Genomic DNA, 72,089 nt, shown 5'->3' with positions numbered 1-72,089 from the left:
TATTTGAAAAGTTAAAAAAAAAAAAGACTTTCCAGCTCCCAGATATTTGCCCCTTGGAAAATTCCAGGACATATTATTAACTATATGCTTTCTGAGCCTGTAGAAATGACGTGATTACCAGGAGCCAATATGTCAGGACAAATTAGTCTGTTTTGATAGGATCGGCATGTAAGGCATAATGATTTCTAAGCAGCATTTAAATAAATGTTATCCTTTTTCCTGGTTAATAATATGGTGAAAAATGCTCTGGTTATTGTCCAGAAAACTATTGAGCAATTTCTCCAGAAATGTTTTCTTGTTTCTATTTTCAGGGGTATTTTTAATAGAATATTGCTAAACTCTATGTCTTATCTTGTCTTTTTTAATATTTTAGCAATGACATGACTAAATGCTTAGAAAATACGGTTATTAGGCAAGATGTGCAGATGACATAAAGTTTGGAGGCTGGCTAATATGATAGATGTCATAATTAAGTCTTAAAATGATTGTGGTAGGCTTGACCCAAAATGAAAATATTTCACCAAGATAAATGATCTTGCATTTTAGTTAAAACAATAAATTTTACATGTGAATTGGGAAGATCTTTCTTTGAAACAACTCATGTAAACATAATCTGGAATTTTGGTTTGCCATAAAATAAGTACAAGTTTTGTAACTTCCAAACAATTTTATTTTAATGAAATGGAACTGTTGGGTCCAAATCAAATTTGATATTAATCCCACTGCATTCTGTGCTAGCTAGATAATATCTGAGACATTGGTTTCTTTTTCTGCTGCATTTTGAGAGAGATACTGACAAAGGGCATATGGAGAAAGAATTTTGAGGTAGTGAACCATTTTTTGAAAGATTCATTATAAGAAATTATAGTTATTTTCAGGACAAACAGAGTGGTTATGCTATCAGAAAGAACAAAGTTCAAGTCCCAGAATAGCCAGTTAACTTTGGCCTTCTGACTTTGGGCAAGTTATTTAGTTTAACTTGAGCCTCAGATTCTGCATCTGTGAATTGCTTATAAAAAAAAAGCCCTGGCCGGTTGGCTCAGCGGTAGAGCGTCGGCCTAGCGTGCGGAGGACCCGGGTTCGATTCCCGGCCAGGGCACATAGGAGAAGCGCCCATTTGCTTCTCCACCCCTCCGCCGCGCTTTCCTCTCTGTCTCTCTCTTCCCCTCCCGCAGCCGAGGCTCCATTGGAGCAAAGATGGCCCGGGCGCTGGGCATGGCTCTGTGGCCTCTGCCTCAGGCGCTAGAGTGGCTCTGGTCGCAGTATGGCGACGCCCAGGATGGGCAGAGCATCGCCCCCTGGGGGGCAGAGCACCGCCCCTGGTGGGCGTGCCGGGTGGATCTCGGTCGGGTGCATGCGGGAGTCTGTCTGACTGTCTCTCCCTGTTTCCAGCTTCAGAAAAATGGAAAAAAAAAAAAAAAAAAAAAAAAAATTACAGGTGCTAGCTAGATTTTAGAGAAGGGATACATAGAAGTCAATATATTCCATTTAGCTTTGTAAGATTAAAAAATCCATAAGAAAAAGGGGATTTTAATTTAATATAGTCTAATAATCAAAATTACCTAATGGGAATTTAATTAATAAATTATATTAGACAATTAAATTCCCTAATAACTTAAGTTACCCAAATTACCTTTGTAAGAAATGAGCTATTCAAGGGAGTGGGGATTACCAGCTCTTAGGAAAAGCCTGCTCTTGGTGGAAGTTTGACTATATGTATAATCATGAATTCTCTCCTCTGTACAAACAAATGTTATTTAATTTTTAATTAAAAATTTTTTTTAAAAAAGTATTCATTTTAGAGAGAAGAGAAGGAAAGAGAAGGAGGGAGAGAGAAAGTAGAGGAGGAGCAGGAAGCATCAGCTCCCATATGTGCCTTGAGCGGGCAAGCCTACAGTTTCAAACCAGGAATCCCAGCATTCCAGGTCGATGCTTTACCCACTGTGCCACCACAGGGAAGGTATGTTATTTATTTTTTTAACCAACAGTGATTATCACCAGGCACTGCACACCCAACCGACAGGCAGGTGGCCTACCTCTGAATCTCTGAGTTTAATGGAAATAGACATGAGTGCTCAATCACATTACAGTGGTAAGGGAGAAGCATGGAGCATTACCATATAACGTAGGAGGGGCACCTCAGATAGTCACAGCTCATTCTACCTGGCTGGTAAGATACCTTTAGCTCCATTTGTCTTATTGTTTTTTCTTATTTGAAGCATCATTCTTTAGAATTAAAACAGTATAATAACTGTTTGTTATTGGTCTGCTACAAATTCTCTGCTTCAAAATCCAATTCTGGCTTTCCTTCTATTTCTTTCTTCTCCAAATCCTTCCTGGACACTTCCCCAAGTTTTCTCTTCTCATCTTTCTAAGGATGTGGAAATGCACCCTGTGTTTCTTCCTCTCAGGGTATTTATTATTATTTTTTTAATAGACCAAATTCCACTGCTTGCTGAGGAGTGAGGAATAGTCATTATGGACGTATGATTGAGGTCCCAAATGTTTCCCATTGACAACTGTTTCTTCTAATTATTCAAATGGTCTTCATTCTAGAGCCGAGCTTCCATTTTGATGGAACTCGAGTGTTCCACAGTTGCTTTGGTTCCCCAGAAAAACATAAACATTGTTTCTCCCAGCTGTGTGGACATTCAGCCATATTCTTTTTCTCAGGCCACTGCCTACCTTATAGTCAGCACAAAATTATCCCATTTTGAAAGGGATAGAAGGAACATACCTGTTCCTGTTAATAAAACCATTTATTTGGGGGAATATCTGAAAAGAGGGGGGTGTCTTGGCTGCTGAACTCACTCTTCAAAGAATGATTATAGGGTTTCAGCATTCTGCACCAAATTTATTTTATTTTTTATTTAATGTATTGGGGTGACATTGGTTAACAAGACTGTATAGGCTTTAAGAGTACGTTTCTCTGATACATGATCTGTATATTGCATTGTGTGCCCACCACCACAGTCAAGTCATTTCCCATCACCATATATTTGGCCCCCTTTACTTTTTACTACCCCCCCATCCCCACTGTCTGGTAACCACTATCCTGTTGTCTTTGGGAGTTTTAATTTTATATTCCACATATGAGTAAAAGCATATGATTCTGAGCTTTTTCTGACTGACCTATTTTGCTTGGCATAATGTTCTCAAAGTCCACCCATGTTGTCACAAATAGCAGTATTTCATCCTTTCTTATGACTGAGTGATATTCCATTGTATATATGCACCGCATCTTCTTTACCCAATTATCGATTGAGGGACACTAGTTGTTTCCATGACTTGGCCATCGTGAATAGTGCTACAGTGAACATAAGGGTGCACAATTGTGTGCAAATTAATGTTTTCAAAATTTCCGATAGATACTGAGAAAACAAATTGCTGGGTCATATGGTAACACTATTCTTAATTTTTTGAGGAACGTCCAAACTTTTGTATAGTAACTGTACTGATTTATATTTGTATCACAAATGAATGAGGGTTTCTTTTTCCCTATGACCTCTCCAACATTTATTATTGTCTTGTTGATAACAGCCTTTCTAACAGGTGTGAGGTGGTATCTTATTGTGGTTTTGATTTGCATTTCCCTAATGGCTAGTGAAGTTAAGCCTCTTTTTATATATCTGTTGACCATTTGCTCATCTTCTTGGGAGAAGTGTCTGTTCAGGTCCTCTGTCCATTTTTTAATTGCATTGTTTGTTCTTTGGCGTTGAGTTGCATGAATTCTTTAAATATATTGGAAATTAACCTTTCGTTGGAGCTGTGTTTTGTAAATACCTTTTCCCATTTGGTTGGTGGCTTTTCTTTTGCTGTGTAGAAGCTTTTTAGTTTGATATAGTCCCATTCATTTATTTTTGCCTTTACTTCCCTTGCTTTTGAGGTCAAATTCAAAAACTCTTCTCTAAGACTAAGGTCAGTAAGTTTAGTACCTGTTTTCTTCTATGTAATTTATTGTTTCACATCTTAATTTATGTCTTTAATCCTGTTTGAAATAATTTTTGTACATAGGGACAGACTATAGTCTAGTTTCATTCTTCTGTATGTGACTTTCCAAATTTTCCCAGCACCATTTATTGAAGAGATTTTCTTCTCTTTGTTGTTTGTGTTTGATTCCTTTATCAAAAATTATTTGCCCATATAGACTTGGTTTTATTTCTGAGTTCTCAATTCTGCTCCATTGGTGTGTGTGTCTGTTTTTCTGCCAATACCATGCTGTTTTGATCATCATTGCTTTGTATAATTTGAAGTCAGATAGTAGATAACGCAGGCATCATTCTTTTTTCTCAAGATTGCTCTGGCTGTTTGGGGTCTTTTGTGATACCATACAAATCTGATAATGTTTTTGTTCTACTTCTTTAAAAAATCTCATTGGAATTTTGATAGGGATTGCATTTGAGTAATGTGGACATTTTAACTGTGTTCTTTCAATCCATGAACACAGAATATCTTCCCATTTTATTTTGCCTTTTTCAATCTTGTTAATTAATGCTTTGTAGTGTGTCTCCCTGAAGCTCTAGTGGTTAGGATTTGGTGTTCTCACCTCAGGACCAAAATTAAAGGTAACATCACTTTGGAGGGCCCAATAGGATTGAAATAAATTTAGTATGATGCTGTTTAAGACAGAGCTTTTTACCTAAGTCATATCCCATCCCAAATAATGATAGCTTTGTTTTCCCACTCCTTCCTCTGACTGCTGAATCCATTCCACATTCAGTGCACAAATTGATTAGGTAATAAAGGTATATAATCAATCACTGCCCTGGCAGAAAGACAGAGAAAGTACCCCAGCCAGAGTCATCTGATCCCAAGGTGAGAGGTTGTGCTGAGACTATTTGTTGACTAGAGAGAAACAGTCAAGAAAGAGACACTGGAATATTTTCTCCCTCAGGCAGGTCACCCCCTTCAGTTTATATTTAAGTCTTTGAAATATTGGCAAGCGGTACTTAAGAGTAATTTAATTTCTGGTTGATTTTGTTGTTATTTCTGTTCAAATTTTGGTTTAATTTCTAATTTTATTACCTAGTTATCAAAACTTATGACATAATCATTTCTAATTTTGAAATTTATTGAACATTTTTTTTTTCTTTTAGGAAAAGCATATGATCAGTCTTTGTCAATATACCAAGAACTTTTAAGTGAAGAAGTACTTTAATTGTCAGTATATAATACGACTAACAGGAGTAGGTGGTGAGAGGGGTATTGGATCATTCCAATTCATGGCTAAAACTAAAACTCAGCCAATTTTCAGTGATTCTGTGGGCCCATGAACCAGTATACAGATTAACTGTAATAATAATAATAAAAAAAAACCCATAAACCTGGCATGGTTTTCTTGTAGCCCATTTACTTCCTGAATTGTTTTCTCTAATAAAATTTTTGTTAATGTGCCTGGGTTTTCTAGCTACACAATTTTATCATCTTCTAATAACTACTGAGTTCACTTTGTTGTTTTATTGCAGAAGGTAGTCTAAGTACAGGCAGGCTTTGTGTTTTTTCTATTTTAACATTTTTTAAATCCATAATGCCTACAGAAACTTCTTTTCTGCCCTTGTAATGACAACAACAAAAAAAGTTGTGTGGGTTTATTTGCATCGAATTCTCTGGTACGTGATGATCCGATTCTACCTTCATGCTCATGCTTTTCTAATTGTTTGTTTGGTTTTTAGCTAAGGAAATGTTCATTGTGTTTTTTTTATTACCATTTTGGGTCCAATTATTTTGTCGCTCATTCAGGAACAACTGTTATTCTTAGTTTGCATCTGCATTATTTGTTCTCGTTATCTGTTGTATTGTCATTGTTGTCTTCTCTTTTCCTCTCCTTCTGCCTCCGGGGGAGGTTTGCCAGTTTGATATGTCATTGATTCAATTTCCTACAATGCCAATTCTGCTTCCAATTCTGTTGCCAAGGAAGATTAATGTCCTTTTTCAGCTGTATTTTTTGTTTTCATGAAATTATTTCTTATTCCATTTATCTCTAACATATTGTACCTTCTTTTGTCTTTAAATAGTCTATAGCTCTTTTTTTTTTTTAATTGGTTTTAGAGAGAGAGGGAGAGGGAGAAATAGAGAGAAAGAGAAGCATCAGTTTGTTGTTCTACTTATTAATATTTATGCAATCTGGTTCATTCCTGTCTGTGTGCTGACCAGGGACCAAACCTGCAACCTTGGTGAATCAGGATGATGCTCTAACCAACTGAGCTACCCTACCACCACGGTCTTTTTTTCTGTTTGTCTTTTGCTTGTTTTATAAAATATTTTAGAGAATTAAAAAATATTTTGTATTTTTTTTCTGGCTATACATAACTTTTTAGAGGTTAGTTCTTCTCTAAATTTCTTTAAGTTGAAATTCTCTTATTTTTTAAACCCTGGTAATCTTTATAGAATCCAGATGTGGTTGTTATTTAGATTTTCCACTCTCTTATCTAATACTAGTTATTTTCCAGACACAAATTTTTTTAATTTCTACCCTGTCTCCAAAAGTCAAATTCCTGTTTGAGATTATAGTTAGGAGCAAGACATTTTAAGCTCTGTTCCAAGTGCCTGACAGAATTTCATCATCATAATAATAGCTAACATGTATACAGCATTTACTGTAGACCAGAGGTTGTTCCAAGAACTTTACATATTTCATTCACTAGATCCTCCTGCAAGCCTTCTCAGGTAGATACTACTATTAACCCTATTTTACAGATGAGCCAACTGAAGAATAGGAGGCTAGGTAACCTTTTGAGATAACTCAACTGGTAAGTGGGAGAGCTAGGACCCTGACTCAGTTTGACCTTAAATGCTCCCCCCTGTTCTTACCTGAGATGCCTTGTTCTCTCTTGTTGGTTTTCTCTCCACATCAGAAGTTCATACACTTTTTGGATTTTGCTCATGTCAATGAGAAAAGAATAAAGAAACATATTGCCTAGTATGTAGCCAGTATTTTGCATACAATCTTGCCTGCGATGGATCTCTGGACTCTCTGGGTTTAGATTTCATGCTCAAGTGCAAAGTTATTATGTTGGAAACAAGCCTGTTCTTACGTTCCTGATGGTTTCTCAAAATATGTCTTCCACCGTCTCCTGACATCCTGCTTAGTTGCTTTCTAGAAATTGTGCACCCCTAGCTAAAAGATATATTTTGGTGGGATAAGGTGAGGAACCACCTTCTGATAGCATCAAACCAAGCCTTCATGTAATAAAAAAAATTTATTAACATTCTGGGGATAAGCAAGGTGCAGAGTTTGGTCAGCAAGTCTTATATTCTTTGTAATAAATTAGCGATGGTTTGTCACAAGTTACATTTTTCATTAATTACCAGAATAGTGGAAAAATCTGCAGTTTCAGTTTTATTGTGCTGTGAATTTCTTCTGATCTCATGAACATATTAGCGGAAATGAAGGCAATTGCTGTTCACAGGGAAGGATCCAGGTTTTATGGTGCCAGAAACTTTTGCATTCTTAAGGATAATTTAAGTTTTTCTTTTTTAAGACTAAATTATGAATATGTTTATGGAAGGAATGTTTATGTTCCCCCACAGTTCATATGTTGAAATCTTAACTTCCAATGTGATGGTATTTCAAGATGGAGCTTTGGGAGGCAATTAGGTAAGGAGGGTGGAGCCCTCATGAATGGAATTAGTGGCCTTATAATAGAGACCCCAAGGCACTGCTGCCCCTTCTATCATGTGAGCACACAGGATGAGGGCCAGGTGTATACTAGTGCTTTGACCTTGGACTTCTCACCTCCAGAACAGTGAGAAATAAATGTTATTTCACCCACCCAGTGTATATGTTGTTTTTGCTCTAATAGCCCAAATAAAGACAATTGCCACTTGAGCACCAAAACGAACAATTTATTTACAAAAGCAAAGGAAACGGCAACATATTCCAAAGCTGATGGATGGATATTGGTTTAATGGTTATGCCATTTCTCTGTGGAAGCCAATGTCAACCTTCTGCTTGTCAGTTTTTGATGTTTCTGGTTAAGTCATGCAACACTCGTGCCAGCTGCTCATTTAGCTTACAACTGGAAACATCACAGACGAGCATTTGCATATGTACTGCGTGCCAGCTAAGCACACACAGGGGATGAACACGACCATGCAAGCTTTACCCCTTTGCACGGAGCAAAACTCCACACGCAGCAATAGAAAGATTTTGCAGTAGAACCATGGAATCATACATTTTTAGAGCTAATATGGGCGTCAAAGGTGACCAACAACTGTCTCACAGAGGTTTTTTATTTCAGTGTAAATGAAAGATCAGAACCTGAGATGTGAGCATGGGAAGGAGAAATGGATTGCAAAATACCATTTAGTATGCTAACTATGGTGTTAGAAAGAGATCAGTCTAAACATATATTTCTTGCTGGAAGCTGAGCATTTCCATTGTATTGTTTACGTTTAACTTTGAGAGTAATTTTGGTATATACTTATGAATTAATATGAGAATTTTAGATGACTTTAGACTATGATCTCTCTTGATTTTAATTTTAAAATAGGAGTTTCTCAATGTTCCTGGGTCTCTCCCATGTATACAGGAGGTATACATGTTATTAAATTCCAATTTGTTTTTCTCCTGTTATTAAAAATAAATACATAAACAAACAAATAAATAACATTTAAAAATAAACACAGACCTTAAAGGAATAGTGTATCCTTTTTTTATCATCAAAGTACCCAAGGATGTATATATCATATTAATCATAATTAATTAAATTAAGTACCACATTTTAGACTGAATCTTACCTACTAAAGACAGTTATTTTATAGAACACCAAAATGTTTCTGATTCTGCAGAAGAACTGGTGACTTTTACAGCCATCCTTGAGAAATACTTTTTTTCCCCAAGTAAAACTTGGCAGGCAAACAAATTAAAATACAATACAAACAATTGTAGTAAAAGACAGGCAACACCGGAATCCCAATTCAGGTTTTCTTTCTGCATATTACTCCATGTTTATCCTTGTTCTCATCGACTTCCTATAAAGTAAATGAAAAAATTATCTGGTATGTAGTGAAACAGAAAAATAGGAAAAAAACAAACATTCAGTTCTAAAAAGAACTTCAGCCTCATCTTTCTTTCTGTCCATTAAAGGATTTGCTTCCTGCTACCATTTTCAAAGCATGAAGGGTAGGTGCAGGACAAAGAGACGCGGCAGTCCAGACAGACCTGAAAGTTCTGTCTGACTCCACTGTCTCTATCCACCCAAGACCTTGCCATCCTCAACTGTTCTGTAGCTAAATGGCAGAAGCCAGTGACAATGCAAAGCAGCTTCAGTTGGGGGCGGAGGAGGTTGAGGGTAGGGGGGATAAATTGTGGACAAGGACTTGACTTGGTTGGGGTGTGATCACTCATTATGGGATACAGAGATGTGTTGTGGAATTGGGCATCTGAAACCTGTATAATTATAAAGGTCTACCGGAAAGTTCTGTCTGTTTTTGGAATCAAACAAAATACAAATTTTTCTTACCTTCAATAAACCTTATTAAATAATATATTTCCACACCAATCCTATCTTCCAAATATGGTCCAAAATGGTTTGATGAGCTGAATTAAGCCTTTCTGCGATCTCCGATGTTGTCAGAAAAGGATCTTGCTCCAACATGGTCCTAACAACATCGTCATCGATCAAAGATGGTCGCCCAGAACATGGTTTATCAGAAAGATCGAAATCACCTGTTTCGAATTTTTTGAACCATCTTCTGCATGTCCTATCAGAAACTGTACCTTCACCAAACACTTTCAATAAATTTCTACATGCTTCTGTAGCATTTCTTCCTTTTTGAAATTCATATACAATACAGTGGCGTAAATGAACTTTATCAGTAGCCATGGGTACACTATCACTTCACACATAAGACTAACGTGAATCAACTTTGTTTTAGTTAATTTGCTACGTCAGTATGTATACATTAAGTGATAAAAATAGAGAGGCACACATGTGCCAAATAAACATGTGCTTACATGTTGAAACTTGTTGTGATAGAAATAGACAGAACTTTCCGGTAGACCCTTATATATTAACTAGTGTCACCCTGATGAATTCAATTTTAAAAATCCCATATTGATTGACTTTTTTTTTTTAATGCAGTTTCAGTTGATAGAATAGCAGTTGCTACTTAGTAATTGGCTTAAGATTAGCCTATGAAATGTCAAATATAAAAACTACAGGAAAATAATCAAATTGTTTCTTGATAAAATTCTTAGTAACTTTAATTCTTGAACCATTATCTTTGTCTATCTATCTATCTATCTATCTATCTATCTATCTATCTATCTATCTATCTATATCACCATCTATCTATCTTTCATATATCTATCACCTATCTCCTTTATTAGTAAAAAGACTAACATTTAAGGAGTTTATCAGCCTTTTTTTTTTTTTAAAGATTTCATTTATTCATTTTAGAGCAGAGAGAGAGAGAAGGGAGAGAGAAAGGGGGGAGGAGCAGGAAGCATCAACTCCCACATGTGCCCTGACCAGGCAAGCCCAGGATATCGAACCGGCAACCTCAGCGTTTCAGGTCAATGCTTTTATCCACTGCGCCACCACAGGACAGGCTCAGCCTTTGTATTTATATATTTTCATAGAATATAGATCTTTGAGATTAAAACTAAATATATTTTAACTTACAGATCTCATTTTAATATCTAGTGGGCACAAAGCAACTTGGTTAAATTGTTATTTTCTTCTATGTATCAGATAGCTATACATTCATGACCTGTTTTTCTCCCCCCCAAAATAGCTTCATTTTTTTTTATTAGAATACATGTTTATTGTAAAAGTTTAAACCATAGAAATGTAAATAAAAAAATGCCTGAAGTAAAAAAAAAATCAATTATGAATTTATTGCATTTTTAAATACATACAAAGATATAAATAGTTGAATAAGTATGATACTGCTCACAAAAATTAGGGGATATTTAAAAATAAATATGAAGCAATAAAATATCCCCTAATATTTGTGAGCAGTATATATATATATATATTTCAATAAATGTAGTACTTAAATTTCATAATCTAGTTTATACAGTACCTTTGTTACTCAATGTTATGTTACACTGTATGTAATGTCAGATGACATAGATTAATATCGTTTCCAATGACTATAGAGAAATGTACTGGTTAAAAATATACTGAAGTGGATTGATCTCAGGATTTAATTTACAAAATGAGAAAATGTGAGAGAGGAAGAAGACACTATTTCTAATCATGAGAAGACACCAGCCATGAACTTGAGCTGTCCTAGGAGTATATGGCTGTGTTTTATGTTGTATATTTACATGTTTATCTGGTCAATTTAGGAGATATTTGTGGGTATGACTGGATACATACAACTAAAACTTCAATAGATCTTTCCAACATACTGTCCAAAAGTTTACACAAATTTTATACTCCCGCTCAAAGCACAGGCAGCATGTTTCTCTTACGTCATCTTCAAACAGATACAAAAGTCTTTTTGATCTTTGTCAGCGTGAGGGGTAAAAAAAGTAATGTCTTGTTTTTAAATTTTTAAAATTTTGGTTTTAGGATATTAGTGAAGGATTTTTATTTTTTTACTACTTAGTGCCAATTTGTAAGTGGATGACAACACATGAGTGATAAAGGTGTTGGGGGGAAGAGAAGGAGAGAGAATATATCATTTGTTCTTATATTTCATCCATTTTTCTCTAGAATGTTCTTTCTTTGGTCCTCGTTGTATGAATTTTTGCGTAAATGAAAAATTATTCTTTTAAGAGCCAGTATTATAATTGTTAAGCATACAAATTTTTAAATTAATCCAAGTTTAGTGTAAACTCCAGTTTCTAGAATTACTAACTCTGGTACTTTGAGTGAGATCATTGAGCTTTATGGTGCTTTTTATTCTTCTTTATAAAGTAGGAGTACAGAGTGGTTGGGAAGATTAAGTGACAACTATAAACGCTAAAAGATTGCTTAGCAATTAATACATCAGAGTATCTACCAATATTATGACTATTAAAATATGTTGCAGATAAATATTTCCATCTTATCAGTTGTACCTTAAACTTCTTAATCTGTTTTATGACATGAAGAATTTCTTGTTCTTCTTTTAAAGGTCAGAAGAATATTAACAATTTTCTGACTTTTGTTGTCACGTCCCCAAAAGGATTATCTCAATCTCTAGTAAAAAAAAAATAAAATTGTTACCTCACCCTTTACGGTTTAATTTTTTCATTTTGAGTCACCTAGAATTGAATTCGCTATTAGAAATTAGAGCTACAGTTTTGTTTTATTTTCCTGGCCCCAATGAGTAGCCAGGTGCCCAAGCTTGTATTAAATAATCCATTTTTTTATATTTGAAATAACACTTTTGTCATATACTAAATTATACATAAGCCTATTTCTGGATGCTCTACAAATCAGTGTATTTATCTCTGTTTAACTGTCATACATTCTTCATCTCACTGGACTGCTCTTGGTCATCTAATCTCCCTTCATGCATTCATAAACTTTCCGGCTGCCCCAGACTCTAGTATCCCAAATGAGTTTCCCTATACTTCATACTTGATACCTAACACTGTCATTCCATTTGCCTTAAAAACATCTTACTTCCTTCCAACACACACACACATCATAGAGCTTTTTTATGTCTTCAAACTCTTAGTTCAAGTGTTACTTCCGCTAAGCAGTCTTTCTCTAAAGTCTAGCTAAATTTTGAGACCCCTCCCCTTCCATGCTCCCGTGGAACTATCACAATGTTTCCCCCAGGGTAGTTATCCCATGGCAATCATTGATTTGCTTCTCTGTCTCTTCCTCTAGAAAGCTTCCAGAGACCGTCTGTGTCTTACTCAACTTATATCCCCAGTGCCTGGAGCCTAGTAGGTGTCCAATAAATATCTTTAAGTGAATGAGTCAGTTTGTTTTATTAAATGTTGTAAAGTGTCCAAAAAGGGAAAACAGATTGTTCCCTTTAATAATTCAGAGCCTTTTCAACCAAAGGCCTGAGCCAAATGGTAAATTATAGAAACCAGAGGAGCAAGCAAAAGCCCTGTTTTTGTTAATGTCTGCTGCAGTTACATGGAGGAGGAATGAATCCACTGCCCAAAGTAAACTCTTTCCGAAGGGGAAAAAATACTTAAAGGGGCATGCCTCTGGGAGGGTCAGGAGAACAATGGCCATTTAACAATTTGAGTTTACTTTTTTCTTTGTGTTATGGGCCCCTGAAAACAGACTTATGATCTTGGAGCAGAGACGGTGAGTATGATGGACAGTTTCTGCCTTTAGGGAGCAGGGAGGGGTATTGGACTTGAGAAGCAGAGGAAGGGACCCTATGCAATACAACAGCTCACTTATGGCCCCAGCCACAAATAAATCTTTTATTTTTATTTTTATTTTTTTACAGAGACAGAGAAACTCAGAGAGAGGGATAGATAGGGACAGACAGACAGGAACGGAGAGAGATGAGAAGCATCAATCATCAGTTTTTCGTTGCGACACCTTAGTTGTTCATTGATTGCTTTCTCATATGTGCCTTGACCGCGGGCCTTTAGCAGACTGAGTAACCCCTTGCTCAAGCCAGTGACCTTGGGTCCACGCTGGTGAGCTTTGCTCAAACCAGATGAGCCCGCGCTCAAGCTGGCGACCTCAGGGTCTCGAATCTGGATCCTTCCACATCCCAGTCCGCTGCTCTATCCACTGCGCCACCACCTGGTCAGGCCACAAATAAGTCTTGAAAGGTATTTTGCTATAATCTTTTATTATAATAATAAAGTCTTACATTAAAAAAAAAATCCCCAAGACATAAAAATCAAAATGTTGTGTCTACGTCACAACATTGCCAGTCAGCCAAGGGGAAGGGTGTACATATGCGAGAAAAAAAGGTTGTATCCCCAAATGATTTCTGACTCTCTGAATACCATTCTCTCTGAAAACAAATATTAAGTTTGTACTCTATGCTTGAGATTGTTTTAAACTATAAAGCTATAGCAACAAATATAGCAAAGTGGCTTTCTTCATTGAAATGGTAGACAACATGCTGTGTGCTCTGTCCCATCTTGGTATTCTGACATGGTGGGTGTGAAATAGAATTTTGTGGGTTGAGGGGCACCCCAAGTTGAGAACTACTATTTTATAGAACTAGACATTGCGTATTAGTGATTGCGGATGACATCCACTTTTACGAAATAAAGTGCTGGTATTTGAACACACAGCTTTTTCTTTCTCAAATGATTTAAACTTCCACAGACACTAAAACGTTGATGGCTTCAGGGAAGTAACCCTGTGCACAGGGGCTAAGGGAAGAATTCTTGTTTATTGTTGGTAGCAGTCCTATTCTACATATAAAGAACCTGGGTATAACGCTTGTTGGAGATGAGATTAGCTGTTGCTTTTACATCACTTTTGCATTTAATAGATAGTATACATAATTTTGCTCATCACCCATTGTGCCCAAATAGACATACCAATGCCTGGCATGAAGTTCAGTAGCTAAATTTTCATGTCTGATCCATCCGGGCATAAATGGTATACTGAGTTTTATATGTGTTCCACTCTGCCCGATTTAAAGAGCCATTAAATCATTAACTGATTAAGGGAGATATAAATCATGCCAATGATGTCATGCTTTTTTCCCGCATATGTATACCCTTCCCCTTGGCTGACTGGCAATCTCTCTCTCTGTCTCTCTCTCCTACACTCATACACACACACACACACACACACACACACACACACACACTATGCGTGCATATACTCAGGCACACAAATATCGTCTCTTTAGATTTTTTGTTGGACTCTTTTCTCTCTTTGTAAAAACAATTAGGCTGACAACTGAAAAGAGAATTCGAAAAAAATATTTTTCTTCCTCTACTCCTCTCTGGCTGTCTCCCAACAAGCTGAGCTATGCGGCTCTGGATTCCGTCTGACACATCTTAACTACTGACATTTAACAGATGCTTCTCCAAGACGTGGGGGAGGGCGAAGGCGAAGCAGGGGTGTGATATAAGTAATTAGATTAACGATGTCTCCATTATCAAGATGTTCCCGCAGTGTCCCCTTCTGCCAGAAAATCTGGAGAAGAAAGGTTGTCTCCAAGGAAGGACAGGTGAAATAAAAAGATATATTGGTTTGAGTCTACAATAGGGTGAAGTCAGAAAGTAAAAAGAAAAGAAAAAAAGAAAGGCTATATATCTGGTTTTCATACCAAACAATAAGCAGATAAATCCAAGCCTGGATCTCTATTAGATCACTGAACTGGCAAAACTAGACTGATAGAAATAGTTTAGTTTTGAAATTCCTTCCTGATATCTAGCCCATTGCCATGGCTGATCTGATCATGTGTCTGTGGTCCCCATTAATGTGAATGTTAAATAAGTCACCTTCTTCTTTCTGTATGAGTCTCAGGAGTTGGTTTTTCTTTGGTAGAGGACAAAGAAGTCTAGGTTTTATTGCTTGGCTCAAAAATTAAATTTATCTAGTTCATCTAAGAGTAGCTGCCTCTGTCTGTAACTTGTGTCTGCATTCCATATCTGACTATGAATGCATCGTACCCTGAGCTCCCTATTGGACAAGTTGTAATATCTACTGTTTCCCTCATGAATTCATGTGTTAAAGAAAATCTTTGACATGTGTTTATTCTGGATCTGTGTAGGAATCATGTTTGTGTCTCTTTTTAAAAATTATCCTTTGCCAGCCTTTAAAAAAAATCTCTCCCCACCCCCTTTCTTTGGCTTATATATATATTTTTTCTTTTTTTTCTGTATTTTTCTGAAGCCGGAAATGGGGAGAGACAGACAGACTCCCACATGCACCCGACCGGGATCCACCCGGTACGCCCACCAGGGGGCGACGCTCTGTCCATCCGGGGCGTCGCTCTGTTGCGACCAGAGCCACCCTAGCACCTGGGGCAGAGGCCGAGGAGCCATCCCCAGCGCCCGGGCCATCTTTGCTCCAGTGGAGCCTCGGCTGCGGGAGGGGAAGAGAGAGACAGAGAGGAAGGAGAGGGGGAGGGGTAGAGAAGCAGATGGGCGCTTCTCCTGTGTGCCCTGGCTGGGAATCGAACCTGGGACTTCTGCACGCCAGGCCGACGCTCTACCACTGAGCCAACCGCCAGGGCCTGGCTTATATTTTCTTTAGTAATTTCCGTCTCTTGCACCAAAGAGTTCTACTGCACAGAGTATCTTTTTTTTTTTTTTTCCAATTAGGACAATCTACTTGACAAAACAAACTATAATGAGAAGGTTGTTTTAAGACTTTAGAGGTAGAATAAATAAAAGTATTTCTATAAAATAATGAAATACTCTTTGTGAAAGTACCGTATCAATGTTAGTGCCTGTTGTTAATGAATGGAATTAAATGGCAGTAAGACAATAATCATTAAAGCTCTACTGATATTCCTTTCCATTGCAGGTATAACCACCAAAGGTAATAATTTGGAGCTTTATTAATTTAAGTAGTACTGTAGGCAAGATATAAATGTCTCATTTTCAATGATGTCTTCAGTTCAAGATTTAAAAAAATTTTTTATTAAGTGAGAAGTGGGGAGGCAGATAGACAGCCTCCCACATGTGCCCCAACTGGGGTTCACTGAGAAAGCCCCCTAATGGGGAGTACTCTGCCCATCTGGGTCCACTGCTCCGTTGCTCAGCAACCAAGCTATTGTAGCACCTGAGGAGAGGCCATGGAGCCATCTTCAGCACCTGGGGCCAACCTGCTCAATCATTTGAGCCATGATGCAGGAGGGGAACAAAGAAAGAGAGAGAGGGGGGGAGGAGAAAGAGTGGAGAAGCAGATGGTTGCTTCTCCTGTGTGCCCTAACAAGGAATGGAACTCAGGACTTCCACACCCTGGACCAGTGCTCTACTTCTGTGGCTCTATGGGGCAGGGCTCGGTTCAGAATTTCTTATCAGTGCCCAAAGTGTTCTGTCATTATAACAGACATAATAATAATAGTTCATGTCCACAATATATCATGGTGTCCACGGTCGTAGCTTAATTTATATTACGTTCATTTTTTTTTTGTAGGTTTTTGGTGCTTTTTCTTCAGAAGTAAACTCTCTCCAACTCTCTACTGGTTGAGTTTCAGATGAGGTCACGCATGGTTGTTTTGTGTTGATTTTGTTAGTTTCACAGCCTGACTTTTCCTGACCGTGTCCTAAGATTTGTGCTCCATTTCATTTACAGTCCCAAAGTGTCATAACCACTGGCTCTAATGAGTGTAGTTCCAGCAATCTGGCAGAGCTGCACTAGAAAATACCAAGGAGTCTGGGTTCCCTGCGTGAAGGCATGCAAGACCTCTGCGCTTTGAGGACCAAAACGTCTCAGAGGATGGATGAGTCCTTCTGCTATAACATTAAGGGCTCAGGCAGGCATGGAATCAGTGTAATTCAACATAAATGGAGCCTTACACTTTTTAATCAATAGAATTTTCAGGGACACTGTTTAACAGGGGCAATACGACACATAACAATGCATTTTCCTAGTGTTGTTTTTATCAGGTGTTGACCACTGTGATTGTCAGAATTCTAAGCCACCCACACCCCCAAGTCCTCACCTGTCTAATTCTCACTCCTCTTAAGTGTGATTGGGAGCAGAAACCGTGACAGGGTACTAATTCAGTGGTTAGCTCACTAATCCATTGACTTTGAATTAATCAAAAGGGAGATTGTCTTGGAGAGGGTGGTGCTGAACCAATCAGGTGACCCCTTAAAAAAAGTTGGAATTCTTGTACTTCTGGTTTAGAAGAAAGCAAGCAGACACAGTGTGAACGGCTGATGGAGGAGGTCCCTGTGGCTAAGACCAGAGAGCAAGCTCTAGGAGCTCAGTGATCCCCCTGCTGGCCGGCAAGGGAACATGAACTTCAGTCCTACCCAAATCTGAACTCTGCCAATGAGCTGAATAAGCTCGGGAGAGACCCTCCCACTCCAGATGTGCAGCATCCCTGCTAACACCTTGAAGTCAGCCTCCTGAGACCCTGAGCCAGGAACCTTTATTTCATGCTCAGCCTTTGACCTATGGAAATGGCCAGATAATAAATAGGTGTTGCTTCAAGCCACTTACCTATGTCTTTGGTGATTTGTCACTTGGTAATTGAAAGAGAAGAGAACTATGCTTCATAAGTGGGCAGAACCTGAAAGACATGCTTATAGAAACAGATTTCTGCAGAATGAAAAGGGGGCCCTTTGAGAAAATCCACAGTCAGTCAAGTCAACGGAGTGGAGCAGAGTCAGCCAAGGATGCCCTGATGAATTTGAACACAGACATGCTATCTGGCAGGACACAGGGATCATTCCCTAAAGCCATGCTTCTTTTGCTAAATTTGCAGAGGGCCCATTCTCCTCCTCCCCTTGCTCAACCTGTTGCGGCCTGATCCTTTTGCAAAATATCATAAACATAAATGAGTAGACAAATTAAACCTTTTTGTAAAGGACATATGAAATACAATTATTATTCAACAGCCATAAAATTATTGTCAAACTGCCACGAAATTTTCCAAATGCTTACTCTCCATTTTGGTCCTTGTCACATTGCCGACTCATTACGAACAGCAGACCAGCAGTAGCACATGAGCCAGGTTCTGAGGAGCATGGCTCTAAGGGACCTCGAATGCTCCAATGCCCTCTGTTTCTGTGTCTGGACTGGATATCTAGTGTTCAGCAAAGATAACATGAGATGTTCAGAGAGGACGGTGCCTAATAATAGAGGCACATTTTCCAATGTTGGAGCAAGCTGATTATTTTTAAATTTGGTCCCTTGAACTTGCAATAATAATAATAATAATAATAATAATAATAATAATAATAAAAAGTATACATTGTAGCTTCTGCTCTTCTATTTAAAAAATCATGGGATCCTGGTCTCATGGGTACATGCTAGACCTCATTTCTCTTATTTGTAATAGTGGCAATCATATTAGTAATCTTTCTCGTATGGCTGTGGAAATGAGTGAGGTAATGTGTATGGATGTGCCTTGCAAGCTGTGAAGCAGTCTACACGTGTATGAATTAATAGTCTTACTATTCTGAAGTTCTCCCTCAATAACTCATTTCAGTACATTCCACACGAGAGGATGGAAGATGAGAAAAACCTGACCATGTGTTCTACACAAGCTGATTTTACTGTGACTGACAGTTTGTGGGAACAACTGTAAACTGATGTGTATGTGTCAATTGCAGATAGCCAAAGGATTTCTTCGTTACATGAGTAAGAGGCGCCTCTGGGTATCTTGTTTATGTGTAGAGAGCTTCTGGTGAATAACATTAGCAGCAATTGTGGTAATGAATTTCCACCCTCTAATCATTCTTTCATTATTCTTGGGGGGTGTGAGGAAGGACTGATCCTCAGATAACTCCCGCCATACTGTCTGGTCCCATCTGTGAGCACTGTGGCGTCATAACAGTCCCACTTCCGGAAATGCAATCTGGAAGACAACAACATCTGTCCTTACATCAGAAACCTCATGACCCTGCCCTGCAATGCAATTTTTTTAAGATATAAAAAGAATAACAATACTAGAATACTGAAAGGGTTTTATGAGGTTAAAATATTCCCCTCTATGATTCTCTACTTTCTTCTTTAAAAGAATCACTTTAAAATAGATTTATTATTAAATAGATTTATTGGCTCATGCTCTCATTTCGTTTTGGAATTAAGAGGTAAGACAATACAATGGCCTCTGGGCTTTTTGCCCCTTGATACAAAACAAGTTATTCCTTTCAATATATTTTTCAGTTTACTATTCCAATGCATGTATTTTTCATTTCTATAGTAAACTATAAAAAATCCCTTAGAGAGAGGAGACAGAGTTTCCGGTGACTAATACACTATGAATCACTGTGTATATTCATTATGGCCTCGGTATTTTACTACACTCATGCCTTATGTATTATCCAAACATTGTCTTACAGAATCATTATGAAAAGGGAGTGTGTTTTGAGTGTCAGAGAGACCAAGCAATAAGACCTTTTATTGAATGAGAAAGCACACCCCTCAGACACAATGGCCACCATTTGTGGTTGATCTACAATTCCATAAACAGGCTTAATAGACCTGTTCCTGAGCAAAGACCAATGGAATGTGTTTCCTATTGGTCAGTTTGCTGAATTTCAGCTGCTGACATTGACCTCAATTAAGAACATACCTGTATCCCTCTAAATTACAATCTAATAACCAAGAGATTCTGGAATAGGATTAAGTGTGAACTGAAATCATAAAAAAAAAATGGCAAGATAGTAAAACTATTAATGATAAGAACTATGAACAATGGCATTTTTAGGTACGTTTTGGTGTTCATCGTGGAGGAGAAGAATCCAGAGATTCTCTGGGTTTTCTCAGCTTTTCTGAACTTTATACAACTCAAATCAGAGCTTCTCTTTCTGTCCTAATTTCATGTTCTTCTATTTAACTCATGATTTCAACTCACTCAAATGAATTAAGGCACGACCATAATCCGAAGTATAATTTTGGCTCTGGCCCTTTCCCCTCAATTTAATAAAGGCTCTTAGCCCTGTTCCTGAAATATGTTCATTTGGATCCTGGAACACTATCAAAACTCTATTCCTGTATTTAAAATATTAACAATCAGGATATACCTCCACTAAGCACTTTCTGTAGGTCTTAAAAAAGTCTTCAAAACAATACATCTTGTCAATAGGTGATGTCCACTGCCACTGTGAGGTCGGGGCTGGGCTGAGTAATTTGCCAAGGATGTGCATGATTCTAGCCACACCCTTATGTGGGCTACAACTTCAATCTACCACCCTTAGGACTGACTCAGGGGCGAGCTTCTGTCTATAGTCACTAACTTTTACTGAATGTTCATCTTATATGCTTGAATTCACTTATGTCCTGCTGACCCAGGAAACCTTTGGACCAGAGAACAAGTGACAGTTATAAGGGGTGGAGAGCCAGGATGAGCAGTGTAATTAAAATAATCCTTCCATTTGAATTCTCAAGCCACTCCTGTCCAAACTAGATATCTTTCCTACTTTCAAATTTTGCTTCTACCCTATATTGTAACTCTTCTTACCCCCTTCCCCTTGGGGTATTTCGTCCTATGCTTTCACACGGTGCTGAGCTATAGTCAGGGCACAGTGAAGAGTTTGTTATTACTGAAATATGAGGTCAAGAGAGATAAGTCTAGAAGATAAGGCTGGTAAGGACAACTGAGAACAACTTGTGACAGTCAAATGTTAAATGTAATGGCTCTTTGTTATTGTAGATGATGATGATGTTATACTAAATTACTGTCCTTCAAGATTCATCCATCTATTCTAGATTTTTTTATTCACCAAATATCTGTAAAGGGTGATAAATGAAAAAACAAACAAACAATGTAGAACTTTTGCATTAGTGAAAAACAACAAAATCTCTCTTTCTCTCTCTGATGCAAAAAGAGAAACTGTTGAAAGAGAAAAATAAATCAACTCACAGATTTATAGTCTAATATCACTTATGTAAATTAAATACTAATTAGAGATTACTTTTGATCATGAGAAAAGATTAAGAAAGATTTTCCTACACAGAAATAAGGCAAAAGGGTGACAACATGACCTTCCTTGCTAAGAAACCTGCCTTAGGATATACTGACTCTAGAGACATATGCCTGAGTTTGATTTACCTTTCATTAACAGCAGACATTTTACAGTTCTTTAGAGTCAGATGTTCATTTGGAGGAAACTAATTAGATGCAAATGATTTTGCCCAGAAAAGGAGATAAATCCAAAGGTTATGCATTCCCCTCCCCATAAGATGAACCACTTTTGAATTTAGTTTAGCAATTTTGTTCTAGCAAAGAAATAACTGCATGGAAAATAACTCTTGAAAACAGCTGTTTAATTTTATATTAAGCAATTTAAAAACAATTTAACTGCGAACTTGTTTGTTTGTTAACAGACACAAACACCCATACAAACATCAGTACATAAATATAAAATATTTAATCTATTACAATATGAATATTCATAGATTTGGAATGAAAACTAAACATGAGTAAATAACTGGTTGGATGAAATAAGGAAATTTCTATATATGAGAGCAGAAAGTTAAGAGGGAATAAAATTAGCAAAATGTTCAAATCTTAATAGTGACTTTTTAAAATATTTAAGGTAACATTAGATATTACAAGTGTTCTGTGTACAAAATAATCTTCATCCCTAGACATATTAATGTATTCCATTTTCTCTATGTCTGTTCAGCTTATAAAAATGACTGACTGCTCCCCCCCCCCGCCCCCACCCTCAACCTGGGTAGTGTGAAATAACAATCATCACTTCGAGGATGATATCTGGTATCACAATAGTGTTTTCTGGCACTGGGATTTCCTTCAAAAGAATCAGCTTAACTGTGTAGAACTTAAAAAACAAACAAACCGGTGTCAATTTTCAGTACCAAAGGTTCTAGTCCTGAAGGTCTAAAGTAGAAATAATCAGAAATCTTCAGGGAGCACATTTCATTGTTATTACTTAGAGTGAATTTTCACGGGTTCTTGTCAACATATTGGTCCTCTCTCCTTTTGCTCTATTGGCAAAAAATATCTGCATTCATTTGAAATATGGGTATTTCCCAGCGAACATGATTTGGCTTACAAACATGTACACAGTGGTGAATGAGAGTCTTGTATCTACAGTGCTGTTCTATAGTCTCACAATAGCAAGTGTTGTGTTGTCTCTTAATTCATAATATTTGAGGAGAAATTGACCTTAATGTGTGACCTTTAATTCAGCATTAAAAATTTCAAGAAGTAATGGTGTCCTCAGGTTTCTAGACGACTTTCTTTCTGAAACACTTTGAGAGAGCAGAAATGAACCCAGCCCCCATATGATGAGTCATAATGCCATCTCACCCAAGAATAGTATTATGACTGTGGTTAGAAGTTGTTTAAATTAAACTAATATGTACACTTCAGATAAAACAGCAGTTTTCAGTGAGGAACATGTTGATTTCTAGGCAATATTTTGTGGTAGTTATTTTGGTTGTCACAAAAGTTCAGGTGCTACTGGTATTTAGTAGAGTTAAGAATATTAGAGCATTAGATAGATATTTATACAGTTTTAAAAACCTGCTTTTTGACAACAGAAACTTATTTCATGTAAGTAGAAAAACTTTTTATAAAGTTTGTTCTCTATTTAGAAAAATAACATCATTGGCATAAATATAATATATGGTATTTAGTTCACTAACTCACTCACACCCCTGTATTACTGATCACTTTAAACCAGTGAATTCCGTGATTCCCCTATAATTGAAAATCTCTGAATACATCTCTGTGTGTTTCAGGTAGTTCATTTTAATTATTTACATTGTGAAATACAAATTATTTTATTCTAAATGACTATCCTTTGGATAGGTTTCCATTACCTAAAGAAGATAATATCTTTTCAAAAAGGATTTTAAAAATAAATTTATCAGAACCCATAAGATATATTTAAATACATGAATTAATAACACATTTAAAAAATATATAGTTGATTACCACTAGAGGATAATAGGGAACCAATTCATTATCTTGAAAACTATAGAAGAAGCAAAATGATGCATTTATCTTGCCTTCTCTCTATGACTGCTTAATTTTGCCATCAAATGGTAGATTTAGGTAAATATCTTTTCATAAAAGTATTTTAATTAATAAATAAAACTAATTATTAATTTATAGTGTCACAATTTTGCAACTCCAATAAGTTATTGGCTCTAAGCATTGCAACTCAATAGCTATTGCATACAAATAGAACAGTCAGACATTACGTGATTTCTAATGAAATAAACTCAAGAATACAACATGTATAATCTTGACAAAAAGATTGAATATAAAAATGAGCAAGCCTCTGTATTTAACTGCCGATTTTTCAGAAATGTAGAGGACTGAGAACATATAGAAATACACTATAATTTAACATAGTCTTAATAAGAAACTCAGTAGAACTTTTATAGGAATCAACATGATTATTGCTACATTTAAGTGTAAATTCAAAGATGAAGAAAGAACAGTTCTTAAAAAGAACAAAGTTGGAGAATGTATACTAACTGAGTTTGATTTACAATAAAACTAGAATATTCAAGATAAATACATCTATTGGTATCCAAAGAGTAAATTCTCTCATATATTTTCAATTGATTTTGCACAAAGTTTGCTATGGGGAAAAAATTATCTTTTCATTCAATCATGCTGGAAGAACTGGATATCCATAAAAAAAAATGTAATAAGAACATTAGATAACATTTACACCATAAGGAAAAAGTACTCAAACAGATTGTGGACATAAATGTAAAATCTAAAACTATCAGATTTCTAGAAGTAAACATATAGAAGAAATATTTGCTACCTAGAATCTAAAAGCACAATTCATTAAAAGTTTGAGAAATCAGACCTCAAAATTAAAACCTCTAGACTTCCAAAAAGCATTAGGCAATTGAATTTAAATAACACACTGGGAGACAATGCCCATAATAGTTATATCTGACTTGTATCCAGAATAGGTAAAGAATTTTTACAATTCAATAGGTGAATACAGATGCCCAACAACAACAAAAATTTGCATAAAGATTTTCCCAAGTGCTTTACTAAGAAGATGCAAACAGGCACACACAAAAATAATGCTTAAGGCCTTTAGAATTAGAAAAGTGCAAGTTACAACCACAGCAAAATATAATTACACACGCAATAGAAATTATCTGATTTAAAAGACTAATGATGTCAAGTCTTGTTGAAAATGCGATACTCCTGAAATTCAAAAATTTCTGGTGGCAAAGCAAAATAGTACAGTCATTATGGAAAGCAGTTTGAGTTTTTTATAAAGTAGAGCATATACTTACCCTACAATCCAGGAATACTACTCCTAGATATTTGTCCAAGTGAAATAAAAACATATACCCCCAAAAATACTTGTACACAAATACTCATAGCACCTTTAACATGAATCATTCCAAACTAGAAGCAAACCAACTTTTGAGAACAAGTGAATAATAAAGAGATTTTAGAGTATCCATGCAATCTAATATTATCAATAATGGATAATCCAGGGACAAAAAAAAATGAAACAAATTACCAATACATAAATTATTTGAATGACTCTCGAACACTAAAATCAAAGAAGCTAGACACACAAAAAAGTTCAAACTGTTTCCATTTATATAAAGTAATTGAAAAGACAAAACTCATTTGCAGTGATAGGAAGCTGGTTAGTGGTTGGGCTGTTGGTTGGGACAGGGAGCAAGAAGAAACGTTTTGAAACTTCAGTATATTTGATTTTAAAACTGTTGACTTTTAAACTATTAAGGCAGTAAATATTTTAGCATTTTTTTGTCTGGCCATCACAAATAACTTGTGACTGTAGATCTACTTTAAAAAATAATAATAACTAATAACTAATAATAATTGATGGTTTAATATTCATCAGAAATTGAGCTAGATGATGTGTACTGCTTTATTTTGTCCTCATAATAACCTTTTGGGTTTGGTTCATTCTGTGTTTACACTTAAGGAAACTGTAGCTCATCAATATTAAATAGCTTGGCTAAGTTCCCTTAGCTAGTAATCATAAAAGCCAGAAGTCAGTTTTATATCTGTATGATTGCAGAGAGCCTAATTTTAGTTAAAGCCACCTTATTAGTCTTCTGAATCTTTTTGTGTGTGTGTTTGTGACAGAGACAAGAGAGAGACAGAGAGAGGGACAGATAGGGACAGACAGACAGAAAGGGAGAAAGATGAGAAGCATCAGTTCTTCATTTTGGTAATTTAGTTGTTCATTGATTGCTTTCTCATATGTGCCTTGATGGGGTAGGGGGGCTACAGCAGAATGAGTGACCCCTTGCTCAAGCCAGTAACCTTTGGGCTCAAACCAACAACCATGGGGTCATATCTATGATCCCACACTCAAGCCAGTGAACCCATGCTCAAGCCGGCAACCTTGGGGTTTCAAACTTGGGTCCTCTGCATCCCAGTCTGATGCTCTATCTACTGTGCCCCTGCCTGGTCAGGCAGTTTTCTGAATCTTAACATTAAGCATTTACATCTTATTTTCTTGCATGGGCCTTAAAGAAGCATACTAGGTTGTTATGCTCTTTTTTTTTCTACACATCTCTTCAATAAAAGATACTGTGTCTTAAGAAATCTCAGAAAGGAAAGGAGTATATATATATTATGTAAGGATGCTGGATACATAAGTAATTTTATGTTTCTATATTTTATACACTTGTAGCAATATGGTTATATTACTTTTATAATTTGTTTTTTAAAAGCAACATAAGGCCCTGACTGGGTAGCTCAGCTGGTCAGAAGTCATCCCAATACACCAAGGTTGCAGGTTCAATCCCCAGTCAGGGCACATATGAGAATCAACCAATGAATGCATAAATAAGTGGAACAACAAATTTATCTCTCTCACTCTCTCTCATCAATACAGTTTTAAAATGCTTTTTAAAAAGCAACGTAAAGCTAAGAACTAGATACATCTATCTCAGCATCATTCTTGCTGTATCTATTACAGGACCTAAATTTCTCTATTCTATAATAGAAGTTTGATTGGGGAAACTCATGTCAGGAGAGTTTGCTAAAAATACCAGCCAAAAGAAGTATCATACTACTTCAAGGTAGCTTAGCAATCACATTGTGTCTGTGAATGGGGACAGTCTAGTGCCAATAGCTTTCTGTTGCTGATTTGCCATCACATGATCAATCCACTCAACTGTATCTTTAAAATCTGACACCAAATTCACCTCCTCTCAAAAGATTTTTTAAAATTAACCTCTTCCTTCTGAATACCTTATTCTATGTGACTCATAATTTAAGAAATAATCCTTAATTTATGCACTAACTTTGATGGGCATTTGTTTACCAATTTCATTGTTTTATGGTCCCATGAAAGCTATGTTGACCATCTGTCACTATTATCTATTCTATTAGGATTCAAAAAGCAACTAACTCCGTCACTGAGATATACTGTCTGTCTATCTATCTATTTATCTATCTATCTTGTTTGGAAGAAGCAAGTACAACATTTTGTCTTCTGTGCCCCTGAAATGTGTAAAATTAAACTATATGTTTTGCTAAACTTAGACTTTACCCAGGTAGTCTGATTCTTTCTGCCACATTGTCTAATTTTCTTGTTTTTCTTTGTCACCTCTTGATCTGTGATGGATGGTGAGGTGTTGCTTTCTTAAATTCCAATTCACTACCAAAAGTATCGCTTCACTTCACTGCTAAATACCTTAATATTTTCATGCCATTATAAATATTTCATAACTTCCTCTGTGTATGCACATGTCTACTCCTTATCTTATTTTAGTAACCTCCAAAATATCTGCATGGTTCTCTTTGGGCCAATTTTTCTCCAATTTTCAATTTTCTTTTCTACTGTCTACCTACATATTATGAGATTTTTTTCCCCCAGAAAATTGCTTCTGTGTGGAAGATCTTGCTATTTTTGGGTAAAATGGTCAGAAAGTACAAACTGCAATCTGGTCCTTTCTAAGGGGAGATCTAATTATGCAGCTGGCACTAAAGAATACAAACATTTTTTACTCTGGACAGTGTTTATCTCTGTGTGTGTGTGTGTGTGTTTTGCAAGTACATCATTTTGAAAAGCTACTTGCTCAGCTAATCTGTAACTGTCATGAAAATGTAATTTTTCTCTCTTCCAAGCCAATAACAGGCACCTGGCAAGACTGCCATGTGCACCCATGCATGCAAGTCTAACCGTTTCCATGGAAACCTAGAAAGCCCTGTGTGCGAGGTTCCCAGCATGCTGCCACATTTTCCTGTTCTCTGTGCTGCTCTATCTGTCCATCCCTTTAGTGCTCTTGAGTGCGATTTCGGTGCTCAGTGCTTTGCAACAACTCCATAGTAGCCTTCTTTTCTATTCTTGCCCTTGTCAGTGACTCATTCTTGCTGTGTTAGAGGGCAGAGCTTGGGTCTCATTCGGAAGTGGAGCTTCCTTCTCTGTACTTAGTCCAGTGCCTTCGACATAATGGGCACTCAAAGCGTATTTGTTGAATAGCATTGGATTAAGGGCTTATTGTCTTAGTTGGTTTTACTTTTGTGCTATCTAAAACATGCTCATTAAGAGCTTTCTCAGCGGAATAATTGGAAAGATAAAAAGAGCCTGCTGACTGAATACAGGGTTTAAAACACCAATTTATATATTTCCAAACTAAACATGAATTATCAGCCTTCTCGCATATCTTGTAAAAATTAAAGCTTATAAAATTTAGAAATGAAAGGAAGTGAATTAATATTTATTGAGCAACTACTAATGATCAAAGAAATTTTAATTTCAATTTCCTGTGAATTTAGTATTATTATCCATATGATTCATTTGTTAAAACCTCAGGAGGGTACAGCAAATGTCACTTGGGTTATAATTATTTACTTTACATTACCATTTCCTTAAATATCCATGCAAGCACAGAAGTTGTGATCATGTATTTGTAAATGGTTGAAGTTAAGAATCTTAGAAAAAAGTAGTAAATATTAAACTTATAGCCTTGTTGTAAGGAAAGATGAAATAGTCTGAGAAGGTATTTTAAAATGCTTTTAAAAAATTACTAATGGCAGGCTCTATTAAGTGAAAACTGGACCATTTAGGAGAAAATACCTTAAATTGGAGGTACAACAATGTATAAGAATAATAATTGTCGATAGGAAGTGTTTAACGACAACACACAAGAATATACATAATATTGTAGATGGTGATCATTGTTGAAGCATTCTAAATCACTGTTTTTGTGACAGAAGATGCAAAACCACTATATTAATAATGACAAGTGAACTTAATCTGAGATGTTGCAAGCCCACAGTGTTAGTGCAGACCATGTTGGGAGCTCCCCTTGCACTTGATTATGTAGTAACAAGGCACCTCCTCTTCTTCCTCAACAGTGTGGTGACAGATCTAGTGGAGGGTAATACACTCTATTCAGGGGTTAAGGCCATTTTTCTTAAGAAGTATCAGCAGAGACACATGGAGATGTAGTACTTTCAGTCCATCCCTGGTAATGAGGTGTCCTCCTCCTTCTCTGCAGACGAGGTATCAGAAGAGATGTCGTGGAGAGTCAAGGCTTTCATCATTGCTCAGCATTAATAAGAACACCCCATAGTGTCAGTGGAGATCAGGTGGAGGAGAGAGGAAGCATCCTCTCGTCTGCAGATTGGTATCAGTGGAAGCTTAAGGTGGAGTCTGAACTCCCCCTTGCACTTACCTCAGCCATCAGTAGAGGCCGAGGGGAAAAACTCGACTTCCATCCCACCTGGCAGTAATGAGGCAGTGCCTCCCTTTAACCCCAGGTAGACTGCTAAAGGAAGAATGCTAAAACAGAAGACTTCAAAAAAAATCCAGCATCTTATAACATAGTACCCAAAATGTCTGGGTATCAATTGAAAATCACTTGCTATACCAATAACCAGAACCAGCTCAAACTGAATGAAAAACAAACAAACAAACAAACAAACACTGAGATGACAAGAGATGTTAGATTCGTCTTAAGAATTTTATAGTTGCCATCTCACAAAAACCTTCAATGAGCTACAATAAACATGTTTGAAACAAATTAAAAAGAAGAAAGACCATCTCAACAAAGAAAGGCAAAGTAGAAAAACTAAGTGGAAATTTCATAAATAAAAATCTCTAAAATGAAAAACTGACCTTACCAAATGTCAGTGAGTAGAGAACCTGGAATTCTGAGCCACATACTGCTTATTTTAATATAAAATGGCACAACCACTTTGTGATGAAACATATATGCATACAAAAATGAAACATATATGCATACAAAGATGAAACACATATGCATACAAAATTTTGAACACAAATATTTTTAGCAGCTTTATTGGCACGAGCTAACATTGGAAATAATTACAAGTGCTCATCAACTCATGAATGCATAAACAAATTGTGTTATGTCTATACAGTGGAATGCACAGCAGTAAAAATGAGCTATTGATATACACAACATCGTGGATGAATGATAAGATAATTTTGTGGAGTGAAAGAAGTTTGACAGAAATAGACACCCTATAGTTTTTGTTTATTCTAAAAAATGCAATTTAATATGCAAAGACAAAAAAACAACAACAAAACAACAACCAGATCAATGGCTGCCTGGAGTGGTGGGATGGGAGGGAAGATACGGGAGGAAAGATTAAAAAGTGGCACCAGCAGAGGCTCTGAGCGCATGCGGTGGTACTTACTGTACGGAACCTTTATTTGCCTGCCTAGGAGAGAGGAGGTGGTTGTTTGTGTGATGGACAGAGTTCGGTTCCATTCGTTCTTGTGGATGTCTTTCAGGAGGGCTTCAGTGGTTGCTCGGTGTCCTTGTTGCCACGCTAAGGCTACTTCTTGAGTCATTTCTCCAGCTGCAGCCAGTCGGACTGGCACCTGGGCTCTCATGTGACTGTCTCAAGGCCCATGTTACCTCTTTGCCATGTGGTGACCACATCAGACTGCCAAGGCCTCTGAGATCTGCCAATCCTCAGCGAAACACAGCCCTGGAATAGAAGGAAGCTAAGTATATGCAAAAACTGCATCTGTTTTCACGAAGTCTCCAGATCAGTCACATTATCCAACCATAAAGCTTCAAAGATCCCAGTGGAGGGTGTCATTTCAGCAGTTCTACTCTGCAACTAACCCTTTCTCAAGTACATCGAAACTTTCTTGGATTAAATAAGGCTACCAGCCCCACAGGAATTTTTTTTTTTGGGGGGGACTGGAGAGTGGGGGCATGACATCTGCTGCGAGATTCTTAAAATTGTCTCACGCTAGAACCTTCTGTTGGGTGTAGCTACACATTCCAAACGACTTAATCAGTGGAAATACATGATACCCGACTTCAGTGGCTAAAAATGGACTATGCCTAACGTTGTGTGGGAGATTGATGAGTATATCGACTTAGAGAAAATTAGAAAAGCCTGTCATGATTCAGAGGACCTTGCAAAGTTGGCACCCGACTTTGGCAAGATTGTTGAAAGCCTCAGCTTATTGAAGGACTCTATCACCTGGAAAAACGGCAATTAGAGCAACAGATCACAGCTCTGAAAGTGACAGCAGTACAGAAAGGGGTGAGCTCATTGACTTAACCAACAGCAAATTCAAGAGCATGAAGAGGGAACACGCAGAACAGCTGGCCAAACAGCATGCGCTGTGCCCAGTGGTTGCACAGGTGTCAGGCAAGGAGAAAACTGACCAACTTCAAAGAGAACTGCATACTCTGGTTAAAGTACCAGGGACCATGGAAACAGTTAGAAAAAGAGCAAAAAATTAAGGAAATCTGTATTGCAGAAAGATGACACAGATGTCTGTCACTGAAAACTTAAGAAATCTTTGATGGGTATAGATGTCTTCCTTTTATTTTTCCTTTTCTTGTTACAGTGAAATTACATGTAATATGCATTACAGATAATTGGTAAACAATTAAAATTCAAATAAGACTAAAATGTGTGCAGCAAATGTAAGTCCTTCCCACCTTAGGCTACAGTTTTACCCACTATTAGTTTCTTACCATCTTCCCCCAAATAAACTGGGAGCATATATCTACCAGGATATGAATGTGTGTATGAATACAAACATTCCTCTTTTTAATACACATTATACATAGCATACCCTATGCAATGTTTGGTATCTTGCATTTTTCATTTAAAAAGATATGTAAAGCCCTCATAGCATAATGAGTAGATTACAAAATTCGATCAGATAAAATTCAGGATTACATTATATAAGGCAGGGGTCCCCAAACTACGGCCCACGGGCCACATGCGGCCCCCTAAGGTCATTTATCCTGCCCCCGCTGCACTTCCAGAAGAGGCACCACTTTCATTGGTGGTCAATGAAAGGAGCACATTGACCATCTCATTAGCCAAAAGCAGGCCCATAGTTCCCATTGAAATAATGGTCAGTTTCTTGATTTAAATTTACTTGTTTTTTATTTTAAATATTGTATTTGTTCCCGTTTTGTTTTTTTACTTTAAAATAAGATATGTGCAGTGTGCATAGGGATTTGTTCATAGTTTTTTTATAGTCCGGCCCTCCAACGGTCTGAGGGACAGTGAACTGGCCCCCTGTGTAAAAAGTTTGGGGACCCCTGATATAAGGGTTAATAAAATGTCTGGGCTGAGACTATACAGGTTAGCCTTCAGGAAACAAGAGCCTAACCTTTCCTGGTCTCAGTTCAATTTTGCTCCTGCCCTGGAGATAAGTTTTGTTTCCACTTAATTCTCTAAGGGAAAATTCTGGCCCCTGTTGTTGGCTAAATTATTCAGTAAAATGGCAGGGATTCCAGCAATCTATTTGTCTTTTATTTTGTCAAACTGGTCCAGAGGGATTTGCACAAGCAAACCTAAGAGCTTCCCAGATTGGAATTGCCTGCTTTTCTGGCCCTACACGCGCTTCTCACATCTTCCCTTCTAAGATAAGGACTCCAGTCCACCCACATTTGGGCTGGCTGGAAGCCAATAGCTAATCAAGTTACATCCAAATTATGTTTTCCCAGACCTGTTTATTATTGTCGCTGTTATTCCTAGTTTGTCAAGGTTATTATTTCCTATCAGTAAATGTAGATACACCTCGTTGTTGTTGGTTTTTAATGGTCATGTTGTTCTCGATGGTGTAGATATAGCATGGGCAGTCAGCCAGATAAATTTATTTTACTTTCCAGACAACATTTCTGAGGCTGATCAATAATGTAGATGCTTTTTAATGGTGCCAACTTCTTCAGGGCAGGTCTGGGCTTTTAATATGCCATGTGTATAGTGGCTGAAAATTTATGGATGGGCTTCTGTAGTGTTTAATTTAAAGCATCTGCAGTTTATCAATAGTCACAATTATTTCCCTCTATCTTCCTGTTCCTATCTAGACTGGTTTTTCCCTAGGCTTGTTATATAGCTGCCATCTCCAGACAGCTCCCCACCATCCTCTTGAATTGGATTTATTTTTTCCTGCATCCATTTTCTCTGCTTTTTCTGGTTTGACAAATGCCTATTCTAGTATCTTCTAGGAAAGATTTATAGGAAGCTAACTTTATAAATTCCTAAATGTCTAAAAGCATCTTTATTCTATCCTTGCAGTTGATTAGTAGTTTGATTAGGTATAAGAATCAAGATTGAAAGTCGTTTTCTTCCAGAATATTTAAAATAAGGGCCTATCTGATTATTTGTTGTCAGATACATGGTCAATTGGCATGTTTATTTTATAATTTTGTTATTATTTTAATTCCATTTTTATTTCTATCAGAGATATATGTGTGCATAATAATTTAAAATAGATAATTTTACAAGTCTCATAACAAAAGAAAGTATTTCCCTACTCCATTCCTGCTCTACTCTCCCAATTCCCACTCTCTACTGTCAACTATATACTTTCAGTTCTGTTAGCTATTTCTTCTGGCATTTATAGACATATTTTCTGTCTGCCCTTGATGGTTGTAGACTTCTTTGTGTTCATAGGGACCATGAAAAGCAATTCACTTGAGACTGCTACAGCTGCTAGAACATACTCAGGCCTTGCCAAGGGAGAGAGCATCAATAACTCCTAATTAAAGAATGACTTTCTACACAGATATTAGTTAGTGAAGAAATAGAAGAGGCCAAATAACACAAATAGGCCTATCCTGATTTTTTACCCTGATTTATTTAAACGCACAGGAGCTGAGCTAGAGGAATAACAGGCTAGAACTCTAATCTGCATGCTTAGAGTTTCATCTTGATTAAAAACAACAGCAGCAATAACAGAAAGCTTCCCTTTTTCCCATTATTCCTAGCATCTACTCCTCTTTAATTTTGCTACTATTTGAATGGTCTCATGATTCTGCCTACTTTCATGAGTAAATTAGGTTCACTAATGCCCTTTCTTGTATCATTATTTTATTGGATTTTTTTTTTGTGTGTGTGTGTACTAATTGGTTTTCTTCCAAGCTTGTACAGCCAAAATATACTTCTATTAGACAAATTATGCAAAGAACCAATGTTTACCTTCTGTGATATCCTATGGACAATGGTTGGCTTTAAATTACCTTTTATATATTTTTGCTGCTTGTGCATGTGTGTGTGTGCACATGTGCAAATCTTTCTTCCTCATTTGTTTTGTACTCGGTTTTACCAAATTACCATTTAATTATCCAACACTTATACTAATATTTCTTATTTTTCACTTTTAGACTTATCCTTAATGTCCTAATATGAAAAATGAGACTTTAGACTCCCACTCCCTATCTTCAGAATACAATTAATGGATCTTTTGGTTAAATCAACTTTTGCTGTTTATATTTGAATAACACAAAGCTTTCATCTTTCTGTGGTCCGCTATGTCAGTTCCCAGTCTTAGATCTTTTTCTTTTCTGTTTACCTTCCAAAAGGACACAGGGTTTATACAAGGCAGCAGAACCATACCAATGATATGGAATCCGCCTTTCTTATAGAGGTTGGGTCTGAAACAATTATAGGAGCTGATCAGGGGGTTTATGGAAGGTTGCTGCCTCTGGATTTCATGGAAGTGATGGGTTGCTATAGGTCAGAGGCTACGGATGGGAAGAAAAGCTGAATGAGAAGCAGAAGACAGTGAGGACAAATTAGAACCCCTGAAGAAAATGTATAACCTGATTCCGATGACCTCCGACTTCACTGATCCACCCTTTGCAGAAAAGCTGGTACTTCTTGTCGTGCGCTGCAGATGTCACTGGTCTAGGACTTTGGGAGTTTAAAGAACAAGATCTGGCAGGAGCTGGAGGTTCTGTGGCCCAGCTACCAAGAGTAGCCAGCAGATCAGTGACAATTTTGTGAGCTGCACTTGTTGTCCTATACTGATCAGCTCTAACCCAGGACAACAGAGGAAAGGGAATTCTGGGAAACAGTTCCAACTTAGATTAACTGCCGGTACAAAGCCCCCACAGACACCCAGAGAGACAGAAACAGACAGACAGACAGACACTGGATCCATGAAATAAAACACAATGTTGTAAAAAAAATTGAATTTATTTTTTAGAAACTTTAGAAAAATAAAAATATTATGCAAGGCTTTTATAATTCAATAGACTATTTATAACTACGTATAAATATTGTTCCAAAAGAATTGAACAATAGAACAGAGAGAAGAAAAATGGGAGAGAAAAACACAAAGTTCTCATAGGATCGAACTAAGATATCCAAACAAGTGGATTCCAGGAGAAAGAACAGAGAAAATTAGGAGGAAGAAATTCTTTGGTGTAAGACAAAGAGAATGCCTTGACTGCACTGATGTTCAAGACTTTAATTCCTCTGCAGAGAGAGGGAATTTTGAGTATAAGAAATCTGAAAAACTCATAGTAGTATATTGTACCGTGTGTTCCCCACCCCAAGTCACGTCTCCTTCCATCACCATTTATCCCCCGTTCACCCTCTTCTCCCTCCCCATCCCCCTTTCCCTCTGGTGGTCACCATACTGTTGTCTGTGACTATGAGTTCATCTTTGCTTAATCCCTTCACCATTTTTGTTTCTTAGGTGAATAAATGAATTTTCAGTATACATCAATATACAAGCTGGACAACTGATTAGGGAAAAGGTTGGAATTTCAACAGCGTAAAATAGGCAAAGATAAAACTACAGGCTTGTTTCCCTGTGTATATAAAGATACAAGGTGTTATTTACTCGACTAAAATAGCTATGGCTACACATAGATAATTTGAAGATATCCAGCAGATGGACTATTTCTTCTATATTTACATATTCCTCCCAGACCCCTTTTAGCTAGTTGGAATTTCTTTTAAGAATTCCAGTTTTCGAGCAACGATCCTCCAAGCCCACAGTTTCTGCTAACACTCATTATAAATACTTTTAATGCCAAAGTCTAATCCTGAACTGGATGACAATTTTACATCTCTAATTCTGAGTCACACGGAGGCATTTCACACGCCTGTGTGGCAGCCGTGGGTGTCCAAGCTGTTGAGCTCACTGATCCTCCAGCATTTATCTTCTTATGGAAATTTTGAAAAGCACAAAAATGCTGATAAAGCTAACCTTTAGGTCTAGCATGGTGATTTCTAACCCCAGATCTGACAATCATTCATGGGAGGGATTACAGTAGGAATTGCTAGAGGCTTTAAAAAGATTTGAAACTCGACGAGTCCCTCATTTATATATATTTTTTTGGTTTCATGATAAGAAAGACAAGAGGGCACTTTTCTAGGAGAAATTTCACAACACCCGTGAAGTGCCAATGCTTTAATTAGAACAGTGTTTCAAGTGCCAGTGGATAAGACGACTGAGTAAAGCAGAAGGGTAAGCTGGTGGGGGTGGGAAAGTCCTTGAAGGCACTTTAAGCTCCGCGGAGAATAAGGAAATGTATAATATTCATCATAGAAGTGGATAATTTAATATATATCCCTGGATCTCAACATAATCAAACGTCATCTTATTTTTCTCACTAATGGACTTCTGTTTGGTTTTCAATGATTGCGTTGACAATGCTTTACATTTCGTTACAGAGAGTGAACTCTTTAGCTTGCTTCTTCTTTTTTTTTTTGCATCGTCATTTCTTCACTTTATCCTCTGAACTGAATTTGGATCTAGTCCGTGGACATGGTAGAGATATGCCGTTTGCTCTACCTGAAATGCCCTTTTCTTTTTCTCCATTGCTGTTTAACCAGATGGTCTTGCATGTTCTTTGGGACTCAGCTTGAATTTCCCCTACTGTCTTTTCATGATTCTCAAATAGTCCTCCTTCAGAATGCCATGACCCCCACATTTCTTCATGTCTAACCACCTGATGAAATGTAACTCTGTTTATTTCTGAGTTTCTACCAGTCTATATAATTGTGGTTAATAGCCTGGACTCCTGGGTCAAAATATACCCACATTGTTGTCATCTTTGCAAATGTCTAGCTCCAGGACCTTGGAAAAGTCAGCTAACTTCTCTATGCATTATTTTTTCATCTGTTAAATGGAAATAATCACAGTGACTTTTTCCATAGCACCACCATGATGTCAAAATGAAGTCATGCGTATAAAGAACTTGCTACGTGCTTGGCTGAGTATATAGTCCAAAATGTTTTTATTATTATCATCACTATTTTCCATGATGACAGGAATTGTGTTTTATACCAAGGGCCTTGTTTAGTAAAGGCCTAAAAATGTTTAGTAAATGAATAAGAAACATTTTTTCTTGTCCTAGTCATTAACCAAGAAAAAAAAAATTTTAAACTATAAAAACAAACAAAAAAAAGCTAATAGCAGAAAAACAAAACTCTTCCCTCTGATCCTGGTACACATGAGAGTAAGAGGGATAATATCTTTACAGAGGGAAGACATCCAAGTGAAACAGATGTACCCTGCATTAATATCATCACTATAAAGGCTGTTACCTTAAAAATTTATAATAAGAATCATTGGGCCCTGGCTGGTTGGCTCAGCGGTAGAGCATTGGCTTGGCGTGCGGGGGACCCGGGTTCGATTCCCGGCCAGGGCACATAGGAGAAGCACCCATTTGCTTCTCCACCCCCAACCCCTCCTTTCTCTCTGTCTATCTCTTCCCCTCCCGCAGCCAAGGCTCTATTGGAGCAAAGATGGCCAGGGCGCTGGGGATGGCTCCTTGGCCTCTGCCCCAGGTGCTAGAGTGGCTCTGGTCGAGGCAGAGCGATGCCCTGGAGGGGCAGAGCATCGCCCCCTGGTGGGCAGAGCTTCGCCCCTGGTGGGCGTGCTGGGTGGATCCCGGTTGGGCGCATGCGGGAGTCTGTCTGACTGTCTCTCCCCGTTTTAGGTTATTACAGTGCAATATCTGTATTTGGTTTGCATTACAGGTCCTTCCTAAAATATCATGTATTCTACAAATATACACTTAGCATTTTTAAGTGTTCAATATTTTCGATTTTCCATTTTTCTCCTTGTGTTGCATAAGAATCTGTCTGTCCAGGGTAAGCAAGAAATCCACAAGTTCTGAGTTGTTACCTTAGAGGTTGTTTGCAAATCAGTGATGTCTCTCCCAGTTCGGGCTGTACTGTGACAGAGTCAGACTCAGTTGGCAGGAAAATTGTTTCCCAGCAGGACAGCAACAAAAGGAAAATAAGATTTCCCATTGCTCTCTTTGTTGTCAGTACTTTAGTTAGATTTCCTATTTTTCATTGAATTAAGTTTCAAGTTTGCCACCTGGCTTCAAAGCCGGAATGAGAGTGACAATTATTATACATCACACTTAAATACTGGCTTCCAATTGACAAAGTGTTGTCATAGTGATGAATTCATTCTCTCCTGACATTTTTAGTTGGTAGGGAGACAAACCAGCAGACACCTACAAATCTGGTGTGAATCAGTGGCCTGGCCAAAGTTGCTTTGGGTATAACACCATGTGCTACAGTCACGCCATGAAAATTTTGAGGACAGTGTGCTGTTTACTATAACTAAGGGTGATCTATTTTGAAAGACGCACAGAAGAAACTTTTTACTACCATAATCTAGGGAGTAACTGGGCTTCTCTTTGAGTGATTTAATTATGTGGTCATTGTGCACTATGGAAGTGATCAGATGTCCTTCTCTGTGTTAACTGATAAAAGTATTACATCCAGTTTTGTCGAAAACCAGCAGCAAGAACATAGGGCTTATATTAGCCTCATTCTCACCTTGCATTTCTCTGTGCTTTTTTTTTTCTCTCCATCAATTTCAGATTTATGGTATCTTGCCGTATTTTGTGCGTCACCATAAACTATTTTATACCCTTTTTTTAAAAGGAAGGACATACATTATTGCAGTGTTTTCATAAATAATATTCTATGTACTTGATTCTCACATCAGCCCTGCAAAGTCGGCATATTACAAAACAAATTTAACTACCCATCCCAGGTTTCTCACTATTTTCCCCCAAAACAGATATTTTCTGCAAAGTTTGGGAACCGTCCGTCCGTCTTCAGCCCGGGATCCTGCTTTGTGTAACAGATACCAAATGTAAGCTTATGCAAGCAGGCAGCTTGCAATCCTTGCCAGGAGCATGTCTCTCCAGCGCTGATTAATTCCTGTGTCTAAAAGCCATGTGTTCATTGTGTATGATAAGCTTGTTGCACAAACACAGGCGAACCACACTGAGAAAGTTTGGCATTAGTTCTGCGCAAACCCTAGTGAGAAGGATATTTGCCAAAAGGAAGGAGAGAAATTCCTGCCAATTTAGGCATGAATGAAATGTTTTGAGGCATTTGTGGACTTTTACACGTTAAATAGAGACAACATACATAGATAAAGCTGATCCGAAATGTATTCTCTCCTCAAACTTGTTGTACTGAGGAATCCTAGTTTCCAGGCTTGAGAAGTGGTCAAGACCTGTCCTTGGAGGCCCGTGTGCCTAAATGCAAGTAAATATAAAATCCCTAAAAAGTCAGAACATCTTATTGTACTAATTCTGCTCCACATAGTTATGCATGAAGAGAAATAATGATACTATGTTGTAGTGTACTAAAATGTGATTTCTGTGGATGTAATTATAGAAGACTAAACATTTCCAGATCAATTTTTTCTCTTCCTACAGACAAAGGAAGGAAGGGAGGGAGAGAGGAAGGAAGGAAGGAAGGAAGGAAGGAAGGAAGGAAGGAAGGAAGGAAGGAAGGAAGGAAGGGGAGGGGAGGGGAGGGGAGGGGAGGGGAGGGGAGGGGAGGGGAGGGGAGGGGAGGGGAGGGGAGGGGAGGGGAGGGGAGGGGGGGAGAGGAGAGGGGAAGGGAGGGTGAAAAGCCTGTAGAAGAGTTCAAACCACCAAGTGGATGATGCTATCAGAATCACTGTGTTCTAGTTTACCTTTATGTTTAAACTTTGGAGCTTGATGTGTGGAGGTGCAGCGGATAAAGCGTCAACCTGGAATGTTGAGGTTGTTGGTTCGAAACCCTGAGCTTGCCTGGTCAAGGTACATATGGGAGTTGATGCTTCCTGCTCCTCCCCTCTTCTCCCTCTCTCTCTCTCCTCTTTAAAATAAATAAATAAAATGTTAAAAAAATAACTTTGGAAAAATGCTACCCCTTATTTTCAAAAAGATTTATTTTCACATTGCAGAAAGAGAAAGATGAAGGAAGATCACGTGTCTATGACCCAATTAGAGGCATAGAGCTTAGCACTGGAAGACAATCTGAGGATTATTCACTGGACCAGCTCACCTAGTGGGGAAAGTTGAAGGGAAACAGAGTTTGCCATCCCCAAATATGCCTTCTGGGATATGGATTTTAAGCTGGTCATCCAGGAATGGAAGACTCCGGAAAAACCTTTGCCCATCCCCCAAAGTGCCCTGCAAGGAATTTAGATAGAGGACCCACTCCGGGAAGAGAGATACCATCACAAATAGTTTATTGGAAACTGGTGTGGGATGAACTGAGCGGAACCTAGCAAGATCCATTTGTTGAAAGTCCTCTTTGTGTCCCAATTTTTGAAGATGTGCCGGCAAACCTTTTCCTACCAAACCTTTGCTCTTCCATCTCCATCTGAATTGCCTTCCTGACCTTTGAGGTCCCAAACCACAGCCCCCCTTTCTCCTTAGCTGCAGCTGGTGTATGAACCTCAACCACCCCATGCCTCCCAGGGCTCACTTCTGATGGCACCCCCGAATGTACACCCCTAATCAGTTTGGGACATTTTCTTCTGTTGATTTGTCTCATGTTCATCTGATTATTTAGCCCAGCTAGAAGAACTGAGATGGTGGGAAGAAAATTATTTTTTGTACCCCCACAAAGTCCCATGGCTGCATCTCTGACATCTATGGTCATTGAGTCTCAACTGAACAATCCCACCCATGGGATAACTCAGCTCATCTCCTCGACCACCACCACCATGAGAAAGGAGTCTTGTTCTACCTGACAGTATTGTTGACAAACTTTTTTTATTAAAGATTTTATTTATTGAAGAGAGATAGAGAAAAAGAGAGAGGCAGTGGGGGAGGAGAGGGAAGCATCAACTTGTAGCGTTTGCTTCCCATATGTGCCTTGACCAGGCAAGCCCAGGGTTTCAAACTGGCGACCTCAGCATTCCAGGTCGATGCTTTATCCACTGTGCCACCATAGGTCAGGCGACATCTTTTTTTTTACATGTGTAAAATTTTTTATTCCTGTCACTTCCACCTGTTCTTGCTTTTTGGAGCAGCAAAGGATCATCGTTTTTCTGTTATAAAACAACCCTTCATATTAATGGGCGAGATTTAACAACTGTCCTACTGTGAGTCTAAGATAAACCCATGTATTTTTTTTCTTCATCTGTTCCACGTGTAGTACAGTTTCCAGAACTTTCATCAGTCTGGCCACTCTCCTCTGAAGAGAACCAGCCTGTTCATGTTTTCCCTAGTTCTACCTGATAAAATGTCATTCTCCAGGTGGGGATGGATCAGTTCAGGCTTCCGTGGGACTGTGACATCCTGGGATTAAGTTATGCAATGTTTCTATTGACTTGTCCTAAGGCTGCGTTGTTTTTTAATAGTTCATCAACATCATTTGCTTTTGTGAGCGTTAGAGTTGCAAAAACTCTCTAACCTGTCTAAAACTTTCCATATAAATATTTGCAGCCCATTATAGTTATTTTTTAAACCAAATACTGAAGAAAAGATTGCATCCTCAGTCTAATAAGGTTTCTCAGAGCCGCATGAAAACAAACACCCCAAAATGCTTAATTTGAAGCTACAGATAAATTATCCAAGTCTTGTAGATATGTCTTATTTTAAATCATCTTTGTATGTCACAAGCATGTCTCTATACCCGGGGAATCTGGAACTGGTTTCTTATTCATGCATGGTAGCAATAGTCACCCCTAGCTGTAAAATATGCATAACCAGGGTATTATTGAGCAAGGATAATATGAAAAAGTTTTCTTTTCGTCTTTCCTCATTACTGTCTTTTGAACTTGCTCTAATAAATATCCCTCTTTCCTGACCTTGAGAACTCCATTGGCAGCTTCTGGAGCTTTGCTTTCATTTTCAATTAATATACATTCTGTTTAAAACACCTTTCACACTGCCACTTAAATGTCATTTCTCCTCCCACCAGTGCCAGGTCAGCCGTGGCCTGAGGGACTTGGCAAGGGCTGCATGCTCTGTACTCCTCTTCAGTCCTTGGAAAGGGAAGGGACAGGAGAAGCAGGGACCCAGATTATCCACCTGTATCATGCCTAGCTTCTCTAGGGAGGGAATGATGGAGGAGGCACGATGCCATTTACCTAATTTCTCATGGTTGTCATCCTTCTGCTTGGCATTGCCTGCCATGTGATGGTCCTGGGAGGCAGGTGTCTACATGCTGAGTTTTTCATGGAGCACTATACATTTTCCTCTGTCATGTGCGAGATCTTTATCTGGCTTGGCCTATTTCGCCATGACTTCCCACTACTGGTAGGAATTCTACAACCCTCTTAGCTCTGGGGACGCCCTTATCTGGCTGGCTGTCTTCTTGGTTGTGTTTACAATATGGCTGTGTTTACAGTATGGCCCGGTTGAACCATAGCAACATCATACATCCTTCATGTGCCAAAGAGCCAGTGGCAGGCCCCCACTGTTGCTCTCTCTCTTCCATAACAACCTCTCTCCAAGTATCTTCTAAGCCCTGTGTCTAAGGCAGTTCAGCAAATACATTGTCTGATAGGTCTACCTGGAGAATGAGAAGCTACTATATCACCTTCTTGTTGAAGGGTTTCCCTTTCTGGAATTTTTAAGAAAATAAAAAAGAAAATTAGGAATATTTACAATTTGGAATTATTGAGAAATTGTTACTTGGTGTTGTTGCCTGTAAAAGCTTTCTCTAGATATTTTTAAACTAAATGATATTAAATGCAATTGTTTTTAATAAATATTAAAGCATAAATTTTAAGACGATCTTGCACAGTCCCCAAAGTAGCCAGTTCTTTAGAACGTAACTGTAAAGCCAGAAGCCAGGGCCACCATCACAGCCGCCTGGCCCATGCAGGTTTGCATTGGATTCGGACAGTCGGTAAAGAAACAACGGAGCCAAAAACTGATGGGCCATAGTCTTTAATTCTAGCTTGCACCCGGTGGGCAAGTAAAAACACACACTGGGCTCCAAAACCCACTCACATTCAGTGCTCACAAAGCTACTGACTTATCCGAGTTTCCTAGAATTAAAGGTTTCTAGCTCACCAGCCTTATTCTCCTCAGTTCCCCATCTCCTTCCTTATCCCAGATACAAACTCTGCACAAACTGGCATCTCACTCAGCACTTCGCCATCTTGGCTGCTTCTCCTGGCCACATGGCCTCTTTCTGCTCTCTGCTCTGCTCTCTCCTCTAATGATCCCAGGAACCAAGAGAGCAAGCTCCCGTTCTGCCCCTATTTTATAGTGTAGAAATTCAAACCTTTAATCCAATATACATAATAGGGAAGTCTCTAATACAAAGTCACTTCTCTGAGGCATGATTGGATTGTACCGCCCCACATCAAAAAGGGCGGGAAAGGCTTAGTCCTAAAACCAAGCCCCAGGCTACAAGGATTCTGCCTGCCTTTAGCCCACCCCAACACACATTAATATCACCTGGGCAACGGCCTCCACGTGGGCACTGTCATCTTTAACAAAGTGAGCATTATACATTTTATCTGCCCAACAGTAACCGCACCACTTTGCTTTAAAGAGTTACATAGAAGGCTATCAAATAGAGAATGTGGAGATAGAGCTATAATTTTCCAGGTTATGTGAAGTGAAGGTATGTTGTAGACAAGGCCAGGAAATCCCTTCAATTGTCCTTTAATATGAAAATAATCTGATCTCAGTTGCTTCTTTTGCAATCCAGCCATCAAGCCAATCATAAAATGCTTGACATGATCCCATTCAGGCTTCTAAATCATCTTTACCTGGACACTCCCACAGAAGCACCCTAGTCCTGAGCCACCTGGGACCTCAAGAGCATTCTAGAACAGATCTGGGCTCTGGTTCAGGCAGTGAGAATTTAATGCTAGCCTGCTCAGGGAGCACCCACTGGCTAAGTAAAATCAAATGGTGTTAAAGGACAGGTAGTTGGACAAACATAGAGAAAAAAAAAAAACCACCAATGTGCATTATGCTAAGTTCTTTATTTTCCATCTGAAAATATTATCTTTCAACTCAGGGAAGTTTTCCTGAGTTATTTTGTAAATAATTTCATCACTGTTGGGCAGATAAAATGTATTATGCTCACTTTGTTAAAGTGGCACTGCCCATGTGGAGGCCGTTGCCCAGGTGATATTAATGTGTGTCTCTATGGGCAGGCAGAATCCCTGTAGCCTGGGGCTTGGTTTTGGGATTAAGCCTTTCCCACCCTTTTTGATGTGGGGCGGTACAATCCAATCATGCCTCAGAGAAGTGACTTTGTATTAGAGACTTCCCTATTTTGTATATTGGATTAAGGGTTTGGATTTCTACACTATAAAATGAGGACGGAGCGGGAGCTTGCTCTCTTGGTTCCTGGGATGATTAGCATGAGAGAGCAGAGGGAGCAGAGCAGAGAGCAGAAAGAGGCCATGTGGCCAGGAGAAGCAGCCAAGATGGCGGAGTGCTGAGTGAGATGCCAGTTTGTGCAGAGTTTGTATCTGGGATAAGGAAGGAGATGGGGAACTGAGGAGAATAAGGCTGGTGAGCTAGAAACCTTTGATTCTAGGAAACTCAGATAAGTCAGTGGCTTTGTGAGCACTGAATGTGAGTGGGTTTTGGAGCCCAGTGTGTGTTTTTACTTGCCCACCGGGTGCAAGCTAGAATTAAAGATGATAGCCCATCAGTTTTTGGCTCCGTTGTTTCTTTACTGACTGTCCGAATCCAATGTGAACCTGCATAGGCCAGAAGGTGTCTCTAATGGTGGCCCTGGCTGCTGGCTTTACATTCACATTCACTTTTTTCTACTCAGTTTGGAAGTGATTTTAGGTAGATTTTGGACCTCCTGGACTCTTCCTCTAGCTTTCTTATATTTTCTCTATTTTCCTAATCAGATTCCCCCTCTCCTCTGCCTCCTCAGTGATCACCTCAACTTTATTTCCCATACCTTCTACTGACTTTTGAATATCCACTATTATGCTTTTATTTTTAAAAGAGCTAGCATCAGATTTTTTCAAACATTTTTCAGTACTTGTAAAAGCATTTTCTTATCTCACATTTTCAAAGGTTTTTGTCCCTTATAATGTTAGTTATAGTTTCTTTCTTTCAGATTTCCCCTCTTAGATCGGGTTAACCACCTTAACCAGCTGATGGAAGTTAGGCACCTTACCCAGTTTAGCATTATTAATTATTGTTGCTGGTGGGCCAGTCTAAACGTTTAGGCTTTTCACATGAACACAAAATAACATCATCGGTAGAGTAGAGCTCTTTTTAGAAAATATAAGAAATAGGGAAATAAACTTAAAAACATCATGATGAAACAGTCAGTCAAATCCAGAATATAGGATGTTTTATCTACCAGACAACTGACTTGGACTCCTCAAAGCACTAGATGTCATGAAAAACAAAAGACAGAGGGACTGTTTAGAGCCATTGGAAGTAAACTAAAAATATTCAAAAACAAAATGTAATTCATGAACACCTGATTGAATCATAGAATAAAAATGAGGCATCTATAAAAGTCACTTGTGGGGTAATACGGAAGGTAAATGATAAAAAATTGTTATTCATTTTCTTAGAAACGAAAATGACAATATATAGGGAAAGCCCAAATTTTTAGGAGAGATATGCTGAATTATTCATGAGTGAAATTTCATAATTCAGCAAGAGAGAGAGAGAGAAAGCACAAATGTGGTAAAATATTCATTGCACTATTCATTCAGCTGGTCTTCCGGTTTGACATTTTTAAGATAAAGGTTGAGGGAAGGTGTTATTTTCCTGCAGAGCCTGTTTGTCTAAGTCACGCCTTTTGTTCTGGTTGTTTTCTGTCTTTTACTTTGGAGGATTTCCTCTGATGGCAGGTAATCCTTGGTTTTCTGCTCACTCACATTTAAGAGCAAAAAATTAAGGTGTGAATCGTGTACTATGAATGTAGGTGGAGTTTGTTTACTGTGGTTTAATCGTTATATTATATGTCTGAGTTTTTGGCTTTTTTTTTACCTTGCTATAAATATTGTTATGTATCTCTTCATAGGTTGATCAGATTCTCTAAAAAATAATTTGTCAATCTCTTATATATAGTGATAAAGTCTGGGTACTGGGTGATGGTAGAAAAAGAAAAAAGCCAGGAATCTCAACATTCATTATATAAACCTACACTTATTTCTCCATTTTCACTTTGGCGTGTGTAGGGCCAGGGGCTGCCACTGTCGTGGCTATGCACATGCAGGTTTTCATTTGATTTGGGAAGACGGTAAGGAAACAGTGGAGCCAAAAAATGGTGGGCGATTCCTTTATTAGAGTCTTGCACTGGCCGACGAGCAAACACACAGGGAAAACACTTCCCTCTCACTCATTCAGGGCTCCCTGATGTATTCTCTGGTTCCACAACCAGAAGAATCTTCTTCAGTTTCTCCTAGAATCAAAGGCCTCACCAATCTCAGCAGAGCTTGCAAAGCCCCTCAGCTCTGGTTCCCCATCTGCACACCTCCTCTCTCCCTGCCAACATGGCTTCTCTCTCCTCCAGCACTCTGCATCCCCTCTCCTCTCACTCTGCAAACATGGCTTCTTTCTTCCTCTCTTCTCCTTCTTCCCAGAGAAACAGGCTGGGGGCAATCAAATTCCCTCCCCCAGCAAACATTAGTAAAACAATGGCCCCTCCCAAGCAGGAAGATAATTTCCAATTTCACAGATCACATATACCTGCTGCTGCCCAGCCCCCAATGCAAACTATAAGTGAGCAAACATAAAAATCATATTTTACAAACTTATTTGACAACAGCGTGTATCTCAACTATCCGTCCCCTATTCCTCTAGGGCAGAGACCCTCCAATTTTCCCCTTTAGAATACAAATTCCAAGTAAGAAAGCAACAGTTATCTGGCTAAGAATGGGGGGAGGGAGGAACTGAGGGGATCTAACAGCCTTCGGTCAAGCCTCTTGCTTTTTAGTTCCTGTTCACTTCTGCTCCGAGGTGGCTGGCTTTGTCAATTCCTATGCCCCGTCCGGGATTCCCCACTGCCGACCTAGGATTCTACTTTCTCATATTTGCAGAATCAGTTACCACCTACCTATCTGCTTTTGTCTTCCAAATGTTTGCTGCATTTGCCTCTTTTCCAGCTATTTTTGTTCTTGTAGATTTATAATGGCTCTTTTTCTAAATCCCTTTGCTCTCAGTTGAGTGGAGTTGTGTGGGTAAGCCTAGGTATATCTGCATGTATAATCTATTACTTGTGCCCAACTTTCCCAAGAATATATATTGAAAAAGAAAAGCACTGAAGAGATGTTGCTAAGAAAATCAATATAGCTCTTTTCTTTTAAAGCCTGTATGCAGTCATCCCAGTTTTACAATGTTAGTTTATATATGCATCAAAAAATATTGAAAGGACCTATATCAAAATTATAGGATAAAAATAACCAGGGTAGCACTTCAAGTGAATTTCTATTTTACTTCTCTTGCTTATACCTATTGCTCATTTTTATAGTGACAGATATTCATCTTTTAAATCCAAACTACACATAAAAACTGCATCATAAAAAAATAGCAAATAACCCACACATTTTTACTGTTTTTTTTTAAGTAGATGATCAGAATGGTAGAATTAAGAAAAAAAATGCTAAGAATATAAAATGGACTTTATATAATTTTAAGTAGTGTTTCCAATTTTAACTATTCATATGCTGTTTTTAAATGACAAGCCCCTTCCTTGCTAGGAGATGTATGCTATGTCTGCAGGAGAGAACCCCAAATCCTTCACAACTCCACTCTGAGAAAGAATGCTTATCCCCCATCAAGACAACAATTTAAAGGGCTAGTCTTACTAGAAAAGCAATCTTATGCCTGCCCCTTTGTGGGCAATGAGTTTTTTGTCTTATACAAAGCAGAGCTTTGTAACTCCAGGTCAACAAGATAAAGCCCATCAGGCCCAGCTGAACCTGACTTTGAATATATCTCCATCCACAACGAATTCAACAACAGACTTGGAAGGAGGCAGAAAATCACGAGATCTTTATTTAAAAGCTTTCAGAGGACTTGATGACACCCAGTTCTGCTTGTTAAGCCTAATCCGGAGGGACTCGAAACAGTGAAGACACGAACAAAATCCGTCGATTCCACACTAAAGCTTTATTGTCTAGCTTGGCCAAGCGGCGGCAACTCCAACAGAAATCTGAGGGAGAGCGCGCCGGCCCTTTGTTCTACTTAGTTTTTATAGTTTTGCCAAGCGGGGAGTACAGAAGCAAAAATTGCAGTTAAGTGCCCTTTACCACTATTGGTTATAGTCATATGCCCTTTAACATGATAGGACCATGTTCAATTTGCAAGCCATACATCATTTTGGAGAAAACAAAATTTACAAGTCAACACAATGATAGAAAGATGTCTCTTCCTGCACCTGGCTAGCCATTCACCCCTTTCCCCACAGGTGTGGTGGAATGTCAGGGAATCCATATTTTCCTCCCCTTTGCATTTACAATACAATGCTAAGGACCATCCTGGTTTTATGCCAATCACACAGTACAGGGACTATTCTCACAATTTCTCTGCACACCTTAACCCAAATTAATAAAATGTTCTTTAAGCCTCTTAAAATATTAATATTGATTCTGTAGTTTTGGTACTTTACAACACCTGCGGGTGAGGTGGCACAGTGGCTCCTCAGGGCTCCTCACTGCTCTCTGATTGTCTGCCAATACGAGGCCAATCCCAGGGGCTGCGGAAGTCATGTTCGTTTACCCTCTCTCTCTCAAACACAGACAGGCAGATAGAACACGCTGTTTCAAGAACTGACTACTGTATTTCATTATTTAAAATCTACATCAAAATCTGATAATGAACAATATGACACTTGGTGAAATACAAAATTCCAAGAGAGGAGAGGGTGCCAGGAAATTGCACTTTGGAGTAGTTGGGAACATAAATTGTATAGCCCTGTGTCATGAACTACCTACCTTGCTTTTTACCCTACTGCCCTTCAAAGTTAAGGTCAGATGGACCTCTGGATCTCCATTTCAGGCAATCTGATCTTGAATGAGGGAGGAACACTCTCACTCACAGTCTATTCAGCTTAGCATTGATTTCCATTTTCCCTATTGATGCCTTTAAATTTCTGCTGAAGCTTCTGAACTGCTTCTTGCCTTAAAGAAGGTTGCTAATCTTTTAGTTTCCATTCTCCTACTGTGCTTCCCAATCCAGACTCCGCAAGTCTTGAAGATTTAAACCTGTTCCATCTACTTGTTATACCCTTTTGTAGCTGCCTGCTCTGAACATAATCCTAGAACCATGTTGTTCACTGAACCACTGCTAAAAGTGACTTTCTAATCAAGTCCAAAGTCCCAGTTTTTTGTTTTTGTACATTCCATGTAAATCCTCATATATAAACTCAGAAGAGAGAAAGCAAGCATCTTTTTCCTGCATGCAAATAATCTGGAATAATCCTTATTGTACTTGGATTTCTTTTGATCGTACGTTTTTGAATCACAGACTTTAGAGGGTGGTCTTCATAGACTGTATCTGATTTCTCTTCAGTTTGGAGTGGGATGTAGACCACAAGCTGAACCTACTATAGAAACATTCCACGCAGATCCTTGAAATCACAACTTGATTAAGTTTCCACATAAGTTATTCCCCACAACGTGTTCTCAAAGTGTTTTTTCCCATCCTTTTATTTTCAACCTATGCTCTCTTTGATTTCAAGCACATCTTTCATAGACAGCCTATAGTTGGTACTTGCTTTTTTAAAATTTAGTTGAACAATCACTTTTTGATTAGATTATTTAGGTCATTTACATTTAATATTATTTATAGTATTATTATAGCAATATTTTTTATTTAATTCTGCCACTTTGCTATTCATTTGATTTGTCTATGTAGAAAACTCAAGATGTATTTAATAAAGTCACAAGATACAAGGTCAATACAAAAATAGGATGTTTAAATCTATAGTAGTCATGGAAATAAAAATATTGGTGACCTTATTTCTGGAACCTTCATAAAGTTGTACAATTCTTTTCTGCAGAGAAAAAGCATACACCAATGTGTGTGTGTGTGTGTGTGTGTGTGTGTGTATGCACACATATGCAATGACATTGGAAAATGGTTAAAAGAAGGTAACAGCATGAATTGAGAGAAATAAATTTCTGTTGTTTATAAACCACACAATCTGTGGTTTTTTGTTTAGCCTGAATGGCCTAAGATATTCATGTAATAGTTAAATGATGAGCAGAGCTGGAAATTCTTTTTTCTAGACTCAGATAATAGAGAAATTAAAGTGTTAAAGACCAGGGACTCTTGAACCCAAAATGTATTATCAGAATTAATTTTCTTTCATCCTACAACTTTTGGGTGGCACCATACTTATATCATTTGAGAAAATAAGTATCTGTTCTCTTTTGAAAGATATTTAAGTTTTAGTGTGTTTTTCCTGCAAAAAGAGGTTACTTGTAAGTGGTCAAACTAAAACAACATAAGATATTTAGACAATTTGTAATTTATCAGTTTTGAAAAGGAATTAATTTTCCAGTAAATCAACCAAAGATTTTTTCCAAATATCTCATTGACACTTTATTCAGTAGATGCCTGTGTGTTTAATACAGTTACATTTTTGAAATGAAGGAAATATCTAGTCAAGTCATTCTCCAAAATTGTTTTTCAGAATACTAATCCCAGGAGATAAGCTTTGAAAGAAAGAGTTCCCTAAGCAATTATTTTGTTTTCCTCTTGGGACTCAAGGTGCATACTAACACACTCCAAGAAGTCATCAGTAAACAAACTTGCATTACCATCTGCCATAATAATCATTTCACATTAAAACCCATGAGCATGTTGTAAGACATTACTGTGGAATAAAACATATTTTAGATAACACAGATCTAAATTCATGCTCTATCCTAGTAAACTAGAAATCTACAGAACCATGAAAGGAAGCACAGTTATGAATTATAGTACATTTTTGCCAGCAGAAGTCATGTGGGAAAGATTATCAAAGCCTTAAGCCAAAAGTTTTTTGCACTCAGACCCTTAATGACTCAGGCCTTTACTCCCATCATTGAAAAAAAAAAAAAAAAAAGAAAGAAAGAAAAAAAAGGTGGTACTATTATTGAAGTAATATTTAAAAATCCTCAGAAGAAAACAATTTCTTGCCAAAATATATAAGCAAATGGACCTTTATTTCTTTAGGAGAGAAACATTTTGTTGTCAAAATATCTGTCTACAATTTTTTTCTGCTTTGTAAATCATAAAACATGTGCCTGGATAAACATGTCTAAAAATGTGATATCAATGAACAGGACAGTTGGGAAAAAAATCTTGCTTAAGTAATCCAGGCAATTCTAGTCTTGATATAGGAAGACAGTCTCTAGAGTTGAAAATAAAAGTAAAATCAAAATATTAGTTCATGTCTGCACTTATTTTTAAGCAACAGCGCTATTATTTTCAAGAGAAATATTACCCAGAATTCTACCATTTAAAATTGATTGAAGTTGTGCAAGACTGTTTGGAGACAAGTGCCCTCCAGACTCCTTGGCTCTTAACAACTACTGCTTCTCCTTCATAATGATTCAACAGAATTTAGAATCATTAGCAGTGTTTTTCAAGCATTGGTCCATGGATTGGTCTGCCAGAAATTTTGTGCTGGTCCACAAAAGAGTTAACCACCCTGATACTGCATGAAAGTTACAGACCCAATGATCTTAGTTGAATGTGCTTATGCTCAGGATGATTTCTGCCTTAATGGTCCCCAAAATAATTCTCCTATTTTCACCAGTCCCCAAGTGTAAAAAGGTTGAAAACCACTGATGTAGAGAAACATATTAAAAATGTAGAATTCTATTAAGGTGACCAACTTTTTTACAGTGTAAAGGAGTAAAAAAATAAATTGAAGAAAACAATATTGTAAATAAAAGAAAAATTTTATTCATTGCAACAATAATACACTATAATGTGATAAATGCATAATAAAAACACTTGTAATATTTTATATTATAATTATGCTTATATGCCTATTAATTTTGAATAATAATTGTAAGAAAAAAGTACTCATTTAGATACAAACACGTCACATCACACACAATGGATTGACTCTGCATCGATCGAATACGGACATTTACAGATTAGTCTTCCAATACCAAAAAGGAGGACATTAGGAGGACACTTTTTGAGGGAGGACGAAACTTACAAAAGAAGGACTGTTCTCCCTAAAGGAGAATGATTGGTCACCTTAATTCTATTATATCTCTTGGGAAGTGGCCCTAGGTGTCTGAAGAAAAATATTAATATCATGTTAGCATAACTTGATCTGATTCAGAAGTCCCTTCTGGTTCAAACACTTCCAGTATTTAGAAACCCACCTCCTTTAATAATATAATTCTAAGGTGTTTTTAGGGCTTTCTCCTAACTTGAAAGTTGCACGTTCCACTGCCCTTCTCCTAGCAGAGTGCCCAGGAAGCCTACTTTTCAATGCCAGATTTCTAGATTTCCAAGAGGGACTGTTCTGTGCCTTTACGGTGTCATTATGACTTACATTTGTGACTCACTAAGAAAAAAAAAAGGGAAGATAATAAATAGCTACCCTGAGAACCATGGGATTCTAGTCTCCCTTTCAAAGCATCTTTTGCTAGTCTGTTTGTTAGCGCAAAGTTGAATCACTCCTCTTTTTCTGTTTTGTCCTGTTACAACTCATGGGTTCCATTTTTTTCTTTAGGCTAATTCATCTGAAGTGCTTAATATTCTCATTAGATGTGCGGTGTTCTTGAATATGGAAACAGGCTTTCTATTTTATTTTATGTCTTTCAGAGTACAGATTGAAAAAAATAATAGCCCTACTGATTAACTGACCTTGCACTGCAGTGAACCCAGTATTTGAAGTGGTTCCATTAACAGAAGGGAGCTCACATAGTGGGAACTACAGGACTAGAAAGGTTTGAGATGTAAGGAAATTGTTTTTAAATGGAATGTTCCTGAAAAGGTTCCTGTCAATTAATTTGGAACATCAAATTTGATTCCAAGAGCAATAGGGAATTCAACTCGGGAGAAAATGCTTGTGAAAAGTAACCAAGCCACTCTGTTTTGGTTTTGCTATTTTGAATTCTTGTTTATTAGGGTTTTATTAAAGCAAAACCCATAAAAATGGATTGTCCTTTCTGGTAATAGCATAATGAGATTAGTGATTTTCTTCTTGTTTTGTTTTAAATGAGAGCACTTTGATACTAGACTAAAAGATTCTCCACGACATTAATTGTTTTCTCAGCATGAGAAGATGAATTGCTTTCATAAGTGTGTTTGTGTGTCTGTGTGTGTGGAGGTAAATTGTTCCTGATTCTCATGTCACAGTAAAGACCTTCAAACCACAAATAACGTTTTGAAAGCAATTCCAGTAAATAATTAGAAAGTGCCTATGTTTGCCCTGCAAGGAACAAGAATTTCCAGAGTACCTAGAGACTGTAGATCAAGTTGAATTAAAAATATGAAACTTACATAATGTTATTAATCAATGTTACTCCCATACATTTAATTTTTTTAAAAAAATCTGATATTTAAAAAAAATTCTTCCTTCTTTTCAGAGTTTTATATTTTCAAGATTGAAGTTCTCTTCTAATGGGAAGTGATCAAACATTTAAGTTCTCTTACATTCACTTTGCACTTTTCCCATGTCCATTCACTCTTGAAACTCAGTTTTGTTACTCGTATTCTTTTTTGAATTTTCTAGGCAGACTTCCATTTCAGTTACATAGATCTGTTAATGCTTATTTTGAATTTTTTTATTTATTCATTTTCGAGAGAGAGGAAAGGAAGAGAGAGACAGAAACATCGATCAGTTCCTGTCTGTGCCCTGACTGGGGATTGAACCCACAATCTTTGTCTATCAGGATGATGCTCTAACTGAGCTATCTGGCCGGGGCTATAAATGTTTTCAACATTTTCAACATTTCAACATTTCACATCGTACTGTATTAATTTTGCTTTCTCTGAACAACTAAAACCAAGATTATTGGATAACTTCTAAACTGTTCATCACAATTGCTGTATATCACACACCAAGAAAAAGGAAATTTTATCTTTGGACATCTAGTCTTTCTAAAAGTGTGTACATCACATCCCTACCAAATCTATGTTCATCATTGGGACTAAGAAAAGTGGGCACCGTGGCTCCAGAGCAAGGACTAATCACTCCTACTTTGTATAATTCTTACCTTTGAGTTGCTCTATTGAATGAGGTTCCCTGATAGCACGATCACCCTAGACCTGAATGCTTCTCCCTTGTTTCCCTTTTCTCAGAAGTACTTCTATTATTATTAATATGGTGAAATTTAATAATCAGGATTTAATACCAATTTCTGCTGTTGAGTCCTACTCACTGTTGGGGTATAAACGGTGACTGAAACTAACCCATAGCCACATCTGCCAAGTCCTGTATAAAAGCCTTAACTGAAAACAGCTGCTCATTGCTGGCTACTTTAGGCTTTTGAAACAAACAAAAAATGCATACATTATATTAAAAAAACAAACCCTAATCATTAAAATACAGTGCTCTTAAGAGTTGATGTAAAAGGTAGGGTAGGTAACTCAGCTGTCAGAAATTTAATGTCGCTCAACTTTGAGGACCACTACAAGGACCAAAAAAGATCATTCACATATACAATACGTTTCTTGGGCTATATGATTGGGTATCACTTTCAAGCAGAGATATTAGGCAGCTTTCATAATGTATCTGGCAAAAACCCACAGAAGTCCTGATATCTTTATTAAACCAATAATGAAAATATCTAGAAAAAGAAAGCCAAGATGATAAAAATGTCCAGGGACCTAGCATTAAGTTAAGAAACAGAATGTATGTCTCACGATTACAGTGAGACATATCTTTTCTTTAAACCTAAATGTATAGATTCTAAGAATTTCTATAGTTTCTCAAAAGGCAGGATTTAGATATGAATACTGAGTGAAAAAGAAAACAACTTTTTTTCTTTATACAAAGAGAGAGAGAGAGAGAGTCAGAGAGAGGGATAGATAGGGACAGACAGACAGAAATGGAGAGAGATGAGAAGCATCAATCATTAGTTTTTTGTAGCAACACCTTAGTTGTTCATTGATTGCTTTCTTGTATGCGCCTTGACTATGGGGCTACAGCAGACTGAGTAACCCCTTGCTCAAGCCAGCGACCTTGGGTCCAAACTGGTGAGCTTTGCTCAAGCCAGATGAGCCTGCACTCAAGCTGGCGACCTCGGGGTCTTAAACCTGGGTCCTCCGCATCCCAGTCCAATGCTCTAGCCACTGCGCCACCACCTGGTCAGGCAAGAAAACAATTTTTAAAAACTCACTAGTGTCATTCCAGTAATAATGAACACCCTTAATGCTCAGATTTTGGCTTCTAAGGAAAATATTCCAATAAAAGATGCCAGAGTTCCTTAGAGAAATGGATGATTCTAAGACTGGGGCATGGAAAATACAAGATGAGCCTACAGATTCTTGTAATGCCACAGAGTAAAAACAAAAATGCTTAAACAAAACAAACCAACAAAAATGTGGCATATCCAATTGATACAGGAGCCAGTGTTTCCAAATGCCCAAGCTGAAACGATTTGAGTAACAAAATAATGAGTACTGTATTTTCTCCCAAAGAATAAAATAAATATTCATGAATTATACTGATACAAATTAATAATTAAAGAAATAAATAGTGGAGTAGGAACTAATTATCCTTACAGAAGAATTTTAAATAATAGTTAATTTATCTCTTCTTCAGTATGGATTGGACTTAATAACTAACAAAGAATATACGAAAATAAAATAAAAATAGTAATTTTCTAGTGGAGACACCTGGCAGATACTACCTTCCCCAAGCAATCAAGTTCACACAATCAGTGATTAATCCTGTTGATACCTCACTCTTCGATTTTACACAATGAGAGAACATCTCACCTGTGTGGTTTTCTTCTTCAAATCCATAACTCTAGTCTAATTATGAAGGACCATCAGGCAAATAAAAATGGAAGATATTCTCCCAAACACCATGAGGACTCTTCAAAAGTGTTAAAGTCATACAAAACAAAAAAAAGACAGCTCTGGTCGGATAGCTTGGTTGGCTAGAGCATTGTGCTGAAGCATAGAGGTTGTTGGTTCGATCCCGGGTCAGGGCACATACAAGAACAGGTCAATGTTCCTGTCTCTGTCTGTCTCTCTCCTTTTCTCTCTCCATAAAATCAATAAAATAAACATTTTTTAAAAAAAGAAAAGACAAATTTGCACAGAGGAGACACTAAGGAGACATGTTGGGTAAATATAAAGTTGTATTCTGGGTTCCATCCTGTAACATTAAGGGACACTGGTGGAAAAGCTGGAGAACCCAAATTAATTCTGCGGTTTAATAGTATTGGAATGCTGTTAAGATTTGAGTTTTGACTGCTGTTACAAATAAGATAAGCTGGGCGAATGATATAACAGAATTCTCTGAAGTATCTTTGTAACTTTCTGTTAGTCTAAAGTGATTTCAAAATAGAAAGTTTATTTTTAAATCTAAAGATGATATCCTTATACAGATTACATTTTGGTTTCTGTATAAAGTGGGAAAACATTTGCTTCATGCAGTCACTTTATCTTGCTACTTTTCCCACGTGCTGGGAGACATGTACTCTAAGGACAAAACTGATTGTAAAGCCAGAAGCCAAGGCCAGGGCCACTATCACAGCCACTATCACAGCAGCCTTCTGGCCTATGCAGGTTCGCATTGGATTCGGACAGTCGGTAAAGAAACAATGGAGCCACAAACTGGTGGGCCTTCATCTTTAATCCTACCTTGCACCCGGCGAGCAAGTAAAGATACACACTGGGCTCCAAAACCCAGTCACATTCAGTGCTCACAAAGCCCCTGACTTATCCGAGTTTCCTAGAATCAAAGGTTTCTAGCTCACCAGACTTATTCACCTCTGTTCCCCATCTCCTTCCTTATCCCAGATACAAACTCTGTACAAACTGGCATCTCACTCAGCACTCCGCCATCTTGGCTGCTTCTCCTGGCCTTCTCCACGTGGCCTCCTCCCGCTGCTGGCTCTATTCTCTCTGCTGAAGATAATCTCAGGAACCAAGAGCCAAGTCCCGTTTTGCCCCCATTTTATAGTGTAGCTTCACAACCTTTAATCCAATATACAAAATAGGGAAGTCTCTAATACAAAGTCACTTCTCTGAGGCATGATTGGATTGTACCACCCCACATCAAGATGAGTGGGAAAGGCTTAATCCCAAAACCAAGCCCCAGGCTACAAGGATTCTGCCTGCCTTTAGCCCGCCCCCAACACATTAATATCACCTGGGCAACGACCTCCACGTGGGCAGCGGCACCATCTTTAACAAAGTGAGCATAATACATTTTATCCGCCCAACACTGATGTTTACAGTCTTAATAAAGATCACACATGTAATGTAATTAGGTCTACAAGGGCTATCCACAGCTATTGGTTCTCAGTTCTCCCTGTTCATCAAGCACCCAGGATGCTTAAAAAAAAAAAAAGAGACTGGGGCCACTTCCTCAGCAGTTCAGATTCCATTGCTCTAAAGTGAAATCGAGTTGTCAGTATTATTTGAAGACCTTCATAGAAGATTTTATTACATAGTCAGGCTTAAGACCCAAAGCATCTAATCTATTGAGGCATGTAGCAATTAGGTTCCCCAAAAGATGAATGAATAAAAAAAGACAAATGATACCTTAATTTCCTTAAGCCATTTGTTAATTTCCAGGAGGAAACAAAAAAAAGCCAAAGACAATTGTACTTCTAATAAACAAATTATTCACATATCACAATTGCAGGGTAGGGATACAAAATTGTCTTCCTAAACAGGATGCCGGAGATGCAGGGAAATAAGAATCTGTCACTTATTTTGCTCAAGGCTGCCTTATTAGCCTCATCCAATCAAAGCAGCAGCCTCTCCTTATGGCTGTTGTCCTTTCAATTAGTATTCCAAGATTGCATTGTTATTGGTAAGTGACTTTCATAGCATATCAGCCGCCATGAATACTAATTCAGGATGATGGAAAAGTGTTAATGTCAGAAAGAATTTGCACTTGAGTTCTTGCTATTTCCAGCTGACATTGAGGCAACTCTGAACTCCAAGAGCAAGAGCCTTCACCTTCTTTCCTCCGACCTCTCAAACCCCTCCCCTCTGACAGCTATCGGTCTGTTCCATGTTTTCATCCCTGTGTTTCAATTTTGTTTGTCAAGTTATTTTATTCATTAGAGTCCACATATAAGTGAGATCACATGATACTTGTCTTTCTCTGACTGGCTTATTTCACTGAGCATAATACTCTCCAGGTCCATCCATGCTGTCGCAAAAGGCAAGATTTCCTCAGTACTCCATTGTGTAAATGTACCACAGCTTTTTTATCCACTCATCCACTGATGGGCACTTGGGCTGCTTCCAGAGCATGGCTATTGTAAAAAACACTGCATAGAATACAGGGGTGCATTTATTCTTTCGAATTAGTATTTCAGGTTTTTCGGATATATTCCCAGAAGTGGGATTGCTGGTTGGAAGGCAGTTCCATTTTTAATTTTCTGAGGAAACTCCACACCATTTTCCACAGTGGCTGCACCAGTCTGCACTCCCACCAACAGTGCATGAAGGTTCCCTTTTCTCTATGTCCTTGCCAGCACTTGCTGTTTGTTGATTTATTGATGATAGGTCAATCTTAACCTTAAGTGAGCTCTGTACACTATTCTCAAGCATCTGGGATAACATACCTTTGAAATGTCCGAGTAATTTTCTCTAGACCTCTTGAAGTTATAACCACAGACACCAGACCGCAGAGCCCTCACTGTTATCTTGCTCCCTGCATACCACCTCTGTGCTGTAACTGTTAATTATTAACTACCCTGCACCTACCTGTGTAAAAGAAGTATGTGCTTCTCCATTGTGCTTTTTATCCTAGAGACTTTTCTGATTTACTTTCTCTTGCCTGCCTCCTTAATCTCCCACCAATGGATTTTAGGATCCTTCCTTACATTTTCTCCTTTGATTTTAAATGCGTTAAAAAAAAAAAAAAAACTTACAAAATTATCATATCCTGGAGCATTTTCTCAATCCGTTGAGATCCTGATTCTGGACATGTCCTAAAAAATTTGACTTAAATAAACTTAAAAATCTTTTCTAGAAGGTTGGATGTTCTTTCATCAACAGATTAAATATTTGACGAATGCTGGATTAACAAATTTGAAGGCAGGGTCCCAGTCTCCATTAGATATTTGGGTTGTCTTAGCTAATTATTTTTGGTTGTTTTGTTTCTCATGTTTGTTTTATTTTGTCTCATTTTCTCCATGGATAGTCGTATTTCCCTTCAATTTTTTATTTTTATTATTTTTTATTTTTCTGAAGTTGGAAACAGGGAGGTAGTCAGACAGACTCTCGCATGCACCAGACTGGGATCCACCCAGCATGCCCATCTGGGGCCGCTCCAATGGAGCCCTGGCTGTGGGAGGGGAAGAGAAAGACAGAGAGGAAGGAGAGGGGGAGGGGTGGAGAAGCATGGGTGCTTCTCCTGTGTGCCCTGGTTGGGAATCGAACCCGAGACCCCCGCACGCCAGGCTGACGTTCTACCACTGAGCCAAGCGGCCAGGGCCCAATTTTATTACTTTTTTCTGCAGTAATCTCCTAGACACCCTTCCAAGGAATTTTCCCCAACCCAGTGAATGATAAAAAGTGTTTATTGCAGGAATCAAAGGAAGACAAAAACACCCAGACAACCTGATGAAGGAAGTAGGATTTATTAAAGCTCGCGTAGCATGTGGAGTTTGTAGCTCCAAAACACAGGCTCCCCGAAGTTGATTTTCTTACAGGTTATATACCTTTATAGTATGTAAGCAATGGGCATGTGATTTCTTTGTTTAAGGTTTCCCAGGACTCAAGGGGGGGGGGAGCTTTGGTGGGGTCAGCAAGGGAGAAGGGGCTTCCAGATCACTGGTCATAGTTACATACAGATCCTGCTATTCTTGTTTTGTATTGTAACTATGGGATATAGTTAATTTATTACTGGCTGATTTGGTTACCCCTGCTGGTTCCTTTCCCTTCTATTCTTTTCATTTCTTCCTTCTCAGGGAAGAGGGGGTCTGCCCCTCCTTTCTCATATTGAAATTGTTTTACTGGGCATATAACCAATAAACTATTTATAGTTTTATATGATGGGTCTAATAATATATTAGGATGTGTTTTGATTTGTTTATTATTATTTTTCTAAGATTTTAATGAAAATTCATCTTTCATCTGGGTTGAAATTAATATTTCTTACATGTATGCTCAGAAATAAAATACGAAACACCCTGTGCTATGAGAGGTTACCATTTTAATGACTGGCTTTCCCACCCCCACCCCCACAACATGAAGATAGGGAATAATGTCTTTGGCCTTTGATGGAAAGTGAAAAGGAAAGCACGCATTTAGCATAATTTCAAATTACAGTATCATTGTCCTGGTTTTGTTCCTGAGACAGTACAGGAATTAATTTTTTACTATTAATTTTTAATTATAGCCGATAAGTTTACTATCAGACCAAATAAAATGCTTCAAATGAAAGATTATCCTACTATAGCTGATGGCATTTATTTGAAAAACCTGAGAAGTATTTTCATCTGGTTAACCATAAGATCTGTAGGAAAAGGAGCTATTCTTACAGACTGGACAGACTTGAATCTACCTTTTTAGAGTGTGGAGGAAAGGGGGAGTTAGATATTTCTTTTTCTTTTTTTTAAGAGTTTATATTTCATTGATTGATTTATTTATTTTTATTATTATTTTTAAATTAAATTTAACGGGGTGACATTGATCAAGAAGAGTACATAGGTTTCAGGTGAACATCTCCATAGCGTTTGAACTGTTTGTTGATTGCATTATGTGCCCATCACCCAAAGTCAAATCACTTTCTGTCACTATATTTGTCCCTCTTTACTCCCCTCCCCTCTGATATTTCTTATCATGTCCATAGTTTATAGTAACCTTTTGAGAGGCATTTAACAGTGCTTTCTGCTTTTCTGTTTGAAGTAAATGTTTTCAGATGGACATCGTAGTGCCTTTGGGGAACACATCTCCAAAAGGTGGTGAGATTTATTTGTCATTAAATCCAAACAAAATTTTTGTGTTTAATTATGTACTTTTTTTTCTAGGGGATTATACTTCTGCATTAGTGGTGAAGACTAGGTGTTTGAGGTTTTTGGGGTGAAATTATATGTCATATTCCTTATAAAATTGATAGAGAAGATTCTGAGATGAATGGTATCCCAAACTCTGTAACATGACTGAAAATGGCGAACAGACTAGCTGATTAGCCAAAGTCACAATATGAACTCATGAATCAAGGAGCTCAAGAGTCAGGGAGCGGTAATACACATGATAGCACCTGAACATGCAATTGAGTAGCTCTGCTCAGTGAGGCATCGTATCCAGACAGTGGCTTCTAAATGTCTTTGGTCTGGTACACTTGGCCACCCTCAGGTTTAGCCAGAAAAGAAAGAATTTTAAGAAGGCAACTAGGTACAGTCTCTTTATTAGCAGTGAAACAGCACCAGGTGTTAGAACTCAGTTCAGCAACCTCGGTACAAGACTCAAACTATAAGAGAAAGTTTATTTAGAAAGTCACAGAGATAGAAAAAGTGAGCCATAAAAGAAATGGACTCAAGGAGCGAGTTACTGAGGCAAAAGAAGGGCCCTCAGAGCTTAGGAGAGAGAGAGAGAGAGATACATCTTGAGAGATGACAGAGGGAAGAAAGTTGAGGGCGTGTTTCAGAAGAGGAAGAGAGGAAGGAAGGAAGGAAGGAAGGAAGGAAGGAAGGAAGGAAGGAAGGAAGGAAGGAAGGAAGGAAGAAAGGGAGGGAGGGAAGGAGGGAGGAAAGGAGGGAGGGAGGGAGGGAGGGAGGGAGGGAGGAAGGAAGGGAGGGAGGGAGGGAGGGTGGGAGGAAGGGAGGAAAGGAGGGAGGAAGGAAGGAAGGAAGGAAGGAAGGAAGGAAGGAAGGAAGGAAGGAAGGAAGGAAGGAAGGAAGGAAGGAAAAAAGGAAGGAGGGAGAGAGAGAGAGAGGGGAAGAAAGAGAAAGGGAGAAGGAGAGCACTCACAGGAGCAGTCTTGAGTTTTTATCTGGAGGTTGCAGGAGAGGATCTCAATAGAATATTCATCAGCTTTTCAGGGCTACCCCTCCTGGTCTCCACTGACTGGTCAGCTCCAGGGCAGGAGGTCATTATTCATCATCGCAGCTGATCCTGACTGTCAGGTATGGTGGCTCCATGTGATTTGCTGCTTCTTTGGGCATCAAGCTGAAAAGCAGTTGAGGCCTTGATGTTATCTCCAGGGGTTAATGATTAAGGGAGTGGTAGTTAAAAGGCTTGTAGTTTTACCTGTTGCTAGGCACCCAGGTCTCTCCTTGGTGAGCCTCTGTAGCTGGCCCATTCTTCCTACTCTGTTCATACCTTTCTAACTATCTGCCATTCCTTGATCCAGAATTTAAACACTAAGATGCCCTGTCTGTGAAGGAGTTCATACAGTGAATACTTTTTTAGGGAAATATCATAGGCTATAGATATATTTTGACAACACTAAATGCCAGTCAGGATAAAGAAAAAAATTGGATTATTCATGCCTTACTGATGGAAGTGGGAAAATGGTACAGCCATGTTGGAAAACAGATTGGAAAATTCTTAAAAACCAAATGTTTATTTGCCATCCAACACAGCAGTTGCACTCCTTAGCGTTTATCCCCAGAGAAATGAAGACGTAGGTTCACACAAAATCCTGTACTACATGAGTGTTTATAGTAGTTTTGTTTGTAGACACTCCAAAAGGGAAACATCCCAGATGTTGTTTAAGAGGTAAGAGGTTAAACTGGTATATCCATATTATGATATAGTATACCATATAATATACCAGCAATAAATGGAATGAATGATTCAAACACACAGAAACCCGTGAATCCTGAGACTAAAAATATCTAATCTCAAATGGTTATATGGTGTTATATAGTTAAATTTTATCAAATGTGCCTGACCAGGCAGTGGTGCAGTGGATAGAGTGTCGGACTGGGATGCCGAGGACCAAGGTTCGAGACCCCGAGGTTGCCAGCTTGAGCACAGGCTCATCTGGTTTGAGCAAAAGCTCACCAGCTTGGACCTCAAGGTCGCTGATTACTCGGTCTGCTGAAGGCCAGCAGTCAAGGCACGTAAGAGAAAGCAATCAATGAACAACTAAGGTATTGCAATGTGCAACAAAAAGCTAATGAATGATGCTTCTCATCTCTCCATTCCTGTCTATCTCTCTCTGTCTCTGTAAAAAAAAAAAAAAAAAAAAAAAATATATATATATATATATATATAATGTTTATTTCCTGTATTATATTATCATGTGATGTTTTTCTTCTTTTTCAGCTTGTTAATATGGTAGATTTTACTGAGTGATTTTCAAATATCGAATCAGTCTTGTATCCCTAAAATAAAGCACAATGAATTACAGTGAACACTTCTTTTTATATATGATGGATTTTATTAACTCATATTTTGCCAAGAATTTCTGCATCTATGTTCATTACAGATATTGGTCTGCAGTCTTCTTCCTTTATGCATTGTCTGGTTTCAGAAATAACACTTCAGAGAACGTGCTGAAAAGTGCTCCCATCTCTTCTTATTTCTGGTAGAAATTACATATAATTGGTGTTAATTCTTATTTAAATATTAGGTAGAATTTTCCAGTGAAACTGTCTGGGCCTGGATATTTCTTTTTTCCTTCTGGATATCTTTAAATTATGACATTGGTTTCCTTAATTATCTGGAAATATTAACATTATCTCTTTCATATAGGGTAGGTCAGGGGTCCCCAAACTTTTTACACAGGGGGCCAGTTCACTGTCCCTCAGACCGTTGGAGTGCCGGACTATAAAAAAAAAACCTATGAACAAATCCCTATGCACACTTCACCTATCTTATTTTAAAGTAAAAAAACAAAACGGGAACAAATACAATATTTAAAATAAAGAACAAGTAAATTTAAATCAACAAGCTGACCAGTATTTCAATGGGAACTATGGGCTGCTCTTGGCTAATGAGATGGTCAGTGTCTGGTTCCATATTTGTAACTGCTAGCTGTAACAAGTGATATGACGCGCTTCCGAAGCCCTGACGCATGCATCCCGCGTCACCAGAAGTAGTACTGTATGTGAGCGACACTGCGCTTTGCAGCGCCACCACAAACTGTGCTCCTCTCACTGACCACCAGTGAAAGGGTTGCCCCTCCTGGAAGTGCGGCGGGGGCCAGATAAATGGCCTCAGGGGGCCACATGTGGCCCGCGGGCCATAGTTTGGGGACCCCTGGGGTAGGTTGTGCTTATTTGTGTTATGAGGAGGTGACTATTTTATCTAAGTTATAGAACTTGTAGATGTAGTGTTATTTACAGCCTTCCCTAGTTATTCTTTAGATGTCTGCAAGATCTCTGGTGATACATCATGTTTAATTTCTGATATTAGTAATTTGTGTCTTTTTTTTTTATTTTGTACATCTTCCTAAAGATTTATCTACTTTATCAATGTTTTCACACAGTGTGTTTGTTTCAAGGGTTTGCTGTATGTGTGTGGGGGGGATGCTCATTTGTGGGGCTCTATTATAAATTGTCAATTTCTCATGAAAACAAAAATTTACTAACAAGCTCACCATTAGCCTGGAAATAATTAATCCTTTTGTTGACACTAGATAGTATTTAATTTTAAATGTTGGTAATTTTTGTATAAAAATGGAACCTCTATTATTTTAATTTGCTTCTTTTAAATTGAGTTAGAATAAATTTTTTTAAGTTTAATAGTCTTTGATTTATAGTTACATTTTTGGAGTGCTGCCTTTTTATGTCTTTGCCAGTCTTTTGTAAGGCTTAACTTATTGCTATTGATTTTCAAGCATTATTTATATGTTAAGAATATTAATTGTTTTCTTTATTATATATATTGAAAACAATTTCCCATTTGATTTTTAGATTTGTTTAAGAAGTTTTGTGTAACATAGATTTTTAAATGACTTTTAGAGACAGACATGAAAATCTTTTCCTTTGTGATTTGTGCTTTGGGTGGCAAAGCCTTAAGTTTCTAAAGTATCCTTCTTTGATGTGTGAGATGAAAACAAAGATCGGATAATAATAGCCAGCCATTCCACATAATATTCTGTAATTGTCAGTGTTTGTAAAGAACTTTAGCTTTCCTTGAGATTAAATGGACATTGTAATGTGTTTTTAACCTCTACCCTTTGATCATTTATAACCAAATGGAATAAGACAAAAAATAAACCAGACACATTATTATGTTTAATTCAGAAAGGGACATATTAAAGTTGACACTTTATTTTTGCTGAAAGTGGTCAGAAATAGTAGAAGCAGGAGGTGAGGAAAATGCAGAAATATTACAATATTGAAATTTTCTCACACAGGATTTATCATTTACATAATGCAAGAGACTTCCCCAAACTTAGATAAATATTTCCAAATATTCTAAAATATCAAGATTATTTTCCCTTCCTTCAGATAAAGAATAAATTCACCCTTGTGTATTTATGAGAACTTGTTCTGTTGCCTATAAATTACAGTAACTCCGAAGTCTCAAAATACATATAAACTTCCTAGTGATTTCTTCTAACGGTTTTCATTGTTCTACTCAATATTTCAAAACAACTGATACAATTTTTAGATCACTAGTAAATATTTTAGAAAGATGTGATTGATGGTTTATGTGTTCTTTCATTTTACTCCTTGTTATTTATGATGCATGTAGAGCTTCTTTAGCTCCTTTTTTAGGGAAAATATATTAATCTTATATGATCTCAGCTGTAATGAATAAACATTTCAAAATAGTCACATAAATGACTACTGACACCTTGTTTAAGTTTTTCTACATATATTTTTAAAGTTTGTTCACAGAAAACAATATTTCACTTCTTTTAAGCAATATATCTCCGGTATACACCAGAGACTTGAAGCCACCATGGTTAAGTGATTACATTTTAAATGTTTCTGAAAATCAAACATTCAAAAAGAAGAACATGAACTATGTCAGTAACATATTCAGTCACTCCCTTATTCAAGGCAGAAATGTTGACAATTATCATAATCCCCTCACTGAAATTTCTCTGTCCACCGGGAACACACTACAAGAGTGGTATTTAAAAATCTCAAATCTGATCAAATGCCATCCTCTTCAAAACCTGTTAATAGCTAGGCATAGTCTTGAAAATCTATAATATGGCCTCACCAAGGTCTCCACAGACAGGGCCCTCCATAAACCATCCCCTGGACTTCCATTCTCTCGTTTTTCTTCAGCCACACAGACCCCACGGTGGAGAGACGCTTGTGCCTCTTCTGTGGGCAGGACTCAGTACCTACAGCAAAGCCAGGCAGAGAAGTTCCACTCAACGCACACACTAGCTGAACAAATAAAAGCATGAATAATAACTGTCTCCAGACTCGTTTCATCAACCATTAAGTTAGATCATAGTTTTAAGAAACAGTGGATGCTTAATAGCTTTCCCATTCTTTAGTCTTTGTCCTGATATTTCTGCCTTTTAAATTTATTGTTTAAGAACCAGAGTCCTGCCTGACCAGGTGGTGGCGCAGTGGATAGAGCGTCAGACTGGGATGCGGAAGGACCCAGGTTTGAGACCCCGAGGTCACCAGCTTGAGCGCGGGCTCATCTGGCTTGAGCAAAGAGCTCACCAGCTTTGACCCAAAGTCGCTGGCTCCAGCAGGGGGTTCCTCGGTCTGCTGAAGGCCCACGGTCAAGGCACATGTGAGAAAGCAATCAATGAACAACTAAGAAGTCGCAACGCACAACGAGAAACTGATGATTGATGCTTCTCATCTCTCTCCATTCCTGTCTGTCTGTCCCTGTCTATCTCTGCCTCTGTAAAAAAAAAAAAAAAAAAAAAAGAACCAGAGTCCTGGCCTGACCAGGCAGTGGCACAGTGGGTAGAGCATCGAACTGGGATGTGGAGGACTCAGGTTCGAGACCCCGAGGTCACCAGCTTGAGCGCGGGCTCATCTGGCTTGAACAAGGCTCACCAGCTTGAGCCCAAGGTCACTGGCTTGAGCAAGGGGTCACTCATTCTGCTGTAGCCCCCGGTCAAGGCACATATGAGAAAGCAATCAATGAACAACTAAGGAACCACAACGAAGAATTGATACTTCTCATCTCTCTTCCTTCCTGTCTGTCCCTATCTGTCCCTCTCTCTGACTCTCTCTGTCTCTGCCACAAAAAATAAATAAATAAAAGAACCAGAGTTCTCAATTATTTAATTAATATAAAAAATTTAAAAATTTATTAATTGATATTTTAGAAAAAGAGAAAGGGAGAAAAACATCAACTTGTTCCACTTATTTATGCACTCATTGGTTGATTCTTATATATGCCCTGACCAGGATCAAACCAGCAATCTTGGTGTATTGGGAGGATGCTCTAATCAACTGAGCTACCTGGCCAGGGTCTTAAATTATTTTTTTAAAACATTACATGGAAATTAGAGACTTTCGCTCTGCTTCTACTTTAATGAACATCCCTTGCTTATCATTTAGAGACACAGTCGGTAACAGTCTGTTAAAAATAGGTTCTCTGAGGAAAGTTAAACAAAGATAGTTAATAGGTACAAAAACAAAGGCAGCACTTATGAAATCCTAAGACCATGGGGCTATTAATGGTGAAGGGTCACTACCACCAACCTTTGCCACCCCTAAGACTCACCACCTAAGAAAGAGGTAAGTTACTGAATCTAGACAGACCACCTTCACAGGTCTCTTGTAGAAGGACACAGTCAAGGTATGGAGGGCCTAAAGGAAGTTAGTCCAGGAAAATAAATATGATGATCTCATTCTCCTCCTATCCTTTGACATCCTGCAAATCTACTGGCTGACTCCAACTAGAAACTAGAGGGCAAAAAAGCAGGTTAAAGCAATGCTTACAGATCGGCTTGCCAGAACACACAGATCAGGACTGCGGGGAGTGGATTGGGAAGGCTAAAGGAAAACACCCAGCATAACTTGTTACATGCTGTCCGGTGTCCAGATGTTAGACCGTGGCCTAAGGAGCAGCGATAAAATTCCATTCTATAGGGCTTCTATTTCCATCTATTGTTCCCTTCAGTTGTCGGCTTTTAGCTCTATGTCACTCATTCATGAGAATCCTCTGGATGCTTTGCAGTAGTCCTTAGCGCTAATCTGTCTCTTCCATCTGACTTTTCCTTGCAGGTCTGACTTCACTTTGAACTGAAAAATTGTTTCTGACTTCTGAGGGAGTTAGTGTAAGAGCTCTTGGGCATGAATAAGGGAAAATAAAACTACAGTCTCAGCTTTCATATTTAATAATTTAATTTTAAAATCATCTCAGCTTTAATGGTCAATAGTTTAATTTGAGTTTATCCTAGACTATTTCTAAAGATGACTATGATTTTTTGACATTCCCCTTACCAAAAAGAAGAAAACATTTTAATTTTAGCAAGTTTATATATGAACTATAGTAGTTTGAAAAGCAAAGCTAGTAGTCATTTGAATGAGTACACTATTTTGAAATAAATTTTAAAAATTAAGTCATTGGATCCTCTAGCTCAGGGGTTGGGAAGCTTTTTGGCTGAGAGAGCCATGAACGCCACATATTTTAAAATGTAATTCCGTGAGAGCCATACAATATGTTTAATGCTAAATACAAGTAAATGTGTGCATTTTATGTAAGACCAACACTTTTAAAGTACAATAAGTCTCTGAATTCTTTTAAATAACATTGTTATGCTGTTGCTAACCAATGATGAATAAAGTACTTCTTACCATTAATGTGACTTCTGGTGCTGCATGGTTTTGCTGATGGCTTTGTAGTCTGGTTGATACATGGTGAGGTTTAGCTTCATGCAGGCGTTGAGATTTCCATTTGTTAAACGTGATCGTAGGTTGGTCTTAATGTTCTTTAAATGTGAGAAAGACTGCTCACATGCATACACAGAGCCAAACATTGTCAGTACAGCAATACTCACATGCTGCAGTGTGTGGTATGTGATGGGAAGCGTGTTCCAAGTTTTGACAATCAGCTGGTCCATGGGTTGAAGTTTTTTCATTTCTCCCCACTTGTGTTTGCTTGCCAACTCTGCTTGCTGTCATGCAAGTCTTTCCAAATCTTCATTCAGTGACTTGAACTTATTCGCCCACATGTCTGAGGCCTTCAGGTCAGCAGCTTGTAGCTCAAAATCTCTGATGGAGACACTGGGGATGTAACTCAGGTTGGTACTGTCCACTGCACACTCGTGTGGATGGGTGATGAACTTAAAAAGACAAGCACGCTCACAAAATTCTCCAAAGCGCACTTTGAATGACTGCAGGAGATTGGATGTGAAGCCCGCTAGCTGCTGGAGATCAAGATGTTGAGCAGGGTCACTTGCTGTGCATGCATCTTTAAACTCTCCCAGTTTTTCAAAGTGCAGTAAATGACCTGTTTTAATGTCGGTGATGAAGAGTTCCAGCTTGTTTTCAAATGCAAACACTGCTTGTTGAAGGGATAAGACTGTATTTCCAACACCTTGCATTTTCACATTGAGCTGGTTCAGATGTTCAGTCATGTCCATGAGATAGTAGAACTTCAGGAGCCACTCAGTGTTAGCTAACTCAGGATGCTCGACATTATTCATTTCAAGAAAAGTCCGGATTTTGCTCAGAGAAGCTGCAAAATGGCTGAGCACCTTCCCTCTTGACAACCAACACACACTGCTATGCAGAAGCAGACCAGGATAATTATCCCCAACTTCATCCAGCAGTGTTTTAAACTGGCTATCATTTAAAGCTCGGGCAACAATAAAGTTGACCACCCGAAAGACCAGCGACTTCACCTCACCAAGCTGCTTGCCGCACATCTGAGCACAAAGCTCCTCCTGATGTAGGATGCAGTAAAAACTTAGGATGGGTCTCTTTTCATGTTCACGAAGAAGCGCTACGAATCCTCTGTTTTTCCCCACCATGCACGGAGCCTCAATCAGTTCACACCAAAATAAGTTTATCCATTGGTAGATTTTTTTTCTTTAGTGAACTCAGTGAAAGACTTGAATAAATCCGCCCCTCTTGTTGTCTCTTTCATAGGCAAAACAGCAAGACTTGACCCACGTAGTGTGTCACCAACAGTATACTTTGCAATCATGCTGAACTGGGATAAATGGCTTACGTCTGTTGACTCATCCAAAACGAGAGAAAAGAATGATGCTGCATTTATGTCCTTCACTTGTGTTGCCTCAATTTGATTTGCCATCATGATGGTATGATTGTAAACAGTTCTTGCCAACAGAGGCATGTCTTTTATTTGTTTGATTATCTTGTCTTTATCCAACATCAAGCATGAATGTTTTGGCATACTCCCCATTGTGAATGGCTTTCCGCTTCTCACAATTGCTAAAGCACCAGCAAAGCTAGCTGAATTCCAGTCACCTTTTTGGGTCCAAACACGGAGTTGCTGCTGACTAGCTTGCACTCTGCACAGTAGCTCTTGACATGCTTTCTTCCTGCTGTCTCCTGCTGGATATTTCAATGCAAATGTAGTATGGCGTGTGTCAAAGTGCCGCTTTATATTTGACCGTTTTATCGATGCAATTTTATCATTGCATATCAGTCACACTGCAGAACCTGCTCTCTCCACAAAGGCAAATTCCTCTGTCCATTCCTGCTGAAAAGTATGATACTCCTTATCTTTTTTTTTTTTTAGCCATCTTCTTCATCAAAAGGGTTCCTGCAATTAACTAGCTGACTATTATTTTTTTATTAAAGATTTGTCTGTGAGCCAGATGCAGCCATCAAAAGAGCCACATCTGGCTCACGAGCTATAGGTTCCAGACCCCTGCTATAGCTGACTCCACCAAGCACAATTTGGAGATGACATAGCCAACTGGTCTATAGTGACATGACCTCAAGTAGTGTCTGCTTACCTATGACAGTATCCTAAAGTCCTGACCTATATAGTAGCCCCTAAGAGTTTCCTTACAAACTTGGATTTATTAGGAAAGGAATATACAATATTCTCTACCATAAACGCATATATAATCTATCATCTATTTATTTTCTACGGCCTGAATATGCTTTTTTTAAATGTGAAAGAGCAATTTATTTTCTTATTTACAGGCAATACCAGTGGTGAAGTCCAAATCATTTAACTTTGAAAGTCACACAGTCTTCATTTGTAAAAGGGAATAATGGTGGCTACTTCTAAGAGTAGGTAGAGAAATTAGCTTGGGCAAATGTGTCGAGTTCATGAAATAGTCAGTAGGCATTTTACGAAGAAGCATTTTGTTCCATTAATGATTTCACTATTTTGTTGGAGGTTAGTAGAAACTGTTTTGTTTGAAGACTAATGTCAGAGTATCTGATAATCTTAATAAAAGTTCCAAACATTTCAGTAACTAAGAAACTTGGGAGGATTAAGGAAAAGGTTAAGCTGTTATGTTATGTTATGTTATGTTATGTTATGTTATGTTATGTTATGTTATGTTATGTTATCCAAAGGTTCAAACTTCTAAGAGCAGCACTACTATATGTATTTTGGGAAGGTAATATAAGACACAAAATATTATATCACATCAGCCAGTGTAAGTCAAGCCTGGACCCAGGAAACCAGGTCAAACTGCTTCTATGTCGTTCCTGCTTATGATAAATGACTTTTAGGGTTTGCATTCCAGCTGTACGCATACAGACCAGCTGTGACCTTGGGCAATGACTTGGTCTCACAGAGGCTCCAATTTCTCATCATTTAATGGGTATAATAATAACTTTTCATATGATTGTGGCTTTGTCTAAGTAATTAAATGCTTGGCATTAGACATGACTTAGATCTGTGAATAATGCCAATAATCTCATTACTGCGATATGTGTGATTTAAGCAGAAAAAATAAATGAGAGAATATGAGCCATGTAATTAAAGGGAGGGATGGTTCATTTTGGGTGTTTCAAAATTAATTCACTGTTCTGCGGGTGTGGTCCTGAGTGTCCAGAGCCTCATTTGTTTTAGTAAAGCACTGGCTGGGTTGACAGGGTGGTTACAAAGTAGCTGTTATTCTCTATTATAACTTCCTACTATAATGTTATAAACACACAGCTTTTATTGAGTACTCGCTTGTTTAGGCACTCTGCTAGGAACTTTTCAAACTCCATGGGTACTTCTAAACCTCTCATG

The 72,089-nt window shown here is 38.1% G+C and overlaps 1 protein-coding gene across 1 annotated transcript; it reads right to left on the bottom strand.

Moving 5' to 3' along the window:
- Positions 1 to 65,253: 65,253 nt before the first annotated feature.
- LOC136391247 (general transcription factor II-I repeat domain-containing protein 2B-like) lies at positions 65,254 to 70,529 on the bottom strand. Its single transcript, XM_066362793.1, has 2 exons — positions 68,717 to 70,529; positions 65,254 to 66,285 (listed from the first exon to the last, which is right to left on the bottom strand). Exon 1 carries the CDS (start codon positions 69,892 to 69,894, stop codon positions 69,040 to 69,042), a length of 855 nt encoding a protein of 284 aa, XP_066218890.1. The 5' UTR covers positions 69,895 to 70,529; the 3' UTR covers positions 65,254 to 66,285; positions 68,717 to 69,039.
- Positions 70,530 to 72,089: the final 1,560 nt, after the last annotated feature.

Source organism: Saccopteryx leptura, chromosome 2 (assembly GCF_036850995.1).
Source record: "Saccopteryx leptura isolate mSacLep1 chromosome 2, mSacLep1_pri_phased_curated, whole genome shotgun sequence".
Classification (NCBI taxonomy): Eukaryota; Metazoa; Chordata; class Mammalia; order Chiroptera; family Emballonuridae; genus Saccopteryx; species Saccopteryx leptura.
This window is presented reverse-complemented; position numbering and strand designations above follow the sequence as displayed.

What these genes read in the sequence shown, in the direction of transcription:
- LOC136391247 (XM_066362793.1), bottom strand. Translation starts at nt 69,894, where the DNA reads ATGGTGGGGAAAAACAGAGGATTCGTAGCGCTTCTTCGTGAACATGAA.